Consider the following 72089-nt stretch of genomic DNA (forward strand, 5'->3'; position numbering starts at 1 on the left):
TTTTCCCATCTCCAGTCACTTTCAGTAAGGCGATTTCCTGAGCCTACTATGATTTGTACGTTTGGTAACCAACAAAATATCTCCCTTCTGAGACCAACAAAACATTTTGGGGAGGAAGCTGACACAGTCGCGCTGGCTGTCTGTTGTCTGAAGAGCCACATCCTTTTGTTTGTTTTGAACCTGCTTTTTGCTAGATCGTTTTGTCTGTCAGTAGTTCTTGATTGAGAGGGATTATGAACAGTTGACATCCCTCCACCCTCTCAGTGCTACATGTGCTTTTGTTGACTCCATCACTTGTCTAAGCTCCCTGTCATAGATCCTTAGTTATTCCCTCTGTGGAAGCAGCCCTAGATCTCACTTTCAAGTACCTCTCTTTTTCTCTCTTGAATAGTGCCATATCCTTCTGTAATCACAGAATCTTAGAATCATAAAATTGTTTTAGTTGGAAAAGACCTTTAAGGTCATCAAGTCCAACCATAAACAGAACACTGACAAATCCAACCACTAAACCATGTCCCCAAGCACCATATCTACGTGTCTTTTAAATACCTCCAGGGACGGTCACTCAACCACTTCCCTCGGCAGCCTGTTCCAGTGACTGATAATCCTTTCAGCAAAGAATTTTTCCTTAATATATAGTCTGAATGTCCCTGGGCACAACTTGAGGCCATTTCCTCTTGTTCTGTTGCTTGTTACTTGGGAGAAGAGATCAACACTCACGTGGCTACAACCTCCTTTCAGGCAGCTTCAGAAAGCAACGAGGTTTCCCTTATCCTTCTTTCCTCCAGCCAGTTCTTGCAGCTGCTCCTCATAAGACTTGTACTCTACACTCTTCACCAGCTTTGTTGCCCTTCTTTGGACATGGTCCAGCACCTCAATATCTTTTGTGCAGCAAGATGCCCAAAAACTGACACATAGTAGTGAAGAGGCCAAGTGCAGGGAGACAGCCACTTTCCTAGTCCTGCTGGACACAATATGTCTGACACAGGCCAGGATGCTGTTTGCTGCATTGGCCACCTGGGTACACTTCTGACTCATGTTCAGCCAGCTATCAGCCAACACCCTCAGGTTCTTTCCTGCTTTTCCCCTCTTCCCCAAGCCTGTAGGGCTGCAGGGGATTGTTATGACTCAAGTGCTGGATCCAGCACTGAGCCTCACAGATCCTCATAGAGTTGGTCTTGGCCGGTCAATTCAGCTGTCCAGATCCCTCTGTAGAGCCTCCCTACCCTCCAACAGATCAACACTCCTGCACAACCTGGTGTCATCTGCACTTGATACCCTTGTCAAGATTATTGATAAAGATATTAAGAACAACTGAACCCAATATTGAGCCCTAGGGAACACCACTTATGATCATCCACAAACTGGATTTAACTCCATTCACCACAGCTGTTGGGCCTGGTCATCCAGTCAGTTTTTTATCCAGGGAAGCACTGTCCAGTAAGATTTAATCTTTTAACTGTCCCTTTTGGTTGCTTTTAAACAAATTCCTTCATTGTGACACAGTTGCTTCCGAAGCTGAGCATGGATCTGTGGAGAGCCCCATTACTGTTGTGACCCGTGAACCTCATGTACACTGGTACAGAGCAGCACTTCCAAACCCAGATTTTTTTAAACCTGATCCTGGACATTTGTTGGCATTAAGTTAAGAATGCTACTTTCTCTTATATACTCATTCAGCGTTCACAGAGAGCACCTAGACATTTCAACTCTGCTTCATGATCTCCTGTGGCACTTGCCCAGTTAGGGAGGGAGCAATTGAAGTAACCCAATAAGGCTGTGTTTTCTGCCCTTGCTGCCTCTTTGACCTGATCTGTCTCTGCACATTACAGTCAGTGTTGCTGTCCTGATTGGGCCATCAATGATATAGACCCAGCACTGTAATTTCCCTGCTGAGGCCCCAGATTTCAATCCATACAGATTTTGTGTTCCACACAAATGAACCCATACAGACTCCACTGAAGCAGCCAGGGTGTTAATTTGATTTGACTTTAAGCTCTCCTTAGCGTATAGTAGTAAGCTGTCACTGACACAGTTCCTTCCAACTTTCACAATATATTGTCCTGTTGATTGCCTTCCCCCACCAAGTTTTCTTTGACCAGTGTTTTCACTGAAGACATACATCCCCTTTCCTAGATTTCTTTGGCCATTTGTGTAGAAGTGGATATACTGCTCTTTCATTCTCTTTCTTGGTGTTGTATTTAAATGGCAATCTGTTTGTTTGCTATTTCCTATTTCATGAATTTCTGAGTTGCCAGGGGCCTGAGTTCCTCTGTGTGGGATAGAACTAGGCTCAAAGCCAACATATTTGGGCAATCAGTGTATTCTGGTGTGAACACATATCCTGCCAAGACCTGAACCTGAGCCTACCCAACTGTAGAGATAGCTGATCCAAGCTTCCTGCTACAAATCTCAGAGTTTGTGAAGCCTGGTAACCCTGGCAGTGAGCAAAGCACCCGATTCAATTTAGAATGACTGACTGCACAATCACAATTAAGATATGCAATTTAGCATAAAATAAGGCAAACTACCATAAGATAACTGATTTGAATTTGTAATTGGATCACAGAAGGAATGAATTCTCCCTAAGAAGAAGTATGTTTAAAAAACAACTAAGAAAAAAAAAAGAAAGGGAAAGAAGTAAAAAGCCTACCAGGGAAAATGTGTGTGACAGAAAAATGTTAGTGGAGGTTACAAAGAAAATATGAATAGTTCAACACATAGGCTTTATTAGAGCCCAGGGATTTTTTTTCTTCCCTATAACAACAGTCCTGCACTGCTAATATTTAACAATCCTCCATCAGAAAATTTCTTCACTTTCTGTCATAATTTTTTTTGTATCAGATGCATATCATTCAAACAGGGAAAACAAGGGAATCTATTTACTTCTTTTGCCATATATGCAAGCAGGTTTTTTTGTCAGAGATACTGGACCAGGGGCAAATAGGCCAAGTGTTGCCCTTAACAAGCATCAGCAGAAAAACAACCATACTATAGCATAGACCCTTGAAAAAGGGACCCAAATTAGAGAGATTATAATGTGATGAAATTTAAAGATACTGGGTGCAATAGACTGCATACAAAATATTAGCTCTTTTGGAGAATATTGGTATGTCCAGGATTTAATTGTAAACTAGTTGAAGTAAACACCTACATGTAAACTTACAGATATGTGAAATTAACTGCACCAGAATATTTGCCTTTCTGCTTGGCATTCCAACTTCCCAATAGTGCAGCTCTGTGCAGTACCTAAGCAGGATCAGCAGGTAAAATCCTAAAGTTCATAATCAGTTTTTAATGAATAAGATCTCAGCTGAACTCAGCCAGCCTTCTGCCTGATGATGCACTTCTCTATTTTGCTTACAGGGAAGATTTAACTGCTGGAGATGCTAAAAATGTTGGGTTTTGTTGAGGGTTTTTTTTTGTGTTCCCTCAGTTCTGGCCTCCAGTCCCAAGTGTCCTTCTTCTCAACCCATTGTTTTGTTGTTGGTTTCTATCCATTATTGTTCCAGGGTGATAACAGTTGCAAATGAGAATTCCAGGAGTGGTCGAGATTTGCTAAACTCTGTCCCCACTGTGGTAAGTATGACCTTTACTGATGATTTCATCAGAACAAAGTTAAGACAATGACAATCTTGTGAAAATTTTGGATTTTTTAAAATCCAAGTTGACAATAGGAGGGACTTCTGCCAGACTTTCTAGATACTGCAGGTCATTCTTTGGGAGTAAAACAAGCAACTCTTTTGCATAATTATCTTTCCTAAGTGCTTAATTCCCAATGGAAATAGAATAATCTTTATGCCAATAAGGCATTAATTTCGATGAAGGGGGAAGGGAAGGAAAGGAAAAAAGCTGAGGTTCCTTTTGAGATAAAAACTTTGTATAAAATGCTATGAAGTTGCAGAGAGGCAAACCCATGCAGATTTAATGCCATGCATCAGGGTCTGTATAGTAAAAACTCCACTGACTAGGAATCAAAACATAAATGGTGAATCAATGCAATGCCAGCTCTGTCCTAGCAGCAGTCATGAACAAGACCCGAAGCAGGGATGTTATACTTCAACATGGGGAACAGCGGAAAGGCAGCTGTTTACAAGAAGACATAGCAGGGCAAATGAGACTGTGTCCTCAGCACTTAGAGCAGGAATGGTCCAAAAGGAGGTATGGTCTTCCAAAGAATCTTTGGGCTGTTTTGACCAAGGATGGGGCACTTGATGCTTTGAGTATTTCACTACGCCCATTTGCTAGAAGTAATATTTCAGCTGATCAGTACTCGTGTTAGGAAGGATAACAGGGTTAACGGGGATGCAGCTGTTGATTACCTAAATCCACTGAACCCATTTGCACTAAAGGTAGTATAACCTGCCAGAACTGCAGATTTTTTTTCGTTACCGGGAATGAAAATACCTTAGATATAGATGATCATTTCAAAGTTCAGGTAAGTGACATTGAGAACTTCGATGTCTTTTCCAGCCCCACTTGATTTTCTTCTTCACTGAAAATCTCTGCTTTATGCCCACTTCAGTCTCCAGCATTGCCTTTTGGCAGGGCAACATTCACATATTATTACAGCTCAGCGTTATCTTACTTAGAGAGAAAAAGGGGTAATTTCATGGGTGATGACAAGTTATTTCAGGGTTTCCTCTTTTAGATTTAAAGAAAAAGTGAATAACAGAAGTTGCATTCCTGCAGGTTAGTTAACCGAAACAGGAAGACAAAGTAAAACAAGACAAAAGGTGATACAGGAGTGAAGCAGTTGTAATTGGTTGACTTTATACTCTCTCCTCCAACTGCAGTTCAGTCAAATGGATGGGAAATACTCATTCTGCTGACTTTGTGGAGGCTGTGTACAATAGCCCTTCATCTTTTTAAGATTCAGGCAATATATTAAATTCATTTTGTTAGGGAGAAAGAAGCTACTGTTTCATGAAGTAGCCTGTCTTATCTGAAAAAGCCTGAATTTTTAATTTTCCCCAATCTTGATCATATCAGATAGTGACAAGCAGTGTATAGCCTAACATGTTATTCTCTGATCCCCTGGGAATTGAAAACTTTAATTATTTCCTAGTATTTTGATGGATACAGGAATCATAGCCTAATTTCACCAAAAGATAAAAGACAGACTTCAGAAGTTACATGACAGCATAGGATGAGCACATGCATAATGAAAGCATTGGTGCGGACAAGAACTTTAATCTGAACTTTGCCAGCATGTTTCAAGTGAAAGCTGGCCTTAATGAAAAAAAACCCAAACCAAAACCCCAAGCAAAACACACCACAACCTAGATATCACAAAGATGAGGACAGGTGATTCACAGATTTATTGCCTTGAAAGTAACCTCAGGAACAGATATTCCCTCTAAGCAGTAGTGTTACACACAAAGCAAGTGAATTCTTATCTGAGGGAAAAATCTTTTTGGTCCAAGCAGGCTCCAGATATTAGTGTGGCAGCTTCAGAGACAAGGTTGCTTTTCCTGAGACAGGACAATTAGATATTCCACTTGTTGGAAGTGACAAAGTCTGCTTCCAATACCAACAGTACGTGGGATTCAGGGAAATGTAGTATCTCACACTTCCAGTATTCCAAAATGCCTTCACACCACCACTAGCATGCTCTCTTCCCTTTCTTTTACACCAACAAAACATAGAGCTTTAGCCTTCAGGAAATTTCCAATCCAAACCCCCAGCAAATTTAAGCTGCTTCTGTGCAAATTTAAGCAGGGAAGTTCAGTAGGTTAGATGGACCACCACATAAGGTGTTTCCCTCCTCTCCCATCATTCAAGTAATGCCTCATTAAGGTAACAATATATTTCCATGCCTAGTGATAGACACTCTTTGAGACCTTTGCCTTGGAACCACTGTATTACGTTTTGTTACAGATTGGTTTTGCGCAAATACTATTATACAACTTGTACCGGGAAGTTACACTCATTGAAGAGAGGGAAATATTTACATTTTGATAGTGCTGAAGATAAAAGGAGAAAAGTAACAGAGGGGGTGTGCTGCATATATTGTGTCACTGTTCCATGCAGTTGCCAGGAATGATTTTACTGACTTCACTCAGGCCGGGATTTCATCTTGAGTTCATCTCGGACAATAGGGGAGGCTTAACTAAATAAATGTGAAACACTGGGGTTGTGTTTCTGCACAGGCCTCCAGAGACCAGAGGATGACTCAAAGCAGATCTGAGAGTTTTGCAACCCCTCACCTCTGGAGCTGCATTGCCTAAGAGAGTGTGAAATCTTAACTTTCTGCATCTCACTAAGAGCAGATGACCTCCGTGCTATTTCTTCCCTTCCATACTGTTTCTGAGCTCCGGCTTTCCCTTCTTCTCCCATCCCCCACACAAACAGGAAAATCAGAAGACAACAGTTACCTCATTTGTATATATTGCATTCAACTGACTTTTCAAGTGCTAAGTATCTTATTTCGCTTTCTTCAGCTTATATGGAAGCTGAAATGTACTCCGTCCCTAGCTCTGCAGTATAAGGTGTTCAAAAATAAGACTACTCACAGAGGCTAAAATTAAACTAGCAGTGTCTTTTTATAGATTTAGCAGAATTAAAACGTGTAAGATTCCTTTGTTGCAAAATGGGTAGGCCAGTCCTAATGAAAGGAAATTAATAGAAAATAGCCCTGAAATGTGAATCCATCTACAATATGCATCATCAGGTTGCTCTGGAAATGGTGATGTGAGCTAGAAGGAGGAGTCACTAGTTATATGACATGCAATTTAAATTAATGGCCCTCAAGAAGAAGCAGAAATTAATTTAAGAACAGACCTCCAGAGCTTTAGTCACTTGGAAGGCAGTTTTAGTCACTGTTGACATTAAACAACATCACTCATATGGAGTCCAAACTATGTTTACTATTGTTTCATTTCTTGCCAAAATTCACATTCTATTATCCTGGCACCCCAGAACTTGGAAGCTGTTAATGCAATTGGAAGAGAAAAACAAACAGAATGAAAGAAAAAGCCTTCAAACCTCTAAATATCTGCTTTATGTAAGTTAATAACGAAATTGCAAGTCTCTAAAAAACTAAGCCTTTTGTGAGAGAACATATCACCAAATATCACTCTACATTTTTCATAAAATTATTCTAATTAATAATTTTTTTTAACAAAAATTAAATTAATGCTTACTCAACACTTGTACTTTTGAAGGAATAGAGTCTTGGGAAGGCATTCATAAAAGCTCACCAGACATAATGTAAGGACTAAGTATCAGTTCCTGAAACACTTTTAGTTATCTTTAAGATACGTTTGAGGAATAGTCCTTTATTACTCTTCTTTCTACACTTCTCTTATTGCTGGCATGAACAGGCAATGATGTTTTAACAAAAGCTGAAGGACTGTGTTTCAGGGTTTTTTGTTAATGACTTCACTGAAGATGGTTTTATGTTTGGGGTATAGAAGAAGGAGCTGAATTGTTTAAATCTTGCTTCACATTCCAGCTTCAACTTGAGATTAGAAAGCAGCAGAACCAGACAAATCGTAACAGTTTGGGGCTGCAGGGCTCAACAGCAAGACAAAATATTCCACCCCCACTTATCTCCATATGAAACACAAAATACAAATACGGGAACACTAAGCTTTAGAGTATAAAACACCAGTTGGGTGCTCAGGGTGGAGGAAGAGAAATACAAAATACCACTAAGAATATCACAAGGTTAAAATCAGAGCATCTGCAGATTTTACATGCAATTAGCAAAGGAAAGTTAATGTAGGCCTAGAATACATGCACTTGTGAGGTCTATTTTCCCCTCAAAATATATTATTAAACGGAATATGCTGAAAGTATTTTAAACCATACAAGGAAAAGTGAGCAGAGATTTCATAAGATCCTAGATTTCATGGAGGTAGTAAATCACATGAAAATATAGTTCCCAGAATGATGTATTTATAGCAATAGATGAAAACTACAATAATCTGCTTATTTTAAAGTTATTTTAGGAGTTAACACAGTTTATAGCAGTGGAGGGAACAGGGAGACACTTTCACAGAGGAAAGAAACTGTTGGAGAACACAAACTATAAATTCAGGTGCCAGCACTTGTCCTGTTCATTATGTCCTGTTCACTTATGTTAAAAATATGTGCCAATTACCTAAGACCATGAATACAGTTACATGCAAGATAAATCACCTCTCATGAAAACTAGCAACATAAGATTCTCTTCCTATCACCCCTCTTTCAAGTACCATTACAATCTCAAGAAATTTACACAAAATCTCCACTCAGATGTACAGTCTATTTCATTGAAGAGCAGTTTGAAACTTTTAATTGTGGAAGAGATTGTTAGGCAGCTCCTTTTTTTTTATTTTCCTAATGTGTGTAGAAAGACAGAGGTCTTCCTTGTTATATACCTGTCTGTATTTTAACTGAATGTTATTCTGATGATGAATTGCTCAGAGTAGTAATGGAAAATGTATACTCCCTCAACTATAAAGTAAATGAATCAATTCTTCAAGAGGACTAGTTCTTTCTGCCATTGACACATGAAATCCTGGCCCATTTGAGTCAATAAAGCTTTGGGTAATTATTTCATCAGTCAGATGTAAAGCCTTCTCTTGCGTCCTTTAATCAAAGAAATGTGATCTGCTGGAAGGGATCAAAGTCCATATGAGTAGTATTCACTAATGCCAATTCTTCTGATTTGTTGCTGTAATTGGAAACTCACTAAAATAGAATGGTTTTAAAATGCATTTTACTGGCAATTGCTTTATTTCTCCATATAGTACAGCTTTTCCCTGTGAATATGTGCATATATAGTTGATATAAACCTAATTATGGGACATGCAGCTGTACAAAGACATTCAGCTGATGAATACTAGCTGCTTAAAGCTACATGGTATCACCAGTTGACAGCAGATTTAGGGAAAAACAATGAGCTAGATGACTATCTTAAAAACATGAGAACTTTGAATCCATGTTGTATTTTTGTTTTTAGCCATGATCTCTAACTAGTTGACTGTGACTAAAAAGAAATCCAGAATAAAATCTATTTTAATCAGTCTAATTTTACTCTCATCAGATAAAAAGTATAAATTACCCCACTGATCTGCTACTCAAAAAAATATCCTGTTATTTTGACACTTAGAACACTAAATTCAGCTAGTGTAAAGTGAAGGTATCTACAGAATTCGATGTGCTGTCTCCTACAGCCTCCTGAGGTTTTGATCCATAAAGTACACAGAAAATACACTGTGATCTACTTCTGTTATTAATCTTCTGAGTTCATCTACCATTCAGCTAAAGCATGAGATACTCAGAGGTTCACAGGAATCGAGCACAGAACAATGTGGCCTCAGAAAATACTTCTTTACAAAGGTTTTAATAAGTGAACTATTTGAATGATTTGAACATGAAGTCTTCCTAATGTCCACTGGCAAAACTATGTCATTGACCCACTCAGCAAAATACCAGGTATCTTTTTCAATGAGTAAAGGCACATTGCAAAGACAAGCATACCAAGTTGTGGTATCCATACAACCAAGAAAATCCCAAGGCATTTCTTTGTTAAATAAAGCTTAAAAGTGTGAAGTCTCTGACAACTAACTATAATCTCCCAAGAGAAAGAGGCAAAGAGACTTTTCCTGCTTATATGAAAGACATAAACAACAGAAAATAACATGGCTACCATAGCATGATATTTTGCAGTAGAAAATTAAGGAAATTTAAACACTTTGGAACACTAACAGGGACTTTCTTCTATGTTTCCTAGGAAACTACATGGCCTAGACTACTCCTGTGCCAAGAAGCAACTGGGACATCAGGCCAAAGACTTAATTAATTTTTTATGTGAATTACTCAGCAGTAGAAAACAGATCATAGAATCACAGAATTGTTTGGGTTTGAAGGGACCTCAAAGACCATCTAGTTCCAACCCCCCTGCCATAGGAAGGGACATCTTCCACTAGACAAGGTTGCCCAAAGCTCCATCCAAGCTGGCCTTGAACACTGCCAAGGAGGGGGCATCTACAATTTTTCCAGGCCACCTGTTCCAGTGCCTTGCCAACATCACATTAAAGAATTTCTTCCTTTAGTCTAAATCAACTCTCTTTTCTTTCAAAACCATTACCCCTCATTCTATTACTCCATGCCCCTATAAACAGTCCCTCTCCAGCTCTGCTGTAGGCCCCTTTTATGTACTGGAAGGCTGCTATAAGGTGTCTCCAGAGCCTTCTCTCCTCTTCTCCAGGCTGAACAAGCCCAAGTCTCTCAGCCTGTCCTCACAGGAGAGGTGCTCTAGCCCTCTCATCATCAATAGAAAAGACCTTAAAGCAAGAAAAGGATGCAACTCCACATGTTCATATTCTATGTGCCATGATCACGAAGTTGAAAAAAATAGTTCTCAGATACATCATTGAAATTCATCTTCATAATGTCAGATGAAAACGAGTGTGCAACAGACATCACAATAACATCTTTAAATAAACGAATCATAATCTTGGAAAATCTCGGGGCACCTAATCCTTACAAGAGGCAATGGAATCTCAATCTTTCCTCGTGGTTTACAAGATGCTTTCTGCTGCTCCTGTTCACCAAATGTATTTTAATTATTTAAAGTGACCCTTGACTGTCAGTTCCTCCATGGAGGCTGCCTTAGACTTCTGAATTCAGGAGCCTTCTTTTTTGTTTGCTTTGTGAGGTCCAACATGGCTTTCACAGACAACAGAGCAGAACCTGTGAAACAGATTCTCTAATGGTTGCACTTCTGAAATAAGGTTAAAGCTGATGGATCTACCTCAAATTTACATGTATAAACAAAGTGAGATTTTGGCACCACCTCTTAACTTCCTGGTTTATGAAGCATCCCATGACAGTTTGCTTAATAGCAGGTCAATTTAACAGATAATGTGAACCCACAAGCTTACATATGAAGGTGATGCAAATATATCAGTTCTTTGTAGATCAGACTTCAGCAGCAATATTTTTACTTTCAGTTTTATCAAAGTGGTGACAATTTTAATGGGACTTCTATGTACATAGAGTGTAAACATTTGTGGGTGCCTATGGAAAAGTTAATGTTTTTGCTTTTAAAGAAATAAGTGGGAAAATGTGGAAAACCACACAAACTAGAGGAATAGACATTGTTAATAAACATGTGTCTTCTGGACTGAACTTCTCAGTGACCCCCTACTATCTAATTTTGAGGGTACCATCTCTTGGCAAAGAAATACGTGTGATATCACTGTTTCTGTACCATGACTTCATTGGCAGACTGAAAAAGAACAGCAGATGGTTTGCAGAAAAAGAGACTTCTTTAATTAACAAATATTTTTAACAACTAGCACCCCCAAAAGTCACAAATAACATTTCTGATAAATAAATGTGTTGAAATTATTATTAGTTCTAACTTTAGATGACTTCTTCCATATAGACATTCTTCTATTTTAAGTCAAATTCATTATTTTAGAACAGGGTTTTAGATTAATTTAATGTCTGAGAACACAAGGATTATTAGAACAGACCAAATGTAATATACAATCTCAGCTTTTCCAGTTCCTGACCTATATTTGGCTATTATGCCAGTAGCTACTGGGTTTCTTTTTCCCCATATTTCTGTTCTGTTGGCAGCACACTACTCACTAAGAATTAATATTTTACCAGGGAACTCATTTCTACCAGTGACCAAATATCAAATTCAATTCCAAGTTGTGAGGTTTAGACATGTAACATGAATACTCTTTATTTTAATATGGCAATCATTCTTTTATGATCAGATAGTTTATATTTTCATAAATTTCAATTTTTCTATTAGAATCCAAATAACTTTTTAAATTCTAAGCACACAGTTTTCAAGAAATATTGCATAATGCTGAGGTATTGCATGTATATATGTCTAATGCATATATTGCTTTTAGATATATGTGCAAAATGTGTTCATTTTGATCACAGGCTCTATGACCTTATCCAATTTAATTCCAATAAATGTTGTCCTTTCAGCAACAAGGCCTCAAGGCTTTTTTTTTTTCTCAAATGACACCTCTTGATATCCCAGTGTGGCCACCCATATTTCTCATGATCATCTGAAGTAACTTCACTCCAGCATGCACAGAGAGTGGGCAAGTAGGAAAGAGAAAAGTTGTCCTCATCTCCATCTTTTGGACTAGCACTGAGACCAAAGCAATTTAACAGCATCAGTTTTAAACCTTGAAAATAAAAGCAGAGTAACAAAGGAATTGTATCCATTGGAGACCAACGAAGTGCCTCTGGGGAGCACAGGTTTTCAGGTAATCAAAAAATATACATTTTTTTCAGTAAGATAGCTCACAAACTTTTTCTGTTATTCTAAAATCCTATTGGGAGCAACAGACTATTACCATGGATAGAATAAATAAACTGCAAAACAGCTACTTTGCTTTTATTACCTCATTGTAAAATACAAACCAGTAAAAAACTGCCAACCTCCTATCTTCTGAAGCAGGGAAGCAAACAACCCGTTGGTCAGTTTTCCTTGCAAGTTGAAATAAATTGGGGGACAAGCTGCACGATGAGTCACAATAAGCGAAGGAAATAAAGGGAAAATCAAAGTTTACCAAATGTAAAAATGATAAGAGAAAACATAGGCCCACCACTGAAAGAGGAAGGAGAACAAACAAGTTATGATCCAGGGAAAGATGAGGTATTTAATGCTCCTTTTTTTCAGACTTCACAATAAAGCATTTCTGTAAACTGTTACAGTAGGACTTAGATTTGACCATCAACTTAAGCAAGACAATAGGAAAAACAGAGAGTATTTTTTAATCATAATCTTGTGTCAAAGCATGTGACCAACAGTGATGACCTTAATGTAAACAAGTAGAAATAACAAGCATTGGGGAGATTGTGGAAAAGAAATTTGTGGTTGCCAGACAGTCAAACTATGAACGACACTCAGCTTTAAAATCAAATGTTTTGTGGAATGTTACATTTTATTCCAAACCTTAAAAATAACAGTTATCCTCATACAGGTCAGAATTATGAAAGAAGAAATATTTAGTGTAGTTAGATTTTTCAGACTAAAGATCCTGATGAAATTCTCATCAGAAACTCACCAAAACAGCATTTCAACATTATCTTTGAGAACTTATATATATGACATTTAACAAAACAAATATAAATAATTTATAAGACACAGAGATGGATGAATAGAAGCCAATAATTTTAAGTATGACATCTAAGAAAAAAAAAATAGTTCTCATTATATAGGATTGTAGAACATACAAGGAGATGTGAAACATTCCATACTGTATTTTCAAGGAAGTAGACACGAGATTTTTCCTGTTTCTGCTTTTTGAGGCCAACATTCTTTCAGCAGGCTTATGCCTGAGCTTCGCTCCATTCCACTCACCTGTCAAAATGGCAAAGTTCATATTGTCTCACTGTAGACCTTCTTGGTAACAATCTTCCCTTTATTTTACTGACTTTAACTGAAGTCTGTGGTTCTGCTAAAGAAATGCTTTGCAGTACCAACATCATGGTGTTCTAATTGTTCAGTTAATTCCAATTTTCTTTGCAAAAAGCACTGTTGATTCAGTTTACATTATTGAGACGAAGACTTTTTTTTATTATTATATTTTCATGCAAAGTATTTTTTCCTTTAAACAAAATCTCTGCAGGAGTACGAGGAAAATTACTCATGCTTGTAGTAACTGGTAAGGTGAAAAGTTGCTACAAGAAGCACATGCCAATGTTATTACGGCTTACGTCATCACTATAGAAGCAGATTTCTGATTGTTTGGGTGCTTATGTTTTTAAAAGCTTAGATTTCTTGAAAATTGAATCTTGACTTTAAGTACACTGTGCTTCCATTTGTTAGCTGGTTTACCACAACTATATTGCTTTAGTACTTGTGACAATATTAAAATAGTACTGGAAATAGATAGCATGGCTTGCATTCACTAAGGAGAAGCATGGATATTACATGCAGTACTTGACGGAATCCAGAGCTTTCACCATAAAAGGGAATTTATGTATATGTGTCTTTCAGTTTCAATCCATACTGGTAGTATCCATATGAGAATTCATCACAACCTTTAACCTCTCATCTGTGTCCTTCACAATAAACCATTTCTGCAGTGAATGCCTCTAATATTCAAAAGTCTGGAGATGTTTCAAATAGAAGTCATAATATTGTGTGGTGTGCTAGTCAAGCAATAATTCAGAAACAAGGGGAAATTTAAAAACCAATTGGTAAGATTTTTTTGTTTATTCTTATGGGATAGTCGTGTCCCCCCCCCCGCCCCCCCCCCTCTGATTCAACAGCTTCTGGCCACGTTGTTGCTCATCAGACGTATACTGTATTTAATTGGAATTTCTGCAATATTACTATTTCTCACAGTACAAAAATCAAGATACTGTCTAGAATGAAGTCATTCTGAAACAGCTTTGTGTATTTAAACCATTGATGTTACAGATAACTCACATTTTTCAGGGAAGCATAATACTGGACTTTACCTGTACATATTTCATATTTTCCTTCCAATACCTGCAATAAAGGGAGGCTGTTTGGTTGTCATATGCAGAGTGAAAGCTGGAATACCTATGATAGAATTTCAACAGTGTCTGTTAAGCCTATGCCTGTCTGACTCATGTTGATGCAGAGGCTGGTTAGCATATGCATATATAAAAAAATGATTGTTGAAATGCAGTGCTGCAAGACTAAAACCTTGTGGTCTGCATATGCAGTCTGGGTTCAAATGCCTGCCCACTTTTGTCCAAGTCTTTTGGATTTCTCCTTCTTACCAATTTGCTTTGTGGCTGAATTGTCATTTCATGGCTTAGATGACTAACATGTCAAAAGGAATACAAATGGCATATGTTGCTGAGATGTAAATTGGATTTTTACTGCCAAATTTTCTCTCCAGTTACATTACTAGATTACAACCTCCAATGAAGTGAGCAGAAATGCTATATATGCATGAGTGTTGGTGGACCATGACCTTTAAAACCAAAGCAGTTCTGAGTAATACAGGGAAAAAAAACCCTGATTTATCCTTTGTTTCCAGTCTGAATATTTTTTGTTCTTTTTAAGAACCTTTATTTTATTCTGGATGCTCTGAGCTACTAACATGGTCAAGTTACTAATACCTTTTCCCACTCCCTCTCCTTAAGTAAACTACCTTGGAACTATCTTGTCTTCTTCTCCTGTGGTGTCTTTGGAAATGCCTACAGGAATTAATAAATGATGGGTCTAGAAGATGCCATAGACCAATCTACATCTTTTAGTATGGATTTTATTTTTTTTTTGGCATCTTTTTGTGGTATACACCTACAACATGCTCTTGCTTTAGAACAGAAAATAAAGAGTCCATGCATGTTTCCATACTTAAAGACTTATGACAGGTTTTCTAGAAGTTACATTTCTGTAACTAAAAGCTGCTTTTTCTTGATACTGGATTATGAGCCAAGTAGTTCACCACAGTATTTCTAGAGCCCCAATTCACAATTTCCTCTTAGAAAAAAGACAAGCATTCGATGCATTCACTTAGCTACTAGTAAACCCATTGGAGAATTAAAAAAAAGCATTGATAAATTAGCAATATTAAAATCTCTGCCATGCAACTCCTCCATAGGATAAAAACCTGCCTTTAAACATTTTCCAAGAAAGTCCTGCTTATTTTAGTAAAAAAATCTTGCACATGCCTTAACACTAACTGTTGCAACTCTCAGGTTAATGCTTTCAGTATTCTTAAAGGAAGCTAACAAGTCTAGGACTGTAATTACGTATATGGATGGAAAGTTGAAATAATCAACAGCTAAAGGCAAACAACTTCACCTATATGAGGAAGAGATGGAGATTAGGACTCAACCGTTTAGAATCTCCTTAGAGATTCGTGCTTTACAAAAAAACCCCACATCACAATTAGCTGCCACTTTCAAAAATGAAAGCACATAGTTTTGATCCAGAAAATGTACATGCTGGTAGTTAAAAATTTAACATGCAAAGAACTCAATTGGCTTTGATGGGTTGCTATAAATTATGCTCATTCCTGAGGTTTTTATTTGTTTGTTTTAGAAGAACTGGGACACGAGTAATTGAAATCATCCCAAGGGTCACTCTCTCAGTCACAAAATGACTCATCTGCTGAGCTGGTAACAGAACTGTCTCTGCTGGATCTGTATTGCTTTCCCTGTGTTTCTGGCACCGGGCTCAGTGCTAGCTCAGTATGATCTGCAAACTTAACATCACCATCTGCTACCACTCAAGTGGTACAACTCTTTCCCAGCATTCCTGATGTTTGATGTGTCAAAAGCAGAGATTTTAGAATTTGTCAAGTTCTTTGAATTTGGAAAGTGATAATCTAATTCAATTTTTATGTCCATCCTGCCTCAGCAATTGCATAACCTGAGTTGGATTTTGGGTATCTCTGACCCTGATTGTATAGAAACTTAAAAAAATAAAAGAAAACTCAGACTACAAAGGTCACTCTGGGGGTGTATGTTTATGATGGTTGACATAAGATACACACCCCATGTATTTGTACTGATTCCAGCATAACAGAAAGATAGAGACAAAACACAGTTGACTTAAATAATAAAAAAAACCCCAGTGAATCAGATCCTTGCCAATCTTGAATGGGAACAGTTGATATAAACACAGAAGACTTTGGCAGGAAAAGTTAACATTGCTAAAAAACTAAAAAAGAAAATGTCATCCATAGAAAATGGAATAAATTCCAGGTAAACCTATCTGAATGAAGGGTTCAAAAGACTACATTTTCACTTAAAAGGGTCTGTATGGCAAATCAGGAAGACCAAGAGAATAGAAGAGGAATGAGAAGATAAAAGTATAGCAGTTTGTAAACCTTTGCTCCATATCTATACCCTCTCTTGTCCCACATGTTGACCACAGTGAAGGGGACAGCAGGTGTCTGAAAGTTGTTGACCAAACTGTGAGAGGAAGGAAATATGGAAATACTTTATGTTTTCAAGCAAATGTAAGACCATCCTAATCTCCCAGATAAACCTCCAGAGACCTGATCTGCATGTCCCTTCAATGTGATGAGGAAAGGGAAGTGGAAAATCTTACCGTGGAACAATACTTTTAAGTTACAAGAACAAGACTCTGAGCAATACAAATGGCAAAGCTCTTCTCTGAGTGAGGGGCCGGACCAGATGACCTCCAGGGGTACTTTCTGCGATTGCAATTAACAGTTGCTCTATTGCTTTATCTTACTACCATAGAAATATGTATTTGGAAGGGAAATTTGCTCCTTGAATGTTCATACATTGACAGTAAGAGTGGGAAGTTGGACATAAATATTACTGTCCATACTTGATGAAATGAAACGACTACCAAAACCAGTACCATATACCTCCAGCAACAGCTAGGTATGCATGATATAGAAGGGGATAAGAATGGATCAACATGGCAATGATGCTTTCTATTCCTGGAACTGACTTATCATAATAAAAATTATAAAGAGAAATAATAGAAAAAATAAATGAAACCTTGTCCTTCTCATTTCTAGATACCTCATTCTTTCACACTTAAAAAAAAAAAAAAACCAAACCATTTTGGTAAAGCTGTCTTGATTGTATTCCTTATATTGCTTTTTCAGCATGTACTGGTGTGGACAGCATGCAGTGCCCTGGTAGGCAAAAAAAAAAGACCTTCTCTTTGCTTTGTCTTGCTGTCCTGGTTCACAAAAAGCTCCCCAAAACCAGGAGAATCTGTACCACCAAGGCTGGAGCAGTTGTGTGTAGTGCTGGATGAGACCTTGCAAAGCCTCCCAGGAAAGTAAAAATAAGATTTCTATTGTGGTTTGATGAAGGAAAAATTAGTGGCTATGGCAATGCAGAAAGCTACTGAAAAATTGCTGGCCTGAAAGCAAGCAGATTGGAGGGAAAAACTCTCTCTCCTGGGAAATATCGAGCAGAGAGAGAATTGACTGTCATTCCTTCTCTTTTGTTCTGTCCTTCCTGCCTAGTACATCTGAGTTTTCTGTTTAAGAACAGTTAATCCTTCCTAGCACATCAGATGCTGAAAATACTTTGATGTCCTTGATGGACTTGTTTGAAGTAAAACATACAGAAAGTGCACCTCCAGAGTGGTTGATCTGAGATATTATGTTATCCCCCCAAATCATCGCTGCTTGAGACGAACTCAAATGATTTACACATAAAGAAATGAAATTAACATGAACATCTGGATCTAGAATTAAAATCCGACCCTATGCTTGGACCTACATCTGTTGAAGAGAATATAAGGCTTTCATTACAATTGTTATTTCTTCGAGAGATGGAAAGCATCTGTAAGGCTCTTGGATAAGGTCTAAAATGAAAACAAGTACCCCATTTTCAAATATTTCCCAAAATTTTAACAATATTTGTTTGACATCTGCTAGGGCATATGGTGGAGGAACTGGCCAGCCTGAATTGTAACTATTTCCCCTGTTTGGTGTTATATCCTTGTACAAATTTGAGGAAGAGAGCCTCTCAGTCAGTACCTCTGGTTTCCTCCAGAAGTTACAGAAATCCCCCAAATCAGCGGATTTCTTCTCACAGTGTTCTTAGCCAAACCTTCCTCCCCCAAAATAACTTCATATTAAAACTTCCAGAAGAAAAATCTTTAGATAAGCTTTCCCTCTCCCATTTCATCCTCCCAGACTTAATTGTATTTTCTGCAGGATATGATAAGAAAATATATAAGAATTGGCAAAATGCAATTGGACAAACATTACAGGACACTGACAGATCTGGTAGTGTTTGTAACTTGACCTTTTCTGGCTAGCATCCTTGGGTGTGGGAAGCCCTCCCACAAACATTTTAATTCCTTTAAAGAGAGCCAAGAAGTGAATCCCACGCTGGGACCCATTGCTCAATGAAGTGTGTAGCTGGAGCTGGAACCAAGTTGTCCTTCTGGGGCTTCAGAGTATGACAGATTTGTTGCTGGGCCCACTCTGCTAAACAACATGCATTCAGCGGGGGCTGCTGAGGTAAGTGGTGGTGGTCTCTATGGATTCACTTTGTTTGAGTGAAGCTTGCATATGCACATACAGAAGTGAAAGCCACAGCCTTCTGAAGTTGGTGGGAGTCCTCCTACCGTTTCCAGGCAGTTTTAGAGCTGATTCAGTAGGACGCTAACTTGTTTTCAGAAAACAGGCACACAAACATCAGCATTTCTGCTCAGGGCTTTTCAGATATATTCTTCCACTCAGTGAGACATTTCTTGTGTATAGTGCAAATTCCTCAGGTTCTTATTCTTACTTACATTTTTCTAGTATTTAGCATGAAAAGACCTAAAAGATGATGATGTTTTTTACCTACTGCTGTAATACAAAAGATTAACATAATCATCAAATCAGTTTATGGTCCAGGAAATCCAAGGCTGCTTTTTTTTTTTGTTGTTATTCCCCACCATCAAAAACTCACCTTGAATGCTGTCTTTTGGCTGCTGAGTTCTATGTGCTGTTCAAGGATCTTTGGAGGATGGAAAGTTGTTATATTTTGATATAATAAATTGAGCTTTCTAATTCATTCAGATGAAAGGATAGAAAGAATTGCTTGATGACTTCATAAGATAAGCAATTATATTCACACAGCCACGCTGTGAGAGTGAGACAAATTTACTGCAGATGGGACTCTAAAAGCTATCAAAAAAAAGAGACATGTTGAAAAAAAATGCTCTACCTTTTAAAATAGAGATCATGGAAGAGACTGTCAAATAGGTCTCACCAATTCTTCTGGGTATGAAATTTTAACTCACGGACAGACATATTCTTTTTCATCACAATTATTTTCTTTGATGTTATATTTGCATAGAACTGCACAATTCAGTGATTTAGAGAAGGGGGGAATTGACCAAAATGTTGATGTTCGGTTATGCACCTTTAAGGTTTCAACTGATCACAGATGCAGCAGATAACATGGTGATTTACCTGGGTGAACCTTGTCAGCCCTGTGAAGCTTATAATTATTCAAATTAGACAAGATTATGGAGTTCACAAAGAGAAAAAATGGCATGAGAGCCTTGAGTTCTCATTTTCCTCATATTCCATTGATAGCCCAAATTTTGTCATGTCTAGATTCTTCAACATTGAGATTAAGTGGAAAATATAGTTTGGCAGTTCACTAATGGTTTTGCCATTTGCAAGAAAAGTGGCTCTAGGTAGAAAAAAAAAAGCAGCGTTAATAGTTAATGTTCAGCATGCTCTGTGAACCAATTTGGCTTTCAAGTCTGGCATGGTTGGTTTTATATTTTACAGATGGATTTTTTTGCTGCTAGAATTAGTGCTGTCAGAAATGTCTTTTTCCTTTGTCTCATAAATATATTATGTTGCTTCATTTTCCGTAGTGATAAAGAACAGTAATTTATTTTCAGCATTTTCAAACTTTAAATCTTTTTCCTATTTAATTACCAGAGGATAGTTCAAGTTTTAACATAAATTCCTTGGAAAAAAATGCACATTGGAGTGATTTTTTTCCCCCAACCATGTAGCGTTTTCTACACCTTAAATCTTAAAACAGCAAAATGATGTGCCACTTGCCCTGCAGCAGAAGGCTTTGGGGTACACTGTCTGGAGGGGGACAGGACATAAGCAAGCCTTCTGCCCCTGCAGAAGATCCGTGCAGCTACTGCTTGAGAGGTGCACTCCCATATAAATGGTTCCACAAGAAAAAAGGAATCTGAAAGTCAGGTTTTGGCAAATAATACAGGCACAAACACCCTTAAAAGAAGTAAATCTGTGTTCTCAGACATCCTGAGCTAAAAAAAATCCTTCTCTGTAGGGTTTTTTGGACATAAATACCTCTGAGTAATCATTTTTCTACATTTTTGGTTTGTTCTCCAGACTCTTGCAGAGGGTCATCTTTCTTTGGCAAGATCTGAAGACCTGTCTGCAGAACTGAATACTGAAAACTAAACTTTCAGAAGAAAACATTTAAATCAAAGACATGCAAGTTTTGACACTCTGTCAGAAACAGTTGGAGAGCAGCCAGCATCTTATACCCTACCCAAGTCAGGCCCCATAGAAAATGTACTCGTCATTTTCCCGGTAGACTGAGAGTGTACTGTTCCTTCCTACAATGCCTCAAACATTTACCAAGGTAGAGTAAAATCAGAGTTAGGTTCTCTGTTTATTCTAAAAGCTTCTCCTGTCCAAAACCATAAGGAGATGGGAAAGGAACATCATATCTGTTGAAATTGTGTATGAAAGGAACACAGCTCTGCAACCTGATGCGTAAAGGCAAGAGTAGACAAAAGGGATTCTGGCTTCCTGCCCCCTCTGCATAATTTTAGGCTGCAACAACTGGGGACTATGCTCACTGAGGACTATGTGAAGCCAGGGGAGCGGACATAAGGCTGTGGTGATAGGTTTTCTGCAACCTGCAGTGATTTGGGGGAGTAATCTGAACAGTCTGTATCAGGTTAACGGTGCAATATAGGCCCCTCTGTAAAGCTGTGATGACTGGTTTCTATTCTTATTAAGGTTTGAAAATGTTCAACTAAATATATGTATGAGTAACTAGAAATGAAAACTGAAAAAAAAAAATTGTTTAATAAAAATGACACCAACAAGAACAAGCAAAACCAAGAGTTTTTACTTAAACAGGGAGACCTGTCTGCTATGACAGAAGATTCCCTCATATGTGGTACAGATTATTTGCTTAGACTAATTTTGTGATCAAAAGAATCCAGCTGAATTTCTGAGGACTTATCTTAATGATGGCTTGTTCGGGCAAGACTACATTTTTTTTTAGGTTACTAAGCATAAAATTCAGCTTGAAAAAAATTTTGAAAACTTTTAGCTTTGGAAAAAACGCAAGGATGGATATAGGAAGAATTCCCGGTGTCAGGAACCCAGGAAAATCAATCAAACGTCAATTCACTTTAATTCCTCAACAGGGTAGACCAGTAGGTGGGAAAAAATAGTGAAAGACACCATTAAAACTAGACTTATTTTGAAAAGTAATTGTAAAGAACCCCATGTAGTTTGACATTGAAAGCTGCTGCTTATCTATTGCAGTGTCTTGGATTCATCTTTCTGGAGAGATTAGGGACATCAGTGAAGATGACCCTCTCTGCCTCTGCTTACCTGTGATCCTGCTAGACCTGCTCCTGAAGCAAAGATGCTAGATTTTTGTTCTTGGTTTTATTCTTGCTTAATAGAGACTGGGTATTACTCTCTGGGCAGTTTTCTTAGACTATCAGTTTAAACAATGAATCATTAACTTGATTTCTTTGGAAGAAGAAATCCAAAAATATCGAAAGCTGTGCACTTTAAATGACTCAAGCATGGCATTCTTAATTCCTGTGAGAACTAGGGAGATTATAAAATGCATTTCAGGCAAAACAAAATGTCACTTTCACGAGCAATCTGAAAATCTAAGTAAGTCAAGTAAATAAAAAAAGGGAATCAAAAAGAAGAAAATTTCTTCTGTTGCCTCGGGATACTTGATAATAAGCATCCTATGAGGGATACACAGAGATTTTTAATAGTGATCCAAGGCCCTGCCTTACACTCATTCCACACATGATCAGGACCATAGATAATAATGTATCTAACCAATAGGCATAAAGATCTGCAGGATCAAGCACCTGATCAGCAGTGTTTACTTCTGCTCTTTTTTGAGGGGGCAGGTTGCAAAGAGTAGGGCAGTAAGATAGAAGAAACTACCATACGACTGGGAAGGTCATATAAATAAATTATAACTAATGAGGCATCTGCCATTAAAAATAAATCATCATCACTTTGTCACTATCCAATTTCCTATTAAATTAGTTTCCAGATATGACATCAGGTCCAATCTTTTCCTATCAGCATTGATGCTTTGTTATTGTAAAATGGGAGCACTGGAAGGATGAAAATGCTCAGTGTGCATTAGTAATCAAATTCAGTAATCAGTCTGTTTCCTCTTGGTGTGTTCCCATTCATGCTGGCATTTCTGATACACAAAGTAGAAATAACTAGATCTTACTTGTCCACTTTTGGCAAGGTAACGTATTATTCACATAAGTAATTATTGCTTATTTTTTTAAACTCGTGTACACTATTAATGGAAGAATAATACTGTGACAAAGACTGTCAATCCAAGAATTTTGGAGCAATCTAACAATTTTATCTTAATTAAAATGTTACCCTGGAGAGAATCATTTTCCCTCAAAACACTGCTCAGATGTGCTGGATGACATTATCTTCCTAATAATAATTTAAGAAAATGCTGTCAATATCATTGTTTTACTAGTTAATCTGCTTTGTCTGTTCCCTTATGTCCTTGCTGCAGGTTTCTTATTTCATTTAGAATTACATTTCACTGAACTATATCAAACAGTTATATAAAAGGTAACAATTCAGTTTGATTAGTTGCTGGTGTTTGTATAAACAGTGTATTAATGTTTCTCTCTCAGTGGCAACACAGGGTCACTTACAAAAAGGCTTCTTCCAGATTTAAACCAATTATAAAAGAGCTCAGAACTTGGCTCATCATATAGTTAGGGTATACCTGCATAGTTAAGAGTATAGTTGTCAATATGTGACAGTTGGAGCAACATTGGTTACGTTAAATGAGAAGACAGCATTGCCTGATTAACTGCAATGGGGACTGTCATGGTAGGTGGATGGTTGAGGAGCACTTCTATCAGGACCCCCTGGCACTCTGAAACTACTAAACTCAGCCATGGACAGCATGCAGCTGTGAGCCCAGTAGTTGGTCACAGGATAGGAAGAGTTATCCAGATAAGAGGAAGTTCAGTGAGGCTGGTACAGGCCGGGAAACACTTGGTGTTGGAATTTGTTTGTGACTGGTTTCTGTTGACTGTGCAACTCCAGCAGTGCCAGAAGTTCCCATTTCAGGGGAAATGGATTTGTATCTTATGCTACCCATAAAAGCCCAATGACCTTACGGAGTGACCAGGTTTTGCAACTTCAGTGGAGTTGCTCACCAACGGGGCTCCTATACCTTGCTGTACTCTTCCAATCTGAATCACTGCAACTGTTTTCAGCCTTTTAAGAAATACCACTGTTACTAATCCTCAAGCCAATTTCCATCAGCCGTTTGTACTTAAATCCCCAGAGACAGTCCAGCCCATGCCTGAGAAGCTCCAGGGATGAAGCTGACTGCTTCCTCTCTTGTCTGTCTTACATCTTTGGTCAGCTTCTTAAAACACATCGTGGCTTTAAGCTCAGGAAAGCTCAAGAAATTTGCCAGCTGCAAACCCACACTTCCTTTTCCCTGCTTTCTGATTTTCTGCCATTTCTCTATAACATACAGGAGACGAGTTGCACAGCCACCATTTTCCAGAATACTTTGCTGAAAACAGTACATGGAAACCTCGAGTGTATTTTGGTGCTGCACTTGCAAAACATACAAGGCAATGTTAGAAGCTTTGGTGAGGGCTAGACAACGTCATGAGAATAGGGAACCATGTGATGAGAAAAGACCTCTTGGTTTGGGCTAAACATAAATGGAGACAAAAAATATACATGGTAGTTTCTGCAGTCCTGATCTTACAGTGTAAACGGGACTTTCCCTTTAAGGTTACCCTTGATTCACATTTGCTCAGTTCCAAAACCAGAATCTACATTAGTGTTGTACTTTAACGGGGCAGGAAGCTAGAACAACCACACAGCCATTCACTCACTACCCCTGCCCAGTGGGATGGGAGAGAGAATGGGAAAAAAAGTAAATTTGTGGGTTCAGGTAAAACAGGTTTCATAGGACAAAAAAGGAAGATCATGATGGTGGTGGTGATTATGATAATAATGATGATAAAAATAATAGTGATGATTATGATAATAATAATTATGAATATATAAAACAAGTAAAGTGTACTTGACTAACATCTGCTGAGTGATGCCCAGCTAGTTCCCAAGCCATGGCTCTCCCCATGCATACTCCCAGCATACTAAGCATGACCCCATATCATATGGAATATCCCTTTGGCCAGCTTGGGTCAGGTGGCCTGCCTGTGCCCCCTACCAGCTTCTGGTGCACCTCCTGTGGAATGTTCATGCTTCCTCACTGGCAGGGCCTGGGAACCTGGAAAGTCCTTGAAAACACTGCTTAGCAAAAGGAAAATATCAGTGTGTTATCAACCCTGTTTTCAAACTAGATCCAAACGACAGCATTATACCAGCTACTAGGAACAAATTAACGCTATCCAAGCCAAAACCTGGACAATTAGCAAGAAAACTTATGCTGAGGTTTGCAGGAGGTACATACCTCATTGCATTGATAAGAAAATACAAAACTATTGCATGCACTGTGACAGCTAACTGCCTGGAAGAAGCTATGGCTATTCTACACTGAAAACAATTGTTACTGTGCAGCTTTAAGAGTCTTATGACACAAGTATTATGTAGCAGTTTAAAGAAGTTATTGAAAATCTTACCAAAAGACAATTATCTTCACAAGAAGAAATAAAAACTTTAAAAGAGATAAAATTAATGCAGTTTATTCTGAATTTACACAGAACAGCTAAAAGCCAAACATGGTCCAGAGCATCAGAAGACCAACACAGACATTTCAGAATAACAGAAAACTCCTCTTTTTTACAAAACAAATTCAGCTAGGTTGGCACAACACTGTGTTTTCCAAGGTATCTTCCACTCATACATGAGAAGTCAACAGGTACCCCAAGTGAGAAGATCTGCTTTTTTTGGCTGAGGATGCATAGAGGAATTTCTTGCCTGCATTGTACAAAGGTCATTCCCAAAACAGACTGTTCCCATGGAACTAGGAAAATGGAGTTAATTAAAAGATGGAAATTCAGGTCCCTTACCAATTCTGATATTTGAAAAATTGCTTTCAATATAAATGAAGATGCGTCAGTTTGTTATAGTTTTCCATTAAAAAAATCTAAAATGTGTAGTCAGAAAAGTCAAAATATTTCATTCTGGCTTCAGTCAGTGTTAAACTGAATATATCTGAACTACTGAATTGTCTCAGGAAAGCTGTACTTCAAATACTGAATAGCTCTGTTCACCCATGAGTCAGGTTTCCCAGTTGGACATTGGTTTGTATATTCTATATTGGGCAATGGTTTTAGTGAAATGCACAGCCACAGGGGAGATCATGTGGTGTCATGGATCAGGTAGAGCCATACCCCAACCTAACTGACATGTGGCAACCTAGTTGACAAGCCTCTTTGTTTTGGATTAACCAGTTTAAAGCAATTGTCTCGATTAGATCTTCAAAAATGGTAGAACAAATCTTTTCAGGAAATATGGAAATATGGGGAAAATATGTTCAGAGAAGGAAAGAGAAACTTGACTGATCTGTTATTGGAATGCCTGTGCAAAGCAGTAACTGAAGTTGCTGGAGATAACTTCTTTGTGTGCAGAAGACACCTAAAATACCTCTGCAATACCCATCCCTGTTACTTGGACTGGGCCCCAGGGCTGAGGATTTACCCTCTAGCCCCTATCTCTTTTAACTGCTGATTTAGACTTTATGAATGGAAGTTAAGCCTTGTGCCAAGCAACATTAGTGACATTTCAAGGTTGCAGGTTGTTCAAGGAGCCTGATACGTTGGTGGGAGAATAAATCAGTTTCTGCAAATCAGAAAAATAAAGTACTTATAAAATCTGTGAAATTTGGAGGATGACCCACTAAGTTTGACTCACTTGTTTTATAGTGCTCCCAGGGGTTATGTTTTGTTTAGAGTTTGGTATTAAGTAGTCTAATTGTGACTGTAGATGGGGGCCTTTTTCATTTGCATAATCTTCTCATGGGAATACAGCTGCTAATTTGGTGATTAATTATCCATATTACACACTGTTTATTTGACCATGCCTAGATTAATTTCTCTTTCCAAGCAAATCACATTTAGATATGAATTTGCATATCTTGATTACATTTTAATGCTTTGGCTATCATTGTTTCTTCCCTGGGTAACTCATCAGACTAGAAAAGAGTGCTCAAGCAGGGAATGATGGAATGTCTTAAATGACATTGTGTATCACTGGACAGACCATGCACATGACTCCATGTGTGCATCTTACTATCACGATGGTTATGACACCTAGACTGCAGGTACTTCGTGAGTTTTGTGGCATTATTAGTTAAGCAAATATTTCAAGCAGGATATTTTATCCAGGTAATATGAGAAAAATAACTAATGTATCTTTACACATTTAAAAGATATTGACATTTATAGATTTTTCATCTGCATTCCAGCTCTTCAGAAACTTTTCTACCTTTATAGGAAAAATAAACATTGGCAAAGCTTCTCCCTAATTTAGTAGTAGGAGTTAAGTCGTAGGCATAGAATATGTATTTTGAGAATAAAGTTCAAAATGCAACATGGAAAACCCTTGAATATATTCCAATAAAAAATATAAAGCAAATTTGTTCCTGACATGCTTTTCCAAGGCAAGTTTTTGCAAGAATTGCATTCTAACACAGTTGGAATCTGTGCAAACAGCAGGAAAAGCTAGATTAGTATATTTGTAAAAAAACTTTCCAAGAATCACTGTGGTACCTCAAACAGACAACTAGGAAATTCTATTTATAAGGCAAGCTGCTTATTCTGAATACCTTCAAGCTTATGTATGTCTTGATATTTGGAATTTTGTGTCTCTTACTTTCACAGTGCATGCACTACAGAGGCACTACAGCCAGTTATAGTCTTAAAAATATAATAAAACTTATTATAGGAATAATAAGTTTTTATTGTTCTTATGGATAAAAAGTGTTCTCATATACATTTGTCTATTTCATTATAATAACAATCTGTAGATCACTACACAATTATAAAATGTAGTGCATCATTTTTGTAATAGTAATTGAGTCCATCATGCAGTCCCATAAGATAAAGGTAAAAAAAATCCACTGAAATCTCCAAACATGTGATTACACACAGGCTTGGGAAGAAGGGAGAAGAAAATTATGTACATAACCATATGAAATGGTTAATGCCAATTCTATTTGGTCTCATCTAAGTGTTCTTCCAACACTGCTTGCATCCAGGAAAAGAAAGTTAACAAGTAAAATTGCAATTGTTAAAACTTGATAACCCAAGCATATTCCCATCTTTTGGAGAGGAGTTTTTTGTGTGTTCAGAACATTTTATCACCATATGAAAGTCAATGATTCTTATCCACAAAACATTTCAGGAAGTATGTCAAAATATTGGGAGCCTGACCCTAAAAACACCTCCCTGTTAAAATCACTCTGATTATTCATATGAGTGAAGTTATTCACATGTGTTAGTATTTGCTGTAGCAGACCCTTGACCTTTGGTTTTACGGGAAGACAACACAGTTGTCATGATTTCACAATATAAATAGAAACTATTAAAAGACCCAGAGTAACAACATAGAATTACTGGGATTAAAACCAAAGCATCATAAATGTTTATGGATGTCACAAATAAAAGGGCAACTTCACGTTTATGTGAGCTCTGCGCATTTGTTGTTTGAAGTCCAAGTTCATGGGCTGTAGCTCTCCTGAAGAAATGCCTGCCAACACATGTACACATATTTCAGTATCAGTTTGATCCTTCTTTTAAAAAAATCCACTGTGTTTTGTTGCACAATGAAGATGAAAAACAAATTAAACCAGAATTAATACTCCCTAGGGAATGAAAACCAGCTTTGGAAATTGCATACAAACTTTTCATTATTACTATATTGTAGCTTATAAAACTTTCAAAAGCCTAACTAACATTTAATAAAGAAGTGGGTGGGCGACTACATCATGGAGCCCCCAAACACAATAAACAAAGCTGCTGGCAAACACGATGCCTTTCTCTGTTCCAAAATAGTGTTATTGTCCTCAGTAAGGCATGAAGGGTTTGGATTAAACTCTTGCCACATTGAAATCAACGGTAAAAAATATTAACTTTGAGCCAAAATGTCACCCTCTGTATTAAATTAAAAAGAGAGGAGGGGGGAGAAGATGATGACTGAGCCGACAAATAGCAAGGAAATGAGAGCCTGCTCTGGGCTGCAGCCCCTGGCTGATGGTGCTGGCCTGGACCCCAGGCTGGTCCCTAGTGAACGGTGGGTGACCTTGGTCCCTGCTGTTACTGGCATGGACCAGAGACTTGCACAACCCTGGCAGCAGCCACTCCCACCCTCTGCTGATGTCAGCACCCCAACCAAAAGCAACTTGTCTTGTGTGCTTTCCTAGCTTAGGAGAAGTAAACAGGGAGGATGACTAGATCTGTATCCAGATCTGGGGGCCCCAATACAGGAAAGGTGTGGAACTGTTGGAGAGGGTTCGGAAGAGGCCCATGAAGATGATTAGAGGGCTGGAGCACCTCCTCTATGAAGAGAGTCTGAGGGAGCTGTCTTGTTCAGCCTGGAGAAGAGAAGGCTGTGGGATGACCTCACTGCAGCCTTCTAGTACCTGAAGGGAGCTTATAAACAGGAGGGGAATCAACTTTTAAAAAGGATAGGCAATGGCAGGACAAGGGTGGATTGTTTTAAAGCTAAAGGAGGGAAGGTTTAGATTAGATATTAGGGGGAAATTCTTTACAGAGAGAGTGGTAAGGCACTGGAACAGGCTGCCCAGAGAGGTGGTGGGTGCCGCATCCCTGGAGGTGTTCAAGGCCAGGTTGGATGGGGTCCTGGGCAACCTTGTGTAGATCCAGGCCTGGAGGTTGGTGGCCCTGCCTGTGGCAGGGGTTGGAACTCTGTGATCCTTGGGGTCCCTTCCAACCCAGACTATTCTATGATTCTATGATTCTATGACCCTAATAAAGAGCTTTACTGAACCTGCAAATACTTGGGAAATTGTGATAGAGAATGCCCACAGTCTACCCAGCTGAAAGTCTCCCTCAAGCCTCCATATGTATTTGGTTTGGTCCTGACTGTGGGATGCATAATATGGGTGACACAGTAATGTTTTATACTGCTAGTGTATCTATATGCCCCTTGTCCAGCTGAGAAGAAACTTCACTGAAGAACCTTATTCACGTTTTCCCCACCTGGAAAACACCTGGAGAGAAGTATAATGACAGCATCCACTATGGAGTTACACTGGTTTGTACTCAAAAGGTTCTGAGTGAAACATAGATGAAGGGGTGTTTTTCTGTTTCCTTGAAGAGGTGCATTTTATCCCCCCTTCCAGACATAACTGTCCAGACGATCTGGTGTTTTGAATATGGCCAAGCCATTCAGTCTAACGGGGAGTTCAGTAAGAAGGCAACAAAGTCAATTGTTAAAAGTAAAGCCTGAAGATGAAGAAAAAAACAACAGAAGAACTCTCTAGTAAACAACACAAAAATCTGCCTAAGTGGGATTTCCTGCGTGGAGCCAATGAACATCACTCTTTCCAGTGCTATAAATTGTGTGTGTATTTACTACTTGGAAATGTTCCTTAGTCTTACGTTATTTCTGATAACAGAAAAGGAAAATTACATAAATTACTGTAAATGGAAGAAAGTAGGAATGTTTTTCCAAATGTTCTGGGACTTTTCAGTAGCTCTTGTGGATTCAGCTGGAAGTCCTGCTCCTACTGTTTTACTGCAGGAAGTGTACCTCTATCTGCTAAAGACACAAGGGTGCTAAGTGCACCTAGCTACTGCTCTTTACAAATCAGCATGATGATAAGCATTGGAGGTCAAAGGGATTTAAATTAAACTCTTTCAAGATCCTTTTGTGCAAGCTCTTGATTTGGGTTTTTTTTCTCTTTACATCATGTATACTTCTCTTTAATTAGAAAAGATGTCATTATACCAATGTTCTTATTATACTCAAACATAAAGACACATATCTTTCTATGAGCCCATTTCAGGCAAAATATTCTAAAATCTTTGATAGAAATCTTTAAAGTCTCCATGTTTATTTAAATGGCAGTGTTGTCTCTAAACAACCCACTGTTAGGCTGGTGGCTTCCACCAGCTGCAGTTGTCCACAGCTTTCATTTTTCAAACAAAAGCTTTATGTCTGATAAAGTGTTCCTTAAACTAGTACACACCTTTTACAACCCCTGGAAGCAGCTGCCTTGTGTATATTAGCTCAGATGTATTTCAACAGTTTTCCTGTGGCAGTAGCTGTACTAGGGAATGGGAAATGTAAACACACATGGGTATCGTTCTGCGTTAGAGTTCAGCTTCTTCTGGGCAACCCCAGAAAAGCTTTGACATGAATTAATCTTTTTGAACAGTTTTTCACAAGAGGCAAATGTTACCCTTCTCATTTCTGAGGGATATTCCCAGCAAGAGGAAGATGATATATCTTTTAATTGCATTTGTATATGACTCAATGTATTAAAACTTGCACAGTGATTTAAAATTAAAAAGAGTAACTTATTTATGACTATCATTTACAATTTGCATTCCTAAAAATCAAGTTTGTCATTACTAAGAGTATATTTACAGGATTTTTTGTATAAAATTTACAAAAGAAAACAAAGCTTTATAGCCACACCAAGGCTGTTCTCAGTCTGCACTTTGGATAATGTCACTATAAACAACAAGAGCCCAGGAGTTTTATGGCAAAGAGACCTTCAGAAAAAAAAAATAATGTCAAGGGAGTCAAAATTGAGTGCATGGGTTGTTCATCACAGTAGATTAAAAGGAATGTTTGCCTAAGAGTTGATACGTGCCCGTAGGATTATTCAACATCCTTCTTCATCTGCTCTCTCTTAATCAGGGTGAAATGAAATCTTCTGCTAATCAGTATAAGACCCTGCTGGAGCCTGAATTATCAGCTGAGCAGTAGCATGTCCCAACCAGTCTCCCTAGGAAAGAAATTCTCCTTGGACTCTACAGCCAAACTCTTACTGTCTGAAGCAAGATCAGAGTTGCACTTGATCCAGTCTCACCCACCTTCCTTCCTGACCAAAGCAATATGGAGCAGCACTATGACCTCTTCATTGATGGTGGGAGTCAGTAGAAGACATATGTGTACCAGGTCTTTATTTATGGCATCTTTCTTGTGCCTTTCTCTTACTTAGTAAGTGTTGTAGTTTTGTGTGGCTGGGTTCTGGTGGAGAAAGGGGGGCTGCAGGACTGGTGTAAGGAAAACAACTCATGAGGAACTGATCGAAACCCCTATTCTCCCATTCCCTGCCCCTCCCCATGCCACAGTGGTGGGGGGGAAGAATGGAGCAAGATTATGAAGAAAGTGAAGTCTGCTAAGAAGTGAGGAGTAGGGGGATGTGTTTTGAGATCTGGTTGTATTTCACATTATCTGACTCTGGTTTCACTGTGTATGCAGCGTAGTGTGATAAATTAGAGAGTTTTCTTTCCTTTATTCTGTGCTGAGTCTGTTTTGCCCATGACACTGATTGTGGAATGATATCTCCCTGTCCTTATCTTGACTCCTAAGCCTCCCAATATATATTTTCTCTCCTGTCTGACTGAAAAGGGGAGTGATAGATAGCAGCTTTGGTGGGTGTCTGTCCTCCAGCCGGGGTCAAACCACCACACTAAGACTTACTGCAGAGAAGTGCTGTACTCTGATATGTACAACTGTTAATTCAGAAAATGCAAGTTCCTTGAAAGCAAACCCTTTGATAACCTGCTGTGGTCCATTAGTCTGATGGGATTCCCTGTGAAGGAGGAGAGCTCTTGGCCAAGTGGGAGAGAAAGCCTTTCCGTCTACCCTACCATTGCTGCTGGATCCTTGACTGTTCCCATGGGAATGAAAATTGACCAATGACTCTGCTTCTGAGCAAAGGGCTGGATGCTACCCCAAGAGAGGCTAAGCTGCTCCCTTCAGAGTGGAAGCCAGAGGCTTCAGATGAAGCTGTGCTGGCACCTGACTGGTCGTGGAGAATACTCAGTTGACGCCAGCCACCCAGAAGACAGACTGGCAAGGACAGCTGTGACACAGTAGGATTTGGGATGAATAGCAATTACAGTAAGAAGGTTTTTTAATCCCCTAGCTCCCTGTTCCCTCCCAAACTCAACAATCTGGAGACAGCTTGAGAGCTGCAGCAAGCAGTTGATGAATAGCAGCTAATCACTCTGCTCTTTTAAATCCACACCTGCCTGCACCTCAGGTAAACTCCCTATATTATCCTCTCACCAACAGTCCTGCTTTGGAAGAATTAAAGGTAGAAGGAGTAGTGTGTGAATGTTTTTAAAAGCTCACTGATAACCTGTGGGCCACAGGCAGGAAAATGTGGTACCTCCCACTGGTGCAGGAATTACCTTATTGTCAAAAAGCTTTGTATGCATTTCAAAGCTAGTGGCATATTTCCCCTGAACTTTTGCTCCTTCAAATTAGTAAAGGTTTCTGCATAATCATTCTGACCCTGATTCAGCAAGTAATTAACCATCTACCTCAAGGCCTTCTAAAGCAAGAACTTTGTGCTGATGGAAGAGTATTGTAAGTACCTGGGTTATTTTAACCTACTGTACACATCAGCATTTCTTTTATACTTTCTCAAACTTAAAGGACATTAGTTTTTATCTCCTTATTGCTTTGTCCAGTTCCAAAGGTACTAAAATATTTCTCCAAAGAGCAATATCATAAGGGGCACAAAGCGTATCTTGGTGTTTAGTGAGGTCCAAGTCTATAATTTGGCTATTGAGAAGTTGATATGGTTTCTGATAAAGCAGCCAGGAGAGGCAAAGAAAAATAAATGTTGATATAAATATATGGTCATAAATATATATATACATATATATCATAAACCACCCTAATCCAGCCTGACAGACCTGCATATCCTGTAAACTGCATATAATCAATTAAATTGGCTGTAATGTAAGAGACCCCCTGTTATGACTAACGAAGGTGCTATTGAAAGGGACTAAATATTGCCCTTACACATACACACTAACAGTACAAGTTGGGAATTAATAAAAACAAACAACTTAACACTGTAACAGAAGTTAGCAAGAGACAGAGAGTTAATTTGATTGAAATATGTAAATCTAATTATTGTATGAGCACAATACTGGTATAGAGAGATCTGCTTCCCTGGGAAGCCAAGCTTGGTTTGCATTAAAACTTCCTCACAACCCAAATTCTCCTAACTCAGAGGGCTTTAAATGTTTAGTGCACTAGAATAATGTTTTGGTCAGAGAATTCAAAGCCACATTTGGTGTTTCCTTAAGCTGCTTTGGCAGTGTGTGTGCCAGGCATGAGCAGGTGGGTTGTGTTGTTCACTACATTTATTACAGCAAATGTCATAAGTTAGGCTGGTCAAAATCAGAACAGTTGTGTTCTTTTTTTAATAAATATAATTTTAAATAATTGCTAGCTTTAGTGTATCATTCTTTAACACTTTCCTCTCCCTATTTTACATTTCAGGATTTTAATTTAGTGCTTTTTTTAATGTCAAGGCAGTATCCTCTAATCTCATGACTAATGTTCCACAGGAAATTTACCTGCCTGTCCTTGAATAAACTGCTATCCTATTAGCTGGTGGACCCAGATGTCAAGGATTTTTTATTATTTTTATACTTTTAAATCCAAAACACAGTGATTAATGAAACGATACATTAAAATAAAAAGTCCACTTAGAACAGTCATACATAAAACATGATAAATAGAAGGGCTGATGCTATTTCCTTGCAACACATCTGGAACAAAATCTTGTTTCAAACTACACGTATCTCAAAGTATCATGCTAGGTCATACAAATTGGATTTTCTGATCCTTTTTGCTCATCCTCATGGAAAATGTGTAAGGAGGAAAGTAAAGGGTGGAAGGGCACTGTTGTGAGACAACCTTCTTGAGACAACCTTAGGATTCAATTGAATGGCTCCCAGAAAAAAAAAAAAAAGCAGAGCTAGTATTTAATTACTGTGACTAAGATTATGTAGTTCATCAACTGTAAACAAAAGTAATCACATTTGTTATGATGAAAAATGATGCAAATTCTTATTTTGATTTTGAGAGTGCCAGAAAATTAGAGTCCTGTTACATTATGATTAATTGATTCAGAATGGTTCTTGTTGAGTAATTTTATGCTTAATGAGAGTCCATCCATTCAATTCGTTATCCATTCTCTTTTCAAAGAAACTATAATGGTCTCAGGTGCAAATTTAAACAGTCTTTAATAAAATATAGATCTTTAGAAAAATAAATTATATCTCCAAGATTTATGAACAGTCTTTAGAATAATGCAGTTTCAAAGAATTCAGATTGATTCATATGTTTCAAAAAGAAAAAGCTGTTCCAGTAAATTCATATTTTTGCCTGTCTACAAGAACCAGAAAAAAAACAATCAGAATAATCTGTTAAGTACTACATGTCATACATAAATATCTCTGTAAGTCTGTATGCCAGCCTGAAATGTGTCACATAAATACACAATACCTATGCTGTGCCCTGTTTCTGGCAGCTAACCAGGAAACTCTCATTAGTTAGTGATTAATTAAGGGAGGTACACCTGAAGTCATTATGACCGTTGGGTACTGGCAGGCATCATGTTTATATTTTGCAAATTTCATCTTGTCAAGCTGCATTAGGACACAAGTTGTCATATCAGCTTATCCTTTATGACAGCTGATACCATCACGCTGTGGCACAATGCACACCGGACGGGGACATGCAACATACCAAAACACAAAGGCAAAGGTGGACCTTGGGGGAAAAAATGTACCTGTTTCTCAGAAAATGAACATGCAAACACACTGAACAAAAGGTCTGCCTGTAATCAGTGATTTGCATTAAACAGGAACGCCTTGTCCTCCTCACACTGCATGAGCACAGCGTGTCACCAGGACCGGGACTGCACCCAAATCTCCTGTTGTAATCAGTGTACAGAGTGGAGGAGCCAGAGGAACTGCCGGTATGATGCTGGCTGCACGGAAGGAACAGACAATAGGTCTGTGGAGGTCCAATTCTACAGAAAATAGATTTTATGATTTCAAATACGCTGATTGACTCTTTGTTCTTTCTGCAGCGCTGGGAATAGATAGAAATGGCAGGGCTTGGTGTGTTCATTCAAACTCAATTTAACCCGTGACTTTTGAGCTACACACAGACAGCTGCTCTAGAGGTTGGATGACCCCACTCAATAGCTCCCAGGCTGCTCAGAGACATACTTTCCTGTTCTTGCAAACTCCCCACTCTCCTTTGCCTCTCATGACTAAGACAGGGGCCAGGGTAGGGGATAGAAGAAACAGGAGGAAACGCAATTGTGGCAGATTTTGGCATGGGATGCAAATACTCACAGCTCCTATCACTGATTCCTTTTGCCTGTGCATGGTTCAGTTTTGCTGGTGTATGATAAATGATGCAATATGCAAGATCTACTTTACCTTGTTTATTGATGCCTGTGGTAATCTAAGGCTTGCAGGGATCAAACTGGTGTGTGTCTGTTCCTGGTCCAGTCTGGGAGCACCCGCAGAGTGCTTTCTTAGGCATCCATCTGCACTCCCTCTTACAAATTCCACTCCACGCAAGTAGAATTGCTTGAAGTGTGTAATTTTTCATTGTGATATGTGTGATTACTATTGTTTACAGCTGATGAAATGGACAATTTTATTCACACTAATTAAATATGGGCTCAATTATTTTCTGGGAGCCATTAAGCTGAATCCTAAAGCTGTTTAAAAGAGGTCATCTCAAAGCATTGCTTGCTTCAGCATCTAACAGAGCTTGCCACAGCTGGGTCTGAACCTTCTCAGAAGTGGCTTAACTCTACCTATGCTTGCACCATACCACCCTGACATGGTGGGTGCGTTCATCCTCTAAGCCCTGCTGAGCTGCAACCACTTGCTATGAGGAGGAAAGGTGTGTTTACCCCAACCTTGCTCCCTTTCTCCAACCTTGGTGCAAAGAGATGCAAGCCCATCCTCACAGATTTGACTTTCTGGGGACAGCAGCAGCAATGTGATCCCTTCTCCTGGCAGACAACACACTCTGCTACACTGTGCCTACAGCGTGCTTATAGTAGCTAAGAAATCCTCCTCCAGGAGATCGATTTTTGCAAATGGAATCATCCTGTGGCAGATGGAAATGATATGCTCAAGACAGCATCCCACCCCCATTGGTAAATGATCCTCTTACATGTGCGAATTCATTATCTCAGTAGGGGCAATACAGAATTGAGCCATGACATAATCCAAGGTTATCTTTCAGGAGGAGATGAAGCTGCCTGGCATAATGTATTGATTGATGAAGATAGAGTGTCGACAAATGAATATATGATCTGCTCAAATTAAAAGAAAATTCAATTCACAGGCTGAAACAGCATTTAGATAGCATTAAGGATGAGAGAGAAATGACAAGTCAGGATGTGGTGTGGTGAAAAGCGTGTCCTATCTGTGACTTTTCTGGCTTTTGTAAGTTTAAGACACAAATGTAATTATTCAGCTACAGTTATGGTGTCCTCATTTTTTTTTTGCCAAATACTGTGACACAGTATTTTAGAAAACATCTTTTCAGCATCAACTATGTAAAATCATTCCTTTCTGTAAATACAACACAATGCATTTAACATACTCTTGACTTGCAGAATATGTACCTGTGGGTGTTTTCTGATGTATCTAATAATATTTTGATATTAAATCATTGCACAAACTGAGAAAAAAAAGTAGGAATGCCTTTTGCAGAAGAGTTCTCTGCATATTATTTTGATAACCAAGTGTGGGTTTTTTTTTGTTAACCATTTTATATATACATAGATCATACAATCACCATACCAGTCTGCTCAGAGAAACAGTGTTTTGGTTTCAGAGGACCCATTATCATATAAATTGTTTATGGTTCATGTAGTGAATAAAATGGTTTAAATGGAAATTTATAGTTTTAAATTAAGTGTGAAATTTTCAAAGGGGCAACATTTACTTATTCTGTATCCAATCTTTCTAACAGTCTCAGTAGCTACATGCACTCACACACATGCACACACAAAGGTGCACAGACACTCCTTTTTATTTATATTGTGATTGGAATTTTTCTCCAGAGAAAAAAATAAAATCCCCAAACTGAAAGCCTAGCCTTGGCATTGGTCCAGCAGTGAAGGCTGAATCGGACTCTCATGCCAGCTGCACATCTGGCTCTGCCAGGCAGCTCTGCTTTTAGGCCTTGCTGGAATGGCCACAGCCTTACTCAGTCCATACTCTGTGTTTTTGCTATAGTTTCCTGAAATAACACCTGTGTGAAAAGGAACTTCAGAGGCTACAAACCCAGTGGATCAGAGATCTGACTTTTTTTTGACAGTTGTTTTAACCATGGCCATGGCCATTGCTTTGAATATGGTTTTGTTCCCCTTCTCTATATTTTTTAAAATGCTTGTTGTCATGCAATAACACTACCGTACCCAGGGACAAAGACAAGGCTTTGCTTGTTTCCACATCCTCTTCTGAGACTGCTGTTGGGCAGAAGAGTAGGATTCCCAGCAATACAAAGACATTTCACATCACAAGTCCAATAACTGAATTTTCAGAATGTGTTTGGATGTGTTTGTGTATGAGGTATTGCATTTCTCCTGTGAAGAATTGCATCTTTATTCCCTTATTTTTATCCCTTCTGCTGAATCTAAACTCCATTAGACATACAGTTCCCTTTAAATTAGGTCAACAATATCCCATCTCAGGCCTTGGAAGACTTCATAGGTCAGAGAAGAAAGTCCTCATCCAAGTCAGTTACACCCAGGCATGTTAAATAAAACCTGACCAGTCAGAGAAAATAGTGCTGGAACAAATCTCTGACATCTCTGAAACCATGTTTTCCAATGATGAAGAGGCTGAACTGTAGCAGATTAAGGTTTTTTAATTTATCCATCCTGACATTAGTTTCCTTGGGTGTTTCAGTTCAAAATTTCCTAGGACTCAAATAGCAGGTCATTGACGGAACATTTTTCTGCAAACTCTTCTATGTTGGGGAAATAGATGTTTTTAAAAATGCAGCTATTGTAATAATTATTGATAATAACATATCTATTCCTCCTTACAAAAGTGTCTAAGGATTTTATGTTGACAAAAAGGTGCCTGCCTCTAAGTGTATGCCCATTATGTTAACAACCTTTCTGTCTGATCCTAGTGTGTTTTAGCAGCATTTTTACTATGAAGTGACACCTCTAACACTTTAATGAATAACAACGACAATACTAATAAAATTTAAAATACTTTTGTTTAATCCACTGTGATTTCAAATTTCGAATTTCAGCTGGAGCACAAGACACTTAAGACTGACTCTATCCTTCTTGATGGAGTTAGGGTCCTGTTAGAGCTAGCGGACATTTAATTCACTCTCTCAAGGATGTCGAAATCCCTTGTAAAAGGTTCCAAATCAATATTGACCCATACAGTACTTTCTTCCAAGGGACATATTTTGAATCTGCTTCTTGCACTGCTCCATATCAAAAAACGTGTTAATGCATTGAAATCTCTGCATAGCTGCAGGAAAAATGCACTTAAACCTGAAGGTGACATTGAGTAGCAAGAGAAAAAGTAAAAGTGGTTTTGAAGTGACAGGCAAAGCTAGAATAGCAAATGTATTGTTCAGATAGTAGTATTTTATGTATGACCGTTGCTTGCATAAGTGATGATTCAGCGGGAAGATTTAATCAAGATTGGAGCCCCGTGACGCCAAGCGCCACACTGCATGGACATGAAACACAGCCCCTGCCTCAAACAAATGTTCCAGCTTACAAGCAAAAGCAGTGTGGAAGGAAGCATGGAAGCAAAACCAAGCCAGGACTAGTACATTCCATCCTAACTCCATTTCTTATGGCTACTGCCCCATGAAATTAGTTTGACAAATCTATGTATGTCAGCTGTCTCTTTGATTTTGTTTGGTTCTGCTGTCAAAGTCAAAGTTGGCAGACTTTCAAGATGCCTAACTTATGTCTGAAAATAACACTCTTAGCTAGATTTCAAAAGATATCTTTTAGTTGCTGAATTTTTCAGAGAAGTTTCCAAGGGAGGTAGGCTTCAGAGCTGTTTCAGAAGGATCGCCTTGTTGTTTGTGGTGCTGATTGCTGTAGCAATTACATTATTTAAAAGCAGACAGAAAACTACATATGCTGAAATGATGACTGGAACATGCCCCAGCACAACTACCAACTGCCAACTTCAACAAACCAGAGACACTGCACTGCAACTCTACCACAATACTTAGTGAAGACCTTCCCAGCTCCTGTTTGGACCCTGGGTGGAGTTTCTGTAAACTAACTACAGTTCATGTAAAATAACGACAGATGATGAAAACAGTCCTCAATAAGCCAGCCATGGAGAACAAATCATGGAAAAGAGACACTTAGAGGTATGTCTTCTCACCCAAAAGTAGAAGTCCAAAACAGGTCAAATGAGTTTACATCTTACAGCAAGCTGTATCCTCATCCCAGAATCAGTTACTCTCTTTGGCAAGCTACTCCAGAACACCACTGCTGTGAACATAGCTTGCTACCTACTGGATGACAAGAGTGCCCAAGTCTCACTTGTGAATCTAGTGCGAAGGGATGTAGACCATGTGAGTGCCATTTAATAATGATCTTATAAATAGACTGTGCATTACTCACTTGAAGCAATTCAGTACAGAAATACAAATCTGGGTCAGCAGTATCTTAAATGAACTGTACCATTCTTGAAACATAAAGCTTCATTTCTCAGCTAATGAACAGTAGCTTATTGTTTTGTTTGGGGGTTGTTTTCTTTAATAATTGGAAAAATTCTCATAATTGTTCCCTTTTTAGATACATAATACATACCTTGTGACTGCCATGAACTAGAAGACCCCTCTTAAGGAATGAGGAGAAAAATCAGCAGCACCCTGGTTTCAAACTTTTAAACAGTTTCATGCTAATAATGTATGTGTCACTGCTTTCACATTTTCACCATGGAGAATAAACGTAATTAGAAGCTACTTATGCCAGAGATATTTGGAGCTATAAAGAGGATATTGTGACCAATATGTGGTAATGAGATCTGAGCTAATAACATGCAGAATTTTAACAAAACAACAGGCTTATCAAATACATGTATATTTTGAGTGAGAGGACAAAGGGCCAGAATCAGTCAGGATGTTTTGGTTTTTAGGATTTTGCAGGACAGGATGTGGCTGCTCTGGGGCCTTGCGGCTACATGTGAGTAGGCGACACTATTTGACAAGGGAGATACAGTCACTCTTGTGCCCTGCTATCACATTGTTTGTCCCACTGACACCTAGTTTTTATTGTTCTGCTATCAGTGGACAACAGAGACTTGTACCTAAGCTCCCAATGTGCTCAGTGGCCCTACGGAAACGGTACTCAGAGGTGACCTGACGAGTACTAGAGCAGGACAAGGTCTCAAGCTGCCCAACAGGGACCATTGAGTTCTGTGCCTGTGTTACAAGGGGGCAGCCTCAATCATGCCACCAGCCCCACTGTCCTGCATGGGGAAATACACTTTAGTCCTGGTTAACAGGCTACTGTCCATTTGGAGGCCCAGTCTGGAGGAATTTCCCAAGAATAGGTACCTACTGGCTTCTCTTTTGAGTGGCTGAGTCAGGTTCACTCATCCTGTTTTCAAACAGGGGCAGAGGAAAAGCATTCATGCTGTCCATCCTTCTTACTTATGTTAAAGTTCTGGAAGAAGGTATCCCAGGTAGGTGTTCCCCTTTCAAGCACAGTACTCTAATTGTCTCTTTGTTGATTTGACAGCCCATTGATTAGGGCACTCTCCTGAACTCTTTGGAAAAGAGGCTTAAATCTCCTGCTCAGACACAAATCATAAACCTGGGCCATTCATTTGCCAGAGCGATAATTTAACAATACCAGCAATAGATAGAAAATTATCATCATCACCCTCTTCTTTAGCTATGTCTTAAAGGCAAAGGGAACCTCAGCTTCCTTTTTGGCAAGGAATCCTGCCCAGTGATCTTCAGTTCACCCCAATCACATCTACAGGATGGAGAAGGTGGGTATGGACTTCCCAGGTCCCACAGCATGGCTCGATTAGACAGACCTAGTCTCACTGTGCTTGCTTGTGGGTACTGAGAGATGGAGCTGTATCCACCTTGAAAAATGTCTCAGTACTTAGGCAAACATAAAAACAGATGCAAGTAAGTGGGGCTTTCGAGACTGCAGTTTTGGACTGGTGTAGAATTACAGCACATTTTAGATTTGGCTTGAAGTCAACAAACAACATGTTATCTCCTGATTTGTATCCCATTTTAGCCAGCTCCCAGCAACAAAATTCTCACTAGCTTTAACTAGAAAATGCTACAGCTCTCGTTGTTGCTTATTTGAGCGCAGCAACACCATGGATGACCTTGCTTCATAACCTCAGACGCGGGAAAAACACATTTCTGCTGAGGCACCAAGAGCAGAAGTGCCTACTGGACAGGCCAGTATTTTCCAAACCAGGCTTGCTTAAAGCATAAATAAATGACAAATAAAATCAACGGATCCCTTTGTTGTGTAAAACTGGAATGGAAAAGAAAGCAGCTCGATTGATCACTGTTATGTTTGGTCTCTCTGGAGTCATTATGCCTGAGGAAAAAAAGAAAAACCCTATCAAAAGCAGAGTTGCATAATGCCCTTCGGGTGATGTTGCTTACAAAGAAAGATATGAATCACTGTTGTTTTACTACCTGTGAGCTAGACCATTAGCTTTAAAACCTTGTAGAACAGTTAAATAACACTCTTGCTTTTTTAAAAAAAAAACACCCAAATCTAACATGGAGCTAAGATTTTTTTATAGTGCAATAAAAGAATCAAAAAAGGATAAATAAAAAGGAAAAAGGAAGAATGTGAACTTGAAGAAATGGGTAGGAATAAATAGCTGATATTCCTCAGAGTGTTTTGGCTCATAAAGGATAAAGGTAGGAACTGAGGTTATTTTCTTTTGTTTATTGGCGTGATCCCATGAAAAAGAAAGGACTCAAAATAGTACTGGCCTATCTTTAGAGACATCTATTTCATTTTGCCTTCTATGGAAAAGCTGAACAGAAGGGGAGGATCCTGGCTGCTGTCATTGAAGCTGTTTCAGGCACAGTAAGAGTGAATAAAAAGAACAGCTGCCAGAAATGATGCATTGCTGGCTAAAGTGTAAAGTCCAAATAATCATTTTCTCATTAAAATAGGGCTTTATTGCTAGTGGATGCAAATAGGCTGGGAGGTTCATTTCTCCCTGTATGGAGAAATTAACAATGGAAAATATCATTCCCATATCAGAGGCAATACAAATAAAGCAAAGTTTGACTCTCACCACCACAGAGTGAGATAGTGCTGGTCCAGAGTTCACTGATGCTATACTGGCCCAAAACCTTGGAAAGTTCTTGGTAGAATCTCCGTCAGAAATGCTGTAAGTGCAGATGATTCCTCAATGAAACAATCATAATAATTTAAATGTATTCTTCCTTCAGGTTTGCAAAATTGACAGTAAAAATATAGACCATAATCAGTATATGATTATCTTTTCTTTCATTAAGGCTTTTATAGCTGAGTCAAACATGGAAATGTGTGATTGATACAAAACCCAAGCACAATAAAAAAGCCTTACTCCTTAAATGGCCAAATTTGGCCAAGCTAGTTTAAGGTTAATCTCTGCTTTTAGTCTACAATAAGCCCCTCAGGGGTGATCACAGTTGTGAAATGAATTGCATAGCTGAACTATTGGCCTGCCCCACAGGGATTGAAGGCTGGGACTGCTCTTCCCGGAGGCCACATCCAGCATGGGACAGAGGTGTGTCTGAGTTAGTTCTCTACCTCGCATGTAACAACCAGTGCCTAGCTGAGAATACAGAATTAGATTTCTACAACCATTATAGAGTGAGAATTAGGTGACTCAGAATGGCAATCCAATCAAACCCATATATCGAGCTGCCTAGAGCTAGGAAATAAGAGTAGTCGTTCAGGAACAGACCTGGGAAGCGTGTCTGAAATGGTTTCTTTCTCTAGAATATATTCAGGCTTCATCACTCAAGGTCACCAACATGCCTTCTTCAGGTGGACACTTAAGAGTCTTCCTTCAAAGAATTGCACACTTTCACTGAGACATTCTGCTGGTCTTAGCTCTCTTCCCCTCACAGCTGGGATGCAGGCTACTACCACCAGGCTCATGTGAGGACAGCGTAGTCACAGGACACACGCCCTACACAAACACTGGAGACTTGTAGTTCAAGAGCCTTTTCTTCTAGTCAAAACTCACTCGTATTTTTTTCTCTAAAAAGACAATAATGATATTATCTTGTCACTTTGCAGCAAGTCAACTTCATCAACTACCTGTCTTTTATCCACCAGTTAGATTACATTCTTTCTCTGTCATACCCACCAGGGCATTGCCTTCAGCTTTTCTCTTGCACCCTGTCTTCATCCTTTGGTTTCCTGTTGAACATTCACCTACAGAGCCTGTTACACTGTTCATCTTCTCTGAAAGATTTGCAATTTTTGTCCCAGCAGAACAAATACCAGTGGCATCTTCAGAGTCACGACTCAGCCTTAGAGGACCTCATCTGGGGCCAGGATCTCACCGGTGGGGCTATCCTGCATAAAAATAACAAAAAGGTGACCCAAATACCAGAGAAATTTGAGTCTAACTGTACACCAAAAAACATTAGGAAGGTACAAATGGAGCAAAACTGGCCATTACAAGCAACAGCAACTGTCAGAGCTTTGTGGCTTACTTATCAATATGGAAACTAAACCATATTGGAACCTCCAAATAGCTCTTATTTCAGATTCTTTATAATAAAGGTAAAGTTGAAGCCAGCCAAAAACATTCTCAGGGCTTGTTGAGTACCACAGATGTCCCTGATGAGTCCTGTTGGCCTTACGTTAAAGAGAAGCTACTGCTACCCTCCCGCAAGCCAGCTCCCAAGTGATGGAAGCAGCTGGGCTTAGTTAAACAGTTACCAAGCAAAAGTCAACTTTTTGCTCCACTGTGCAAAAGGTTGTTCTAAATATTATTTCCACTACTTATTTAACTCTACTAAAAGGGCAAAACATTCTCTTGAGAATAATGCTTTGGCTCAGACAGTCAGTAAATAGTGTGTTTTGAATATTGCTGGCCTATCTTAAGTAAGATTTATCATCTAGGTCTTCATTGACTAAGCCTGTAGGTTTTGCCTGATTTTTTCCAATTTTTAATTTTTATGGAAAGGGATTACACACTTCTATAATTCATAGACTTACAAATAATTTGTATGACAGTGTTACTTATTTTAAAGCCTACTTCACGGTACATAAAAATGTCTCTTCAAGCTTTTGGGAAGTTATAACAAGAAAATCATAGTCTTGCAGGAAGAATCCTCTGCAGTAAAGACTGAATCAAAAGTTCTGTATTGTGAAGACAAGCTTTTATTTATCTCAGTCTGATTTAAAGATTTTTAACACACTGTTCCGTTCATCTTCTGTTTGTCCTAAGTTGTGAATTTCAGTCGATGAAAAATCTCAGCATGTACTCCCCCATTTTTGGGTCAGCTTTCTTCACATCCAGATGGAGTACAGTTCTGGCTAACAAGCTACACGTTCCTCAGCTCGGATAATTTTTCAGAGAAACTGGATATTTATACCAGTGGAGTACCCTCATCTGTGTTTTTCCTGGTGGCGCATTTAAGCAAAACAGAGTATGAAAATGTTTATACACTACAGAAGACTTTGAATCCCGCTTTTCCCCTTGATAATGTTTCTAGTCTTAACACAGAAAAAATCCCAGCTTCCTGAACTTTAACATAGATGGATGTTTGAATTAATTGCTTCATGTATTGCAAAATCTTATTTTAGGTGTCTCAGTTCCTATTTATGCTCAGTTAAACTTAGCAACACACTGACACTAGGGGACATAATTCAAGTCTTTGAAGCAAAAGCTATTTATTATCTCTTGGTGGATCGGAGTTGAAATGCTGAAAGAAACATTTTACATGTTTGAGAACAAGTTGAGGAAACCATCTATGTGTATGTAGTCTGTTTATCTCCCCATCCCTTCTGGGAAGGAAAGAAGGCAATACGTGAAAGGAAGGTGCTGCCAATAGAAGGGAAAATAGTCCAGAAAGAGGTAAATTAATTGCTTAATACAATCTGTGTCATTCTATCACTGTCTTTTTCCATTTCTCCATGCTTTCCTGTACTCCTTTGACCATTAAATAGTATCCAGTAATAGCAGCATGTGACTTGGAGTTAATTAAAAGCATTAGTGAGTTCAGATAGTATACTTTTTATTGACATTTAGCCAGCAAAGAGCAGACTGGAGAATGGCATAGTCCAAGAGCACTAACGCATGATATTGATAAAAGCGCTGGAACACACATTGAAAAAAATCAATCTATTGCTTTAGTGACTGATGTCTGCTTACTTTGCAGTTTTGACTGTCCTCAAATGTGTGAATTACATTAGTTTCTTCTACGGTGCTTGAACAAGTTTGTACTGAATGTATGTGTGGCTTCATAAATCACGATCAAGCATTAAAAAAGCCTCACTCATATGAAGAAATCTGCAGTAAAATGCTGTCCCCAATTTCAAACAGAAAATATTGAAGAGTAAGGACGTGTCTTGATTTTTCCCACAGTTCCTGTGATAGAGGCAGATCCTAGGAAGGATTGGAAGAGTTGGTAAAACTGCTGGCTGCCAAATGCTGAATGTCTCAAGGCTTGAAGGAACTGAAATCAGCACCAATACAATTGCCACACACCTGATGCCTAAATGCTGTATGTCCCCCAAGATAGTAAAAATTATTTTAAACAGCACTGATAAATGCAATAGGAAATATGTTTGGGTGTCTGGCTCTTTCACTGGTGTTTCCTGAGGTGGGTTCATCACACAGAGTGAGTGCTGAGGCTCCTAGATCTGTGCTGTCACAGATTTACAAGACATGAAGATCAGAGACTTTTAAAGACCTACTTGTTATCACATGATTCACAGTACAGTTGTAAGACTTAGCAACCTTGAATACTGGCAGTTTATTCATAACTGAATTATTACTTTGCTCTGTGATTCTGAATAAGTCATTTCCTGTCCAGAAAAAGATGGAAAGGTTAATATTAAATATGGAATATCCAGGAGTGGTGATAGATTCAAAGGGACTCTGAAGAGTCATACCAAACGAGTCCAAAAAAAGAACAAATGAGTCAGAAATTTCAACATCAGAGAAAATAGCTCGTTCAGATTTAGCCTAAAACAAGGAAAAGTAATTTCTCCTAGTTGGATATTTTTTTGGATATTCAGGTAAATAGGTGCCATTTAATTTCCAGAATTCTGGACTAACAGACAGGGCAGATGGAAACACAGAAACAAATGAACATGCATCATTCAAAGGGAACAAATTGAATCCAGTTAGAAAGTCCCAGTGAAGATGACAGGAGGGAAAAAAGGCACAATGTGCAATTGATCAGAAAAGGAAAAGCAAAAGATGTACTGTAATTAAAGTGGCAAAACAGCTACTTGATCTTAATTGCAAATAATTTCTCTGCGTTTAGCAGCTCTTCCAGGACTGAAACAAATATGGTTGTTCTCTAGATTAAGAATGTTTTTATCATTTAAGACAGAAATTTCTATCAAGTGTCTAGACTTCTGCAATCACAGCCTTTTAAAACTTAAGCAGCAGATGTGCTACAGCACTCAAGCTTCTTATGAACTGCAATACCCTTTCTAGAATAAGGCTGGAAAAAAAAGATTTAAAAGCAGATGAAAAGTAGAATTTTACTTGAATGTAGGTCAAGAATCCATAAAGGATTACTATTTTTTTTTCTTCTTTGAGCATGTTAGTCCCTCCTAGTGATCCATCCTTTTATTTCTGAAATCTAGAATTTTGACCTGGTTTCCTAGGGCCTGGTTTATTTCTACAGTATATAATTTCTGCACCAGTGTGGAAACACTGGTTTTAACAGTAAGATTTTTGAAAGAGTTGTTTAGAATCACAAAGTCTGCAATACCCGGGTTATTTCATTGTTGTTCTGTATTATTATGTCCAGATCCTGGGGGCCCCAATACAAGAAACATGTGGAACTGTCGGAGAGGGTTCAGAGGAGGCCACGAAGATGATTAGAGGGCTGGAGCACCTCCCCTACGAAGAGAGGCTGGGGGAGCTGGGCTTGTTCAGCCTGGAGAAGAAAAGGCTGCAGGAGGACCTCATTGCAGCCTTCCAGTACCTAAAGGGAGCATACAAACAGGAGGGGACTCAACTTTTTAAAAGGATAGATAATGGCAGGACAAGGGGGAGTGGGTTAAAGCTAAAGGAGGAAAGGTTTAAGGGAGAAGTTTTTTACAGAGAGAGTGGTGAGGTGCTGGAACAGGCTGCCCAGAGAGGTGGTGGATGCCGCATCCCTGGAGGTGCTCAAGGCCAGGTTGGATGGGGTCCTGGGCAACCTTATCTAGACCAGGCCTGGAGGTTGGTGGCCCTGTGGTGACCGGGTGTTGGAACTCTGTGATCCTTGGGGTCCCTTCCAACCCAGACTATTCTATGATTCTGCAGTATTCAGTGCCTGGATATAACAGCTCAGGAAAAAAAAAAAAAGAACCACAAAACCAACGAAACCCCAACAACTCTCCTACTGCAGACTGTGAGTCACTCATGTTGCTTTGTCACAGCTATACTCTCCCATACTACCCCTATGGCTTTTTGCTGAATTTGTCTTCATAAGGCTATTTGGAAAACAAATGGGAAATTCAGGATAAGCCTGTTTCTGATAAAAGCCTCGTCTAAACTTCATTTTGCATACTTGACAGGGAATGAAGGCTGCAGAATACACAGTCACCAATTGCACTGCTTTGAAGGAATTGAAACAAAATCTGGAGCCAGAATGTTTTTATGCTGCAGCAGGATCTCTCTAGGGACTGCCCCGTTCTCAGGTCTTGAGAAATTATAGCATGTTTCCCACTATCCTTTTCTGTCCTTTGTCTGGTTTCCCAAAAAATCCTTGTGCTGGGAACTGCAAGAGAAGTTAATCGTATTTTATTTAATGGGTAATTTCTCTATTGCGTCAGTTCTCCCTAGGGGAGCTGCTTGAGGCTCAGAAGACATTTAAGACTCCCGTAAATTTTTGCTGAGAGCAAACTTAAAATCAGAATTTTGCTGGCAATAATATGTGTCTGTGGCTGACAGGATGGTCAGAGTCAGGTTCAGACGTATGGGAGGAAAAGGCAGACTTGAAAAGTCACAGGCAGCTGTGTTTGCATATCTGAACCACAGCAGGCTGCTGGGGCACCTTGTGAAAACACTTCCATTGCAAGGAACTTGAGCTAAAGCTGGGAAGTCACCACTGAACACGTCTCTGGTGAGTGGTAAATGACTTTGACACAAACAATCATAAAGTTGCTATTTGACAAGTGGGAGTGAGGGTGCATGGTAGACTTTCTCTCTAACATAGACAGTGAAAGCGATCAGATTTGGGTCTCCACCAGCCTGCTCTGATGGGTAGTGCCCTTCCCAGAAGACTGACAGGACCTATGGGTACAGCTGAACTGCTTTTAGGCTCTGCTTGTCAGGCCATCCCCACAAGTTCCTCTGGCAGCAGAGGCTAACGCCATTGCTGAAGATGCCATGGGTGTCAGCATATATCACCAGTGGAAAAAGAGAGTGGTGGAAGGGTGCTCTACTAGCCACTGCAGAACCAAGCATATAAGGTAAGGTGTGGGTGTTACACATACATTCACTGCAGCAGAGGTGAAACAGCATCTTTACAGCTGCAATAATCACAGGAACCGTGGGTAACTCCATTAATAATCTCAACACAGATGGACACCTTACCTTTCCAGACCCCAGTGATAACTGGGATGCCATGGACAGCAACAAGTTGGGGAGTGTTTTGCAAAATGTTAGTAACAACAGCAAGATGGAACTGCTCATCTATTCCCATTCAAGTCTGACATACCAAATACCCAAAGGGTGATACTGGTTTTGGAAATAGGGCTGGGCTTAGAAAAGGCAGAACTGCTGTTCCATATGTCATACCAAGTCTTGGAACAAAGCCATGTGAACAGAGTCATGAACCTTGTACCTGGAAAACAGCAACCTGCTGTTGGCACGAAGGCCCACTGGCAAACTTAGGGTTCTAGCAAGGTACAATAGGGCCAATATGGACAGTAGGATTCTCCAATCTTCTCGAGGCTCCGAGGACTGGAAGGCATGTGGCTGGGGTGGGTGCCCACAGTGAGATTGCCTCCCTGGGAGATGACAGTGGGCTTGCACCATGGAAAGTACTCATGTGGTCCTTCTATGTGGTGGCCTGCAGATGGCAAGCAGCATTGAGGCTGTATAGTGCTAACATGCAAGGGTAACCTCTAAGGATGGGCATCTCTCCCAGGAAACCATGATGAGGAGGGCCTTGGAAGTAATTCAGACAGGACAGAGTAACTTGACTCATCCAGTGGGGTACAATTATAATTATTAGCTCAGTCACAGGCACATGTTATCACAGACAACTTGCAGGTAAAAATGTGTCACATATTAAAGCATCAGAAAACACATTTTAATGAAGATGTACTGTGATTTTTACTCATAAATATATTTCTACATTGAAAACCAAATTAAAAGCAGTATTGAAATATCCATCATTATGGACTCAAAAATCTTCCTGTAGCTTTAGAAAACAAATAGCTTTCATTTCAAACAAGAAATGCTATTACATATCTTTAAATGGTGGGGGGCTTAATGTGAACATGGAAATTATTTTTTTTAGTGTGTGTACTCATCAAATGCCTTCTAAACCATTACAGATCCTGAGCTTCGCTACAGCATTAGCTTATTATTTCTACACTAGTGAATCTAAAGAACATAATGGAGAATTGATACTGGGTGAGAGACAGACAAGTGTGCTAAGTTCATGGTTGTCTTTCTGTAGGACTAATTAGTTGAATGTAGATTTGGGAATTCAGTTTTAAAGGATCTTGAATGTTTTCAGATCTTTCTGCTAACTGTTTTCAAATAGGGGTTTTTGTTTTCTTTTTCTTCTATAAATTACTGTGCTGACAAGATATCCAGAAAACGTATTAGCAAGGAAAGCCTTTGTATTTTAAAAGCCTGAAAATTTCTTATGCTTACAGATTTGAAATTAAAAAAAAAATAAAATCAAGTTCCTCACTTTCCATTTTCCCCTACATTTTGGGGGGGAACTGAATCTCATGCCAGCAAAATATAGGGAATTAAATATGATATTTTAGGTTTTTCCAAACATATGAACAGATTTCATTCTAGAGTGAATACACATGGAATAATTCAACTATTTGAATCCCTCTGCTCGGCTCAAAATCACCAGGCAGTCTTGAAAATCATGAGTGCTACTGACCTGTCATACATACAGCACCAACCACCTCTTAATAGCACCAACCACCTCTTAATTTTGGGCCAGTGCCATCAACAAGGGGTAAGACCTGGTGACTCGATCACGGTTCAGACCAAGGCAGTTGTGATAGTTGCCTAGCATTGCACCATCTTGAGAGAATTATCAATGTGCTGGTACATTAATCTAAGGACTCATAAATTGTCCTGTTCTCTTTCTCTGTGGCTGAAGAGTCCAGACTTGCTGTGATATCTTTTTTCTGTTTCTAGTACACAAGCTTTTAGTCCAATTTATTTCCACTGATTAGAAACAGTTGTTGGAATATTATTCGCTAGGGGCTAGAGTTTAATGCAGTATCACTACAGTGCATATACATACAATAAATTAAATAAATGAATGAATAAATAACAGCTCTCAGCTCCACACAAAAGAGTCGTGTGCATCACTGTGCTGTACAGTGTCATGTCAACCCAGCAAATCCTTTTTCCTGTCACAATATTCATCATTATACCACCCCAGGTTCATAAAGCACAATTTAGAGATAATGGAAAAAATACAGGACACAACATGTTTCTGGCTGATAATATTGATTCCAGGTGTTCTGAGAGAAAATTAATTCAGTCATATGTTCCAGCTATAACACTGCTTACTCCTTTTAAAGATGCCTGTTGAAACTGCTCCTAATATTCTGCAGACCCCAAACCACACATCAAAACTAATTGCAAAAATTAAGCTAATTGTTTAAGAGCTTGCAGCAGAGTGCAGTTTAGAGACACCAGCAGCTGCACAATGCCACCTGACTCTTTTCTTGCCCATGTGGAGTTTATGAGAGGAACGATTCTCCACTGAGAAATAATAAATTCAACAGATACCATCTTGAAGTTTTCCCGGAGTATTACACTCTTGGAGCCAGGCTAAGTCACAGCCATGATGTCCCCTCCTTTTTTTTTAAATTCACACATAACATATGTCAACAGATCATAGAATCACAGGATGACCTGGGTTGGGAGGGACTTTAAAGGTCATCTACTTCTAAACCCCCTGCCATGGGCAGGGATGCCCTCCACTAGACCTCATTGCTCAAAACCCCATGCGGCCTGGCCCTGATGCAAATGGAATGATGCAAAACATTTCAGTGTGATCTTACCTTTGTCTCATGACTAACTGACATTTCTAAGTGTAAGAACATCCATACAGATGTTGAACAATAAGTAGTGTACATTGGAGACACGTCCTTGAATGAAACTGCATTTCTGCTGAGGAAAGTTAATATTTCAAGGCTACCACATGCACAAAATATTTCCATACTATTTTCTAGTGTTCCAGATAATTAACTACTAATTTTCACAGACCATACCTGACTACAAAAAGAGTGCAGTGCTAGAGAACTGCTATGAAAGACATCATCCTCTCTGGAGCCAGGACCAGCAATATCAACTTCCTCGAGCCAAACACTGAATATGTACCGGACAGGAAAAAGTAAGGATTCCCTTGTGCTGCCCACAGTGCTGATGAGGCAGAGTGCTCTTCCTTCCTTCAAACCACATTCAGAGTTACAGTCATGAGTGAAAAGGCAAATGTGCTAGCCATAAATCTCACTTGGATTCTCCCTAATTAATCTGATTTTGTGCTTAAAGGATTGTTTGTCAGATACAGCTTAGTCATCTTTCTTATAAAGGTAGGATGAGTTTTCTTTAACTTCATAACAAAGGCATGGTGGCTTTTCATGAATCAGATTTTGGGTATGAATAAAAGTGATGTAGAATTTGCTCAAGCACTTGGTCTTTAGGTTCATACTTGCTAATCCTGGCCTTAAAAAGAATAATTGACAATGACATACCAGGTGGTGGATCTGAATATCCATGGTCTTCTGCATAGGATGAAAGTGAGCCAGCTTGCTCTGCCATTATACAAGAAGGTAATGAAAAGCAGTCTGACAGCGGAGCTATTTAGATGTTCTTCTTGTTTACTTTATTTCTAGGTTATTCAAGTATAAATTCACTTGTGAGACATAATTCTAATTTAAACTTATTCCTATTTTAATTTGGCTATGAGACTATTTCATAGCTACTCTAGAGCTGATTAGGTTGCTCTCTGAAACAAGATAATTTTTTACCTATGGAACTTGGTACTGTTGCTGTCCTGTATCTTTTTTCAGTCTATGTTAGAATTTGTCTGAGCAGAAATTTCTTTGTCACGTCTAGCTGAGAACTCTCAGTATGCAGCATGTGCCCAACTATCATGGGAGTAAAACTACACATTTCATGAAAATTTCCTCTCCCTGTATCACACTTATACAATGCCATATAACTATGTGGCATTTATCATAAACTGACCCTGGTCCCATAGAATTTATCTCTCTTCCTTGAGCTTGGTGGCTTTGAGTTTTTTGTTTGGTTTGGTTTTATTTTTAAGGGTGGGTGGGTGAGTTGCTTTGTTTTGAGTGGATTTTGTGTGGGTTTTTTTTTTTTGTTTTTTACTTACACTGTAATTTTAAAGCAAGCATGTGTGTACTTGTAAGGCCTTCTGCAAATAAATGAAAATGTATGCAAATGGACAATCTGGTGTTCCTTCTTAGAGGACATCGGGAGGTACAATAACTTGAAATTCACATTCCTATTTGCATTTGCCCTCCAACTTATTGAAAATACCCAGATGGAATTTGCTGACTTGTGTATTTATCAACCCTAACCGGCTGCACACAGAACCTTTTGAAGACAAACCAGCCGTTAGCAGCTGGAAGAACAATGCTAACCGCTGTACTGTGTAATGGTTTTTACAGCTTAATTAGAACGGATAGTCTGATCCTTCGGTATGGAAATTCTAGCTTTGTCAGTATTCACTGGGCACTGGGTTTAGTTGTATTAGGTTTAAAAATGTACAAGGTGTGCTGTGGTTATGTTCACATAGTATATTCACACACTGTGTTAAAAGTAAGATGCTTCAAATCCCATTTGTGAACAGCGAAAGGTAGCTAAGGTTTAAAAAATACTTCTTAATCTATTTTCCTGTGCATCTTGTAAGTCTTTCAGTCTCTAATGAGAATGGGTGAGCCAGAAACCAAGAAGTTCACTTCCTAAGTTTTTTTCCAGGCACCTACTTTAAGGTTTTACAAAGCTTCTTGTAAATAGCATATATTCAAAGTCAAAACAGGTAGCTACTGAACTTGGTGTTTGTGGGTGGGACAGCACTGAGAAACCATTGCTATTGGGAGAAGGAGCTCCCACTGATAGTGAATGAAACTTTCATTGAGGAATGAAATATAGGAGAATCAATCCATAATCTGCATTATTAGTAGATTTTGGGACAGGAAGTTTCTCTGTTAAAATAATCTTACACCAACAGCATTCTTCTCCTCTGTTTATGAATGTGAATTAGTACTGGGTCGGTATCGATCACATCAGATGAGGAGTTAGGAACATGACTATCCCAAATAAGCTCAACAACTTAAATATAAGACAGCCTTCAGGTTTTCCACTGAATAAACTACAAAAATGTGGAGGAAATGGGAATGGCAACTGATAGAGCAAAGTCGTTCTGGTGTACTTCAGCCATGAGCCTCTCAGTCAGGAAAGTCCCAGCTGATCGGATTGACAACAACAAAGTTTTGACTCCTCACACAATTTCTGAAGACAGCTATATTTCCCAGCGTGGAAAGTCTGAGAAGTGCAGCGTCCATAACAGCCATGTGGAGACCATGCTCTGACCTGTTTGTATCTGCCAAGAAACTTATCAGCCAAGCCCTGCAAGTATTCAGCAAAATAAAAATAACATTAAGGGCTGAGATCAATGCACGGAGGCAATAACATCCTCCACAGCTTTATCTACTTAAAAGCTAAACCTCTTGTAAAGCAGCTGCTTTGCCTTCCTACAGTTGGTGGAAAAGATGACACCTCAGAAGGGCACTTGATTCTACTTACTTCAGACATACTTTAGCTAGCTGGATTGTCCTCCAGAGGTTAGTCCCCCTCCATTGACCACAGAAAGAGCTTCAGTAACGACTTTAGTCTAGATGTCTAACTTTTAAATTGCTGAGGTTAGTGAGCTGAATCCCTTTTCAATTCCACAGCTTCAGAAAGGTGAGGAGTGGGTTTGAATCATTGTTCATTTGGTTATTTTGCCAGTGCTGTGCCTAAGCAGATGTTTCTATTCAGCTGTCCACAATAGCTCCAGAACTTCTCCCAAGTGCTTGCCATTAATTTGAAAGTCAGTCATGTGTGAGTAGTTTAGATTGTTCCTCCCAAAAGTCCGTTACCTTTGTACTGAATTTTACCTGTTTAAACTAATACACATATGCCTTGCTTTCTCTGAATGACTGGGGAAACAGCCTAACATAATAATTGAAGTCTGACCCATGCTGCTTTTTAAAAACCTATGTGTGCTAGTATACATGGGAAAGTTTCTTGACTCAGATTTTCCCTGTATATGCAAAGAATAACAGAGATGCAGAGTCAGATGATGAAATTAATTAATTCATAATTAAATACCTGGCATTCTGCCTCAGTAATTCTGAAGAGTAACATCTCCCATCATTAAATGGTATTATTTCAAGGTGTATAAACACACCTTGTGTTCATCATCAGACCACAAATAAATATTATCAGGAGACATGAAACCGGGCCAGATGGAGCACAAGCCCAAGAGGCAGTTAACAAATAAATTAATTAACATTCAAATTAAAATAATTACAATTCTGATCACATACAAATATTGAGCTGTCAGATCTAAGCTTTGTTTGGAAATACAGCATTTGCCCATATCGATAGATGGAAGAATCAGAGTGACTATTGAATTGGAAGCTCAAAGTCTGTTACACACATCATCTCTGGAGTCTACTCTTTGTTCACTGAGACATCTGACTGACATTTGGTTAATGGTTTGGTCTTGATAATATATTTAGTGTAATCTCTCCCACAATGTGATTAACTGTACTGGAAATGCAGATGAAAAGGTGTACTCAGTGTTTTGCAAAGGGTCGCAGATGGGGAGCATTACCTTCGATATTTGTAACTATCTAGGCACAGAAAGAGATAATCCATACTCAGTGGCAGACAACTGGGCTTTTCACACTACATGTAATGACCATACATAATAGAGTTCGGAATAAAAACTGATCATCTCATCACGCAACCCAGAGACAATAACAATTCCTGATAATTAAGGAGAGCAACAACTCATTATGCACTGCTTAATATGAAGGGTTGGAGGATATAATTACCAGGAGTTGTCGCTAAGGCTCAGTCAATAATAGAGGTCAGACATGTAAGAGTAACCTGATTCTGCAGAGAGACGCCTGCATGTAAATACCCGTATGCGTGTGCACACGGACATGCACAGCCCCTTGTGAATGGCAGTGCTGAAATCAATGGGCCTACTCACAGGGTCTGTGACTTATTTACTCTGTAGTTTCTCCCAAATCGTCTGGTAGCAAGATTGGTCTGAAAGTAGTCATCAAATGCATTTTGCATTCATTACAGTGATGTGAAAAGGCCTCAGTTTAACTAGGAATAAGGCCCAGGGTACATTAAGTTGAATACATTAATAAATCTTTGTGCAATCAGAGCTTAAAGGCATTATGCAGAAGGTGGTGCTTTCAGATTAAGTCATTTGATATAAACACTCAGCATAATTCATTACTAAACAAATCTGAAAAAGGCAAGAAATGTATATTTAAGATAAATTACATTGAAAAAGCTCATTACTTTCTGATTATTATTTCTCCCGTGCCTTTTCCTACTTCACTCCTATGGAAATTCATGTTGAGACCTTCTATGCCAAGGAAAACAAAAGCATTTTATTCTCTTTGCTCTAAATTACTGATCCATAATTTCATAAGCCAGGAATGCTTCCTCTCCAATTCTGTCTCCAGCAGAACACATCTTTTGAGCGACAAAATGAAAGCCAAATTTAGTTAACATTGAATTTCTTATAGACTTCCCACGCACCTGTCCCAGCACAGAACTCCTGATGAGAAACAAGGCTGTCCATTCTCCTCACAGTACCACTACATACAGAGAACACGTTCTGTGCTCTGCCACTACACACCACAAAGTCCTCTTCCATGTCCACCCGTGACAGCAGCTACCGACACATGAGCCATTTACCATATTCTCAAATTATTTATTCTTCATATAAGTGTTTGGCCCCTCTTGTGGAAATACTATTAAGATGGTTTGCTGTTCATGAGCTGGATGCTGTGGAGTTTTGGAAAACGGTCACATGTCCTCACATATGGAAAACATATATGTGACTATAGAGTGAATATAGATGCCAAAAGCATAGATTGAATCCACTTGTCTTCTATCAGTCACCAGTTATTAATCGTTAACAGACCAGCCTCTGTTTGGCCTATTAGGCAGCGGTTTAGCTTGCCGACATTTTCTCATTCTTGGCACTGTTTTCTTTCAAATCAAATCAGATAGGGCAAAAATTACAGTGCTGTACCTATGCTGATAGAATTAAAGTAATGCAGCAGCCCTTCCTAGTCTGGGCAAAGTTACAGTAGCATTGAGGGATGTGAACATGATTGCATGTGTGTTTACATACTTATCACTAAATGATATTCCTGTACTGGGAGGGGAATAAACTACTGGAGTAAGCATTTTTGTGACACTGATCCTATGCCTATCCTAGTCAAACTATATTAGTAAAAATACCAGTATGTCAGCGTACAGGGAAATAAAACCCATAGGGTTTGGAAGCTTAATAGATTGGTGTAATAAACCCTGTATATGCCATAGCTGTCATAATTGCAAAGGAATATACATCAGCTTAAACCACAGTTTCAACCGTCTCTGCTGAAACTTAGCTGATCACATTTCCTTTCGCAAGGGAACTGTTTAAGCATATGCACATGGCCAGTTAGTGCAGCTTGTGAAAATGGAAACTGTGATGGCTAGGTTGTTCAAAATGTTCAGTTGCGTGCCTCTATCTTTCATTAAAATGGCACGGGAACCACTGATGCCAGAAGTGTTCCAGTTGTGAAGAAAACTTGCTCACTGTACTTTGCAGCTAACCAACATGATGGTTTCTTGGTTTTGGATTAAAAAAAATTGACATCTCCAAGAAGTGTGGATAGCATACCAGAGGATGAAAGCTCAGACACTTAGTGTTGGCTTTTTAAATATGTCATTTATTAATTTTGCTCACAGCGCTGGAGCAAGTATCGTATTTGGAAGGTCAGCCCAAAGTACTCTTCTGTATTTTGTTTTCTTAACTGGAACCTTAGTTCCACTGTAGTGGCAATGCAGTGAGGAAAGCTGAGATCCATGAACACAAATGGCCAGGTATAAACTATGGGATTACATCTGTAGATCTTATAAAACTGGCATGGATCCCATTTAGCACATCTATCCAGCCTATCACAAGTAACTTTACACAAAGTTAATTGACTGGAGCATCTGACATATGAAAAGAGGCTGAGAGCTGGAACTGTTGCGTCTGGAGGGTCTTGCCAGTGAGCATAAATACCTGATGGGGGACATCCAAGAAGACTGAGTCAAATTCTGCTCAGCAGTACTCAATGAGAGGACAAGAGGTAATGACCACGAATGGAAATACAGGAAATACTAGTTAAACAAAGAAGAAGAAGAAGAAAAAAAAAAAAAACCAAACAAAAATCAACCGACCAACTAAATCAATGTGAGGTTGGTCACCTTTGCAGATGCTCAAAATTCAGCTGGACACAGTCCTGAGCAACCTGCTCTATCTGACTCTGCTTTGAGCAGGGAGGTTGATAGTTTCTGTTTTCCTGTTAAAAAAAAAAAAAAAAAAAAAAAAAAAAGAATTTCTTTAATAACTGCAAGACCCCTTGAAGCATGAAAAATCCATATGCACTGAAGCTTACAGACTGGACCTCAGCAGTAAAAGTTGAAGTTGTAACATAGCAGTCAAAGTTTATTGGGACTCTGACAGGAACCAGTTCAAGGTTTCAAAGAGATCTGCATGCTAAATATTTGTGAAAAATTAACACTGGGTCAGCTGAATAAGAACAGTTGTCTTATATACTATCTCTAAATATATAATAGAAAGTGCAAGAGAGTGAGCATATGCTTATATACATACATATACATAGTATGAATATGCATGCAACATTAATATCCATACACATAAGTACATATATATGTAAACAAATACATATCACAGAATCATAGGAAGCTTTGGGTTGTAAGGGACCTTTAAGATCATCTATTTCCAACCCTTCTGCCGTGGCCAGTGGCACCATCAACTACACCAGGTTGCCCAAAGCCCCATCCAACCTGGCCTCGAACACTGCCAGGGAGGCGTCAGCCACAAGTTTTCTGGGTAGCCTGTTCCAGTGTCTCACCACCCTTACAGTAAACAATTTCTTCCTTTAATCTAAATCTACCCTCTTTAAGTTTAAACCCATTACCTAGTGTCCTATCACTCCATGCCCTTGTAAACAGGCTCTCCACAGTTTTCCTATATGCCCCTGTAAATACTGTAAGGCTGCCTTCTCTTCTCCAAGCTGAACAAGTCCATCTCTCAGTCTGTCTTCATAGGAGAGGTGCTCCAGCAACCACAATATCATCTTTGTATCCCTTCTCTGGACTTGCTCCAACAGATCTATCTATGTCTTTTACTGTGGACCCCAGAACTGGACACAGTACTGCAGCTGGGGTCCCATGAGAGCAAAGCAGAGAGGCAGAATCACCTCCCTCCACCTGCTGGTCATGCCTCTTTTAATGCAGCCCAGGATACAGTTGGCTTTCTGGGCTGTGGCTGGCTCATGTTGAGCTTCTAATCAATCAACACCCTGAAGTCCTTCTCAGAGCTGCTCTGAATCCATTCACTGCCCAGTCTGTAGTTGTGCTTGGAACTGTGCTAATCCATGCACAGGTTCTTGTTGAACTTCATGAAGTTTGCATGGACTCACCTCTGAGGCCTGTCAATGTGCCTCTGGATGGCATCTCTTCCCCCCAGCCTGTTGACTGCACCACACAGCTTTGTGTGACTGTCAAACTTGCTGATGGTGCACTCTATCCCAACTGGGTGGTTGGTGCACTCTATCCCAACTGTTCATGTCACCATCAAAGACTTTAAACAGTGCTGGTCTCAGTACCAACTGACTGCTGCTCATCATTGGTCTCCACTTGGAATATTGTGTCCAGTTCTGGGCCCCTCAGTTCAAGAAGGACAGGGAACTCCTTGAAAGAGTCCAGCACAGGGCCACCAAGATGATTAAGAGAGTGGAACATCTTCCTTATGAGGACAGGCTGAGGGTTCTGTGTCTCTTTAGCCTGGAGGAAGCTGAGGGATGACCTCATTGATGTTTATAAATATGTAAAGGTTGAAAGTTAGGAGGACAGAGCCAGGCTCTTCTCAGATGGCCAGAGATAGGACAAGGGGCAATGGCTGCAAACTGGAGTGTAGGAAGTTCCATATGAATATAAGGAGAATCTTTTCCACTTTGAGGGTGACGGAGCACTGGAACAGGCTGCCCAGAGAGGTTGTGGAGTTTCCTTCTCTGGAGACATTCAAAACTCTCCTTGATGCATTCCTGTGTGATTTACTCTAGGTGGTCCTGCCCTGGCTGAGGGGTTGGACTAGATGATCTTTTGAGGTCCCTTCCAACTCCTGACATTCTGTGATTCTGTGATTTGGACATTGAGCCACTGACTGTAACTCTGAGTGTGATCATCCAGTCAACTCCTGGTCCATTCATCAAATCCAATTTAAAGACAATGAAGTTGTGTGGGAATGTGTTAAATTCTTTGCACAAGTTCAGGTAAAATATATGTGAATAAATACACACATACTTCACTTGTTTCTAATCACAATATAGTTCATTGATTTTGGTGAATGTAGCCATTATTTCCCTGTAATGAAAACACCTCTGCATGACTGATTAGAAGGAAATATTGGATACTGCTAACTTCTCTTTACTGTACTGCAGGTGTTAATACACTTAGACGTGCTACACTTCCATGATTAAAAAGAAAAAAGGAAGCATTTGTTCTTCATTAGCATTTCTGCTAGATGGGATCCAACAATCCAGTCTCAGGAACAAATGAGGTATTTTCACTCATCATTGCAGATGCAGTATATTTGTGAAATAGGCTTTAAAGACATGCAAATTAAGCAAAAATTATGACAAAAACATGCAGACAGGAAAAAATCCCCAACTACTGATGAAAGTGCCACTCCTCTTTGGCAGAGTGCCCTCCTGGAAAGCTGCATGGTTCAGGGCTTGAAGTCACCACCTTACTGTGCTCGGCTGGCAGCACCTATGAATCTCTGCTGATGATTGCACAGGTCTTTAGCAATCTATATGAAACAGACTGCTTCCTTCAAGAGTTGTTTGGCTGGCCCCCTGCTCCCATCACTGATTCACTCCACTAACCTACATTGCAGCCTTGGCAGAGAGGGCAATTTGTGGTGGGATAAAAACTGACCAGCTTCTTTAGCCCCAAGGGTCATTTTCTAGATCACATTATAAAGATAGTGTGGTAAATTAGTTATGGCAAAGCATCTCTTCAGACATAATGCATTCAGGCTGAGACACTGTTAATCTATCCGCTGTCATGAGCAATGTGTTTATTTAATTATGTTCCCAGGCAAATAAAGATCTCAGTTGGCTGAGTCGTGTTCTCTCCTCTCACCTCCCCCCATTTATTAATGATGGAAGGGCCCTTAAATGTGGTTAGGTATCTTCTTCAAAGAGTCATTTACTGTAAAAATCAGCACACACAGATAACCTATCACTCAGAGTACTAGGGAAGGACTGAGAATCAAAGAATGGTTGGTGTCACGAAATTTTAATGTTTCAGAACATGCCTTACTTCTCATCAGAAATTTCCAGAAGAATCTGAAGTTCAAAAATATATACTGACTAAGGGTTCCAGGAAAGAGCAGTCATCTTAATTTATGTAGTACGTGATATATTGTAATATATTGTATGGAGGATGATATATTGATATGACTCAAAAGTCTAAACAAAGGGAGTTGGAAGTAAAAATGAAGTATTTTTATGTTGTCAGAACAGCTCCTTGAGAAGATTTACCCCAGAGGATTTCATTATGTCTGATTTATTCACTCAAAATATTTCCATTCCAATGTGGGTTTTTTTAAATAAAAACATTTTTTCGTCGTTTTTTTTAATCACCTCCCTTCACTATTTTCTTAAACCTGAAAGAATATTGCTCAATCTTTTCTTCCTGGAGGGAAACGCTCAAGTCCCAGACACATTTCATTTGGTTAAACTTAGAGATACTTATAATATTTCTTAGCACATTGTGCACACTTCTTGTCAGAAAGATATTGAAATGAATATATTTTTAAGCCATTACTGAAGAATTTTTATTAATAAAACTCTGCTATGTAACTTTAAATGCTTCTTTTTCAGTTTCAATTTTATGCAAGTTTCACACAGGTAATTTCTGAATTCCTTAAAAAACTACACAGATTCAGAACCCAAGCTACTATTCCTGATGTCTGCCATGGATATATATTGCTAGACAGAAATTGAATACTATGTGGCTAAATGTTTCCTTTCATCACACTCTCATGAAAAATTGATACCACGCCCTGAAGAGGTCAGAACGTGTTCCCATGCAGTATTTTTTTTCTGTGAAACTGTCATAAAATTCTTTTTTCTTACTTTATTATCTCATTGGTAATATCCTGGGCCTGTTATTCATTTTTAATGCATGTATACTGTTTTCTTTCATTTGGCAAAGTTCAGCATTCCTGCAAGTGCCAGTCCATGGCACATAGATAAGGAGGAGAAGCCATCTGAAGACATTGTTGACTGGTTCGTTTCCTTCACCTGATCTGCTTGTTCTCATCAGCACTTCATGGTTCATTTTTCCACTGGCCAGCAGTACCTGTGGCACCGCACTGGTGCAAGGCCACTGACATGAAGGGTTATTTTGGGAAGGGTTCTTTTTTTGACCATTTTTGTGATGTGCGGCATAGCCCCATAAGCCACTCCATCCACATCACTGAGGGGGTGAGGGAGAGGAATCATCAGTGGGACAGATGGAAGATGAATGAAACTTAGTAAGTCAGCTCTGCTGTCCAAAACCCAGCTTCCGTGAACAACAGCTTCAGGCATCTTGGCTAATGTTGTGGTAATTGATGGTTTGGAAGAATAAGGGCTACATGTTAGCTATTTAATTCTTAGTTTTGTGCTTGACCAGTGTTAAGTAAAATGATACAGGGTAAACAAACCAACCAACCCTGAATCCTTTGCCCAGACCTGATTAAAAACAAACATTTGGCTGGTGTAAATCACAGGAATCTGATGACCTTTTGGAGGAAGTAGAATGGTCTAGTGAAAGGGAGGAATGCAATGGAAAGAAAAGTAGGTAAGGTGACCAAGGGAGACATCAGAGCCCTCTTGAAACCAACATGAGATTCCTTGTGAGCTTCAAGAGGACAAAGGCATCATGCTGGGCTCTGCTTCCCACTCAAACAGAACTTAATTATGCTGGCTTCTGTGTCTACATTTACAACTTTTCCAAATAATTTCCTACACGCTTTCAACAATTGAAATAGCATGAGCCTGTGGATACAACTCCTCAGTGACCCCAGACAGTTGCATAACACAGCTGACATGACTTGCTTTTTTTTTTGTGCTCATGCAGGTTCCAGGCTAATATGTCTGTGAAATGCTTGTCTGTCTTTTGTCAGACAAGAAGTATTTTACCCAATACAAGGTGCCTCTGGGTTGGAATTTATAATAGATAAAAAAGTTAATTACTTACTGCTTAAGGACTAGTCATCATGTATTGCATAGAAACAAAGTGATGGGAGCTTCCAAAGAGAAAGGAAAATAAAATAAAAAAAATATGGCTGGAGACTGAAGCCAGGCAAAATCAAAGAACAAATTAGGTACAAACAATTAACAAATTTGTATGTCAAATATCTTGCATTGTGAATTTGACCTCCGCTGGCCACCCATGTTCTTCACACTTAGGAAGCATTTGTAAACTAGGAAAAAAGATTTGGATTCATTTGAACTCGAAACTTTAATGTAATGAATTTCAATTTAGAAGACTTCAGAAAAAATAATAGAATGAAAAGAAATCAAAACAAAAACCAAACCCAAAAAAACCCCCAAACCCAAAGCACTAAACAACATCTTAACAAAGCTAATTTTGTGACAAAATTGTCTGAAATGGCATGCCAGAATCTGTTCGCCTGTCAGCTCTGCCGCTATGTAACTTACAAATATGCTATTAGCATTCTAGCACCTCATCCTAGCACTTACTTTCATACAAAATTAGCCTTGCATACAAGATGTACACACATGTCTTTTTGTGACATAGCAACACTGATTTTAAAAACTGGAATTCACAGTAACCCAATAAAAATGAGGGTTGTAAATTATCTGTGCAAAATGTAGTCTTTGCAGTTCCCCAGAGTCCTTGAACAAATACAAAAATAAATGAGGAAGAAATGTAAGTGAAAAGAAACAGCCTTTCCTTTAGATGGCCTGCATTTTTAATTGAAAATTTTGGCTGGCATTAGTTGGTGGGAGCATGGAACACACAGCATGAAAGGTCAATAGATGAGTCATACATTGAAAAAGGTCTTGCTGGAGAAGTTGATGGACACCATTGGTTTCAGAATTACATATCTTGCTTACCCATTTCAAAGCCCTTTCTAACACTTCAGTGATACAAGTCTATCACATCGACTGTCAAGGATCTAATCAGCTCAGGTTCCAAATTAGGAGGTATAAGGGTAAAATTAGTTATCATATAATGTCTATCCAGTTTACATAGCTGGTAGAAAACCCATATTTGCAAAAGAATAATACTGAAAAGAAAATACACATTACGCTCTGCTATACTAACAGGCTATGTAGGGGGTATTTTAGCAGCCTGGAAAATACATTAGTGTAAAAGAAGAGACAAATTAAAACGAAGGCTTACAAACCACACCTGAATCATGATGAGACTTCACATTCATTGAGTGCTGTTTTATTTAACAATTCACAGTAATTTTAGACTGTTGTGCTTAGTCTCAGGGGGGCAGGGGATTCGCTGCTGATTTCTAAAATACCAAGCCAATATATTTATGTAGATGGTGAATCCTCCAGGGGCAAAGACTGTCTCTTATCATGTGTCTCTTACTGGGCTCGGCACAGTGGGTCTATGGTGTTGCCATACAAACACGTAAGATATTTGAAAGCCAGAAGTTGCACTGTGATCACCCACTTAGATCTCCAGAACAAGATGGCAGGGGTTTAGGAGGATCCATGGAAAGCAAATCTTCAGGAAGTGTGAACTATACAGTGTAAGGAGTTTAATGGCTTCCTACATAACAGAGTCAGTCATCACTGACAAAGAGAGTATGAAGCTTTCTGCATTCATTCCACAGTTTCAAGCTACTTACTAATAACAATACCAGAAGCAATACAAGAAAGCAATCTTTGTTTTCCTTTCATTTTGTTCTTCCCAGAAACTCAGAAATGTTTCTGTATGAAACCTGATGGTTACATTAAGGACCATTTGCTGTAGTGTTTAATTAAAACTATGCACCCAGTTGCCAGCTGAGAGTCTGCATTTCATGGGTCTGACAATAAAATGGAAAAAAGTCAAACTAACAAATTTAGAAAGCCAAGGTCTTTTGGCATGGCCAAGGCCTTGTTCTAGATAACAAAGTAAATTCATCAGATAACCTTTTGCTTTCATTATCTGTACGTAGCTTTGATCTGGTTTATTTTATTACTTTCAGCATTTAAATCCTCAAGGATCACAGCTTCAGATTAGCAAGAAGCCCTGTGCAGTTACTGAAGCGCAGTGAAGGGTTTTGAGCAGGGGATCAGCACCTGTTTTGTGGCTTTCTTTGAAGTTACTCTTAAGCCAACTAGAGACTAAGAAATGCCTGATAAAAACCTAGAAATTGCCAACTGAATGTCTATAACATCTTTTTCCTGACATATTTGTTCAAAAAGCTTTCACTAGATGTGGGCCCTTAAGTGATATAAATCAGAGCAGCATCACTGATGTTGAAGAAAGAACCTGGGTTTATCAGCAGTTGAGATTCAGGCCTATGGTCTTTATATTATAGAGGTTATATTTATATTTGCAAGTAGTGTGGTGCATGGAGTAAGAGGAGGAACATGGTCTTTATATTATAGAGGTTATATTTATATTTGCAATAGTGTGGTGCATGGAGTAAGAGTAGGAACATGGATCTCAACCTACAGAATGAAACAGAGATACAGAGGAACCAGTGCCCGCACAGTGTGATGCACAGGTTTTACTTTGGGTCAGTTTTTCCCATGGAATGAATACCCAGTAGCTGTTGGTGTACAATAACGGTGCTGGTGCAGGGTTGGCATACAGCAGTGTTGGGTGCTTCTGGTATAGCTTCATCCCAAAGGACTATGGTTTAGGTGGTCTAAGACTACATCAATGTGCAGACCAAAGCATGTTTAGGTATGACTGGGAAATCATATAAAAAGCACAGTCCCAATGTGGACAGACATGAATCAATTCCATGAATCAACATAGTAAATCTAAAATGTGCTCTTAAAGCACATAAATTGACCTTAAGCTTGAAACATGCCCCTATAGGACTGTACCAGCTATGCGTGTTATTACAATCTGGAATGCTCTTCAGAGGACTGGTTTGACCTACAGCCATACAAATGTAATCTGCTTTCATCATTTTGAGCAGTTTTGAGGCAAACATTTGTTCATTTATGGAACTCTAATCTTCATATTCTCCAAGGATGTGCAACACAGAATTCAACAATAATGTGTTGCCTCAATAGCTGCTTCTTACTAGGAGCACAGGGTCTAGTTTCAGGTTCAGACTCCAGGTACCTGCTTAGATGCCTAGAATTAGGTTGAGTACTGCCAATGCCCTGAACAACAATAAAGTCTCCTCCTAGTAAATACCATTTCACTGTGCTAAAGTCCTATTGTAAGCAGAACTGAATGCCTTTAGAATATTGTTGAATTAATCAAAGTTTAGGTTCCCTTAAGCTTTAAGTTTAGTACATAACAAAGATAGAATGATTTGCCCAAACTAGATTTCCAAAATATGTGTGTAGACTTGGTATATGCCAATCAACATCTTCTAGTATTACATTTTTATACCTAACATAGACAAGCCAGAAAGGATAGAGAAAAAGCCATTGAGGATATACTAAACGTGTTTTGAGGAAGCTGGAGATGTTTATGTATTTATAAAATATCCTGTAAAAAAAAAAGTCCTTTCTTAGACTTTAGTCTAAGCTTGGCTAAAAAATGACTATTGTGTTTATTTCTATTGTTGTAGCATCTTGGAGGTTTCACTGCTGTGTTAAAAAGAACACAATTCTACAGCACTTTTGCTTTGGCTGAGTATATTTAATCCAGTAAGTCAGGGAAATTTACTGCTAAGCCTTGCACAGCTAATGTATATGATCCAAATCTCTCAGCTGTCCTAGTAAAGCTTAGCTTTATGATTCAGAACTCAGAATGCAAGACAGAGAAAACGGATCATAAGCAAACTACTGGATACGGAACGGCATCTTGAAAACAAGAAAATAATTTTGTAAGAATACAGGAAGTGTGGTTTTTATTGTAAATATTTTGCAGAGGAATCTTCTCTTAAGGAATGTGTTTAAATGTTTCAGGAGAAGTTGAAAGCAATACTTTCCTAAATCTCAGAGTGACGTGGTGTTTTCTCACGCACAAGACTTGCAGGGACTTTGTATGAGATACCAAATGGAAAAAAAAGGCAAGCCTTTGCCACAAGGCTTGTAGCACCTTGAATGAAGAGCAAGAATACAACAATCCCCTCTTTAGGTGAGGAACAGAAGCTAAACATGTGCAGGAAACATCCTGGTGATATAAAATTTTTAAATACAAGCATCTTCCATATTCTTTTCTGTCTTAGCAAGCACATCTGAGACACATTCTGACTGTTCCCTAACTGCAAGCAAAATGGTCAAGCAGGAGTATGTCACTGGAGTACTGTGACACTCACCATGGCAGGGACATGGAGGTGCTGGGGGGAAAGAAACTGCGTACTTACAGTAGATGCAGAACTTCGGGGTGGGGAGGAGGTTTAAGACTCTTAAAGCTCCTGGTATGGTACAATGGGAGAGTTACGCATCTGGGAGGAGGAGCTGCCTTAGGCTGGCATGTTGAGGAGGGGGATGTCTACATAGCACGCAACTTCTATGTAGTCAGCTACATAGCAGGCAACTTCACAGAGCTAGAGGGTAGGAAACCTGGTGCACAGGGGCAAGTCTCAGCCTCTCTTAGAGAACCTTACCCCCACCCCCATCCATGTAGGTTCCACTGTGAACACTTGTCAACATTTGAAAATTTTGGGTGATGTTTCTGTGTGATGGGGGTTCAAGATTTTCACAGCAAGAAAGGAGGATACAGCTCTGTTGCAGTTTTGTGTAGAGGCAACTCAGCAGCACAGATGGATTTTCAAGGAGCCTTGTCCTGCCGTTTGTGTTCAGCATGCTGAATAGACCTGCTGGGTGAAACAAGCTGAAGAACAACCGTGCCCAGGCACGCAGAAGCCAGGATCAGCTCCAGGTATGGGCACCTCTATGCACTTGGAGACCTTCACATTATGAAAAGAGGTGGCCCCTGCAAGCTCGGGCACATCTAGGTTTAGGCAGCAGTTATGATGTGTATTTTCAAGGTTATGCTTTTGTTCTATAACCCTTTTGTTTTAGGCACTGAAGCTCATTATGAGATTTGGCCCCAGCTCAAGGTTGTGGAGCAGCAGTTTGTAATAAAGCCAGACCTTAGTGTCAGACGCAGCAGAGGATGTGGTCGTGGATATGCGGGAAGGAGTCCTTAAAACTGCAGTGACCTATGATGAATCATCTCTTTTCTCTCCAGATCCCATCATGGTAATACTGACTTCTGCTTGTTTGGGAATGAGAAAGGTTTTGGTCCAAACCAATGTGCGTATTCTGTGCTTGCATAGGTCAGGAATCATCTTTGTCCAGGCTGCCTGCATCATGAGATAACACAAGACGCTGGATTTCTGTGAGATAAGCCACTGTCAGCTTTATTAAGGAAGAATTTTGCCTTGGAGATTAATACAAGAAACAAGCCATTTCAAAACACCAGTGGATGGATTGTGAGGATGAACGTTTAAGTGCAGCTTGTTCAGGCTTGTGCTGGTATTTGGTGTCGAGAAGAGCTTTTAGTGATGTCTGCGGGAAACTTCAAATAACAGCTTTAAGAATTTGCCTGACAATGAGCTTAGAGAAAATACCCTGGAATTACAAGGTATTTTCCTTTCAAAATAATCACACGTTAATCATATATATTATAATGAGTAATATCACTTCTTCACTCACGAAAATTCAATTTCTCTATTTCTAATGCTTGAATTTGGGCTCAAATCACAGGTGGTAAATATTGTTTGCAGTTATCATTTTTCATTGCTTTTCAGCTACAAGTACTTTGTTATCAACTTTGGTGGAATATATATGTGTTCAGAAAATGTATCTGTTTTCCTTTCACTCAGAGTGGAAAGAAAAAAAGCAAGAATATTTATTGGAAGGAAAAAAAAGCCAGCAATTTCAATTCAAATCAATAAAATATTTCTTAACAGGTTAAGTGTGGGATTCTGCTAATTCAGTTATGATAAGCACCTACTTTGGACCTACTTATCTTAGATCTCTTTTCCAATCATTACAGTGAACTAAACACTTTTAAGGTGCAAAAATCCAACCCATTTTAGATATATGTTTGGGAAGAAATGAATCCTCCCTTCTTTTCTTTCCATTGGCCATCAAATGATGTCATACAAGTAGGCATCTATCTTTACTCTGATGAATTCTATTTTAATTGACTACGAAAACCAAGCTCCATTGCATATAAGGAGCAGTTAGTGTTTCAAAGTGCTTTATCTGAGGGTTTTTTTGTTGACTTTTTTTATTGGGGTTTTTTTGCCTTCCTATGAAAAATTATACTTGTGCCACAGCTTGCTATGGCAGAGATGGAGTCATGTTTCTAAATTCATTAAAACCTCAAGTGGTTGTTCTGCTAATCCACTGGGGCAGTGGATTATGTCCACAAGCAGTGGACATAAGGAATGTTTTTATCCTGGAATGGATTGGCTGAACTTTGGGAATTTTTTTCTCTCTCTAAAGTAGGGAATTTTCTTCTCTTTCTAGGCTCATATGATTTTATTTTTTTTTTTTTTTTAATACAGGTGTCCAGACTTTCACTTCCACTTTCCTTCTATCCTAGCCAGTGTTACAGTTCTGGCTGGGTTTCTTCTTCATTTTATGTTATGCTGGACTCTTGAAAGGGCGATGTAGTGGTGAGGTGGTGTGATGAAGATGTGGAGCCTCCTAAATTAGATATTTGTCCAATGTAACACACATCATGCTATGTTTACCAAGATCACAGAACACTGGATTTGAGGCCTCAAATGGTCCTCTTGAGCTGTCTGTTCCCATATTCCCACACGAGCATGCAATACAGTCAGCATAGATCTTGATCCAAAAATTCACTTAACTGCAAGCTCCTGAGTACTCATATTGCCGTCAATGGCATGAACTCAAGTTAGGCACGTCTTTGTCAAGGGTACATGGAGGTCAAGAGAATGTAAAATGAGGCTTTTCTTATTTGTATAATTGTAAGTATTCCATATCTTCTGAATTATTTTCCAGAAAGTTTATATTGAGGCTCATAATTTTTCCTGGAAGATCTCCTAGGTCCCTGCAGAAGTAAAAGAAAATACAAATACAAGAAGCTTAGGGAATTCACCCAGTTTCATAAAAAACCTGAGAAGCCCCACAGAGATTTTAATTTTAACACCATCTGGATAAAGCCAGTTTCACTCCTTGTGCAAATTCCAATTGACTCAAAAGGGTGACAGCATCTGTTTTACCTCCACTTAATATCTTTGTGTGATGAGTATGAATAAAAGGCATAAAAAGGAAGGAAGGCCATCAATAACAAGACAGAAAACAAATCAGAATATTGCTCAAATTCATTTTGAGGACTTCTTGTGAGAGCTTTGTTGTAGTGCAGCCCCTTCACATCATGTAAAACAGATAAGGTAGCACAAGGTGTTATGTAGGCATTGACAAAACTCTGGTTTCACAGGAGAAAAACTCCTCTGGCTTAAGTGCCACAGAAAGCAGTCAAAAGCTCTGTACCCAGCTTTGGAGCCCTCAACACAAGAAAGACATGGACCTGTTGGAGCGGATCGAGAGGAGGGCCACAGAAATGATCAAAGGGCTGGAGTACCTCTCCTATGAAGACAGGCTGATACAGCTGGGCTCTGGGGGGACCTTATAGCAGCCTTCCAGTACCTGAAAGGTGTCTTTCAGAAATCTGGGGAAGAACTGTTCACAAGGGCATGTAGCAGTAGGACAAATCAGAATGGTTTTAAGCTAGAAAAGGGGAGATTTAGGTTAGGTGTTAGGAAAAAATCTTCAATCTGATGGTGGTAGATCACTGGAACAGGTTTCCCTGAGAGGTAGTGGAGGCTCCATCCCTGGAAATATTCAAGGTCAGGCTTGATGGGGCTGTGAGAAACATGATCTAGTGAAGGTGTCCCTGATTACTGCAGGGGGGTTGGACTAGATGACCTTTAAAGGTTCCTTCCAACCTAACACATTCTATGAAAAGTATTCAGCCTGGAGCAGTCTCTTAGTCCCTGGAAATTGTAGGGGTATGTTCAGCATAGGATACAGGTAGTGATGTAGAACTGAGCAATGCTTTGTTCCATTGGGCAGCATGAGGTAAATGAGGATGTCTTTTAGTTCTGGAAAACCTTCTAAATTATGCCTGGGGATTCTTATTGCTTAATGATTGTTTATAGTCATTGAGTGTGACAGAATCTGCGTGTTTAGGTGGCTGAGATCTAACTGTAAATCCTAGTGTAATGTAAGAGTTTATGTAATTTAGCAATAGCTAAGTAATAGCTAATGTGGGAGCCTTTTGAAGTACGATCCTTTATAAGCAGGTATTTTAATGTTTTTGCTTCCTGTTTATATGTTTCAAAGCTGTGTGATGTCACAGGGGAGGGAGTGCCATTAAAGTCTGACACCTGAGACCATCCCTCATCTTCTCATCCCTCTTCTTCTCTCCTGACCAGTAGTTGGGAGGTCATGCATTAAATCTTGTTGATACTTTTGGTTCGTCT

Source organism: Gallinula chloropus, assembly GCF_964237585.1.
Source record: "Gallinula chloropus genome assembly, chromosome: 1".
NCBI classification, from domain to species: domain Eukaryota; kingdom Metazoa; phylum Chordata; class Aves; order Gruiformes; family Rallidae; genus Gallinula; species Gallinula chloropus.